We start from the raw sequence: 72,089 nt of genomic DNA, 5'->3' as shown, positions 1-72,089 counted from the left end.
TATCATACAAAATGGATTGTATAGAGTAAGCCTTTCCACAAATGGTTCATAGCAGAGGATGTTCTGCAGTTTCAATGAGGATTCTAAATGAGTTAAATGGTCTAAATACAGAGAAGAGAAAAAAGGTAATTAGAAACATGCTAAATGGTTGGCCAATACTAAAGTCTCTAATACTTCTTCAGAGACTCCCTTTATATTGTCTCTATTCCTATAAAGAAATGGTAAAAAATCAACTAGATTATATCCACAGAAGGCATTTTACAATTGTACAAGTGTCCCTAAGTGGCAACGTAACTGGAAAACAATCAAACTTTACCTTATACAGTTACAACGCACAGTTTTCTTAGTGAGCCCAGCTGCCTATTGGGTTTTTATAGCTAGTCTTTCCCACTTTCAATCTCTGAAGACATGAAATGGTCTTTTTGTTTTGGCCCAGAAACTTTTTTTTACTCTAAATGTACCAAAAATATTTTTATTTATGTGTGTGTGCACACGTGTGTGTCTCAACACACATGTGACAGGTCCTCCGATGATGCATCAGGAAGCTGGGAAGGTAAAGTCACCTTACCTTATCTATTTCTTCTAATGTATGACAGCTGTTTACATTCAAGATCTTAAAAGATTAAGTGAAGCATCAGTATTGTCCTCTTGATGTTACTCTTTATATTTAGATTCATGTCTTTTATATTGAAATGCAATTGTGGTTTATTTTGTAAATATCATAGAGTATGAAAATATTTCTTTTTCTCCTTAACCTATTATTTTATTATTTTAGTTGTTATCTTAAAATGCAACTCTTTGATTTAGTGTTATTTATGCCCTTGTGTAATGTAATCAATTACATACAGTCTATAAGTAGCAGCAGGATTACTGACAACATTCAGTACAAGCAATGAGTTTGATTTTTAGATTTTAGACACTTGGTTTGTTCCTAAATAAAAACAGCAGTTTTGGCCAGCCATGGTGGCTCACACCGATAATCCCAGCATTTTAGGAGGCTGAGGCTGGAGTTTGAGACCAGCTTGAGGTCAAGAGTTTGAGACCAGCCTGGCCAACATGGAGAAAACCCATCTCTACTAAAAATACAAAAATTAGCTGGGCGGGGTAACACGTGGCTGTAATCCTGGCTACTTAGGAGGTTGAGGCAGGAAAATGGCTTGAACCCGGGAGCCGGAGGTTGCAGTGAGCCAAGATCACAACACTGCACTCCAGCCTGGGCTACAAAGTGAGATTCTGTCAAAAAATAAATAAAGAAATAAGTAAATTAAAAAAAAATTTAAAAACAGCGGTTTTAAATTACCAGGTTAATGATTTACCCTTTTAACTAATTTCCTTTTATTTCACTAGGTCCAGCTTTTTATTTTTTTAAATAATTTATTAATTAATTTTATAAAAATAGAGATGGGGTCTCGTTATGTTGCCCAGGCTGGTCTCGAACTCCTAGAGTCAAGTAAGTCCTCCCACCTTGCCCTCCCAAAGTGCTGGGATTACAAATGTGAGCCACCATGCCTGACCTAGGTCCGGTTTTATTTATTTGTTTATGTTTTCTTAACAATTGGTCATGCTATATCTTGCCTCTCCTATTGGTAGACTCAAGATAAAAATACAACAAACATGGAATGAGACTCAACGACTCATCTTGCCTAGGGTAGGAAAAACTCCATGTAGTTCAGTTCTGGAAATGCCATAATGATGTGGAAATCTGTGAAGCAGACTGTGCTCCAATTGGTAGCTACAATGTTATAAGTGGATTATTAATGACTCATCAAAGAACTTAGCATGAAAAATATAGAAATGTATTATGAATATCTAACAATTTAAAAATTTATCTCAAACCAGTAAAATTGAGCTGTAATTATGAGATTATAGATCAGATTGCTAGAAGGTACTTGTCAACTAATCTAATATCTTCATTTTACAAATGAGGAAACCAAGGCACAGATAAGTTAATTTTTTTTTTTTTTTTTTGAGACAGAGTCATGCTCTGTCGCCCAGGCTGGAGTGCAGTGGTACAATCTTAGCTCACTGCAACCTTCCTTCCTTCCTTCCTTCCTTCTTTCCTTCCTTCCTTCCTTCCTTCCTTCCTTCCTTCCTTCCTTCCTTCCTTCCTTCCCTCCCTCCCTTTCTCTCTCTCTCCCTTCCTTTCTTTCTTCCTCCTCCCTTCTCTGCCTCTCTCTCTCTCTTCCTTTCTCTCTTTTTTCTCTCTTTCTTTCTTTTTTAGAGACAGAGTCTTGCTTTGTCACCCAGGATGGAGTGCACTGACACAATCATGTTCATTGTAACCTTCAATTCCTGGGCTCAATTGATTGTCTCATCTCAGCCTCCCAAGTAGCTAGGACTACAGGGGAACACCACCACACCCAGCTAAATTTCTTTAAAAAAATTTTTTTGTAGAGATGAGGTTCTACTATGTTACCCAGACTGGTCTTAAATTCCTGGCCTCAGGTGATCCTATCACCTCAGCCTCCCAAAATGCTTGAATTAAAGGCATAAGCCACCACATCTAGCCTCATCTTAAAATCTAAAACTACTTCTTCTTAGTAATCTCCTTGGAGCAAGATGCAATACATTTTTCAATCAAGCATTCCTTTTTGACAATAATAGCCTTTGCAACATCGTAGAGGAATCAACAAATATTTATTGAGCATCTTTTATTTTTGAACCAGGGACTGTGCTAGGTACTTGGGATGCAGTGGTCAAACCAGACAGAGAAGGTTCCTGTTACTACAGAGCTTTCATTCTAATGTGTGTGCATGCACATGTTTGTGTGTGTGTACATGCATGTAGTAGTCATAGGGAGCTAACAAAATGAAATAATATCACTGACATAATTTTGATGCTTGTCCCCTCAAATGTCATGTTGAAATGTGATCCCCAGTGTTGGTGCTGGAGCCTAGTGGAAGGTGTTTGGGTCTCTTATGAATGGCTTGGTGCCCTCCCCATGGTAATCAGTGAGTTCTCACTCTATTAGTTCACACAAGAGCTGGTTGTTTAAAAGAGCCTGGCATCTCCTCCTCTCTCTCTTGCTCCCTCTCTTGCCATGTGATACTCTAGCACCCCATTTGCCTTCCGCCATGATTGTAAGCTTCCTGAAGCCTCACCAGAAGCTGAGCACATGCTGGTGCCACAGTTGTACAGCCTGCAGAACTGTAAGCCAAATAAACTTATTTTTATAAGTTACCCAGTCTAAGGTATTCCTTTATAGCAATGCAAAATAGACTAAAGGAATAACAAAGTAATAAAGGCTATGAGGAATAAAAGGTGATGTAATAGAGAATAGCTGTAGGCTACTCTAGTGTGGAAAATTAAGGTTTCCTGAGGAATTGAATACTCAAGGAAAGAATGACTGTAATCCCAGTACTTTAGGAGGCTGGGGTGAGAGGATCACTTGAGCCCAGGAGTTCAAGACCAGCTGGGTAACATAGTGAGACCCCTGTATATGTGAAAAAAATAAAAAATTAGCTGGGCATGGTGGTGCAAACCTGTAGTCCTAGCTACTCAGGAAGCTGAGGTAGGAGGATCACTTATGCCCAGGGGTTTAAAGTTAAAGTGAGCTATGATCATGCTACTGCACTCCAGCCTGGGTGACAGAGTGAGACACTGTCAAAGAAAGAGAAAGAGAGAGAGAAAAACAAATACAAAAATAAAAGAAAGAAGGAAAGGAAAGGAAGGGGAGGGGAGGAAAGGGAAGGGAAGAAGAAAGGAGGGAGGGAGGGAAGGAAGGAAGGAAGGAAGGAAGGAAGGAAGGAAGGAAGGAAGGAAGGAAGGGAGAAAGAAACAAGCCAGCTAGAAAATAGGTAAAGAATACCCCAAACAATGGTGAAAGCTAGTGTAAAGGATTTAAGAGGGGATAAGGTTGGCCCACTCAAGAAACAATAAAAGAAATAAATAAAAATGATTAAAACAGAGATAAATAAAATGAAATAGGCCAGGAATGGTGGCTCATGGTTGTAATTCCAACACTTTAGGAGGCCGAGGCGGGAGGATCGCTTGAACCCAGGAGTTTGAGACCAGCCTTGGCAATACGAACTGTTATCTCTATAAAAATAAATAAATAAATAAAAATTAGTTGAGCGTGGGGTGTGGTGGCATGTACCTGTGATCCCAGCTATTTGGGAGGCTAAGGTGGGAGGACTGGTTGAGCCCAAAAGGTTGAGGCTGTGATGAGCCATGATCTTGCCACTGCACTCCAGCCTGGGTGACAGGCTGAGACTCTGTCTCAAACAAACAAACAGACATAAATAAATAAGTAAATATATAAAATAAGAATATAGAAAGACAGAAGAGAAAATAAATAAAACCCAAAGTTGATTCTTCAAATAGATTAACAAAATGACAAACCATTAGGGTGACAAAAAAGCAGAGAAAACTCAAATTGCTAAAATCAGAAATGAAAATAGAGACATATCAATGTTACAGAAATAAAGAGATTATAAGAGAATGAAACAGGAAGACTGAAACACAAAGAAATAGAAAATCTGAATGGACTCATCACTAGTAAGAAAGTTGAATTAGTAATCAAAACCTCCCAACAACAAAGAAAGCCCTGAACCTGGTGACTCCACTGGCAAATTCTAACAAACATTTGAAGAACTAACAACAACCCTTCTTCAGCTCTTCCAAAAAAGCTAAAGAAACATTTTCCAACTCATTCTATGAGGACAACAATGCCCTAATACCAAAGCCAGACAAAAACTACAAGAAAAGTACAGACCAATATCCCTTATGAACACTGATGCAAAACTTCTCAACAAAGTACTAGCAAACACAATTCAACAGCATATTAAAATGATTATGCACCATGTCCAAGTAGAACTTATTCCTGGAATGCAAGAATGTTTCAACATATGAAAATTAATTAACGTAATATACCACATTCATAGAATGAAGGTGAAAACTCACATGATCATCTTAATTGATGCAGAAAAAAAGCATTTTACAAAATTTAATAACGTTTCATGATAAAAAATCCACAGCAAACTAGAAATAGAAAAAACCCACCTCAACATAAAACTATACCCACAGCTAACATAATACCGTTTGCCTTTTCATAGGAATAGTCTTGAATGAAGTTTTAAAGCAAATAAGATTTCCCAATATTGTTCTATTCTGCTTGCATTCTGTTGGTCAAAGCTCATCAAACATACAACCCTGATCCAAAGTGAGGGAGCTGAAAATTTACATGACAAAGGATGTGGATACAGAAGTATAAAAATTTGTGAGGATTTGGAAATATATCACAGCCATCTTCATGTTTGTAATGGATATTTATTTTTTTCAGGTCACACAACATATATTAATCCTATTTTCACCAATAGTATGCCAATTCCTTTCTGAGGAAAAAGTTCTTCCCCCAACATAAACTTTTGGTAAATTAAGCTATTTTGTGATCCTATGTAATGTAAGCTAGGGGTGGCAGAGACTGCTAATTGTACCAAGCAGGACCAGAACTAGGTTAAGGCAAGTAAAGTTCTTAGGGTGCAAAATTTAAGGAACACATGCATTTATCCAACACTGAGTGTATTAGTCAACTCTTTTTTTTTTGAGACAGAGTTTTACTCTGTCACCAGGCTGGAGTGCAGTGGCACAGTCTCATCTCACTGCAACCTCCGCCTGCCAGATTCAAGCCATTCTTCTGCTTCAGCCTCCTGAGTAGCTGGGATTACAGGCATGCAACACTATGACTGGCTAATTTTTGTATTTTTGGTAGAGACAGGATTTCACCATGTTTTCCAGGCTGGTCTCAAACTTCTGACCTCAAATGACCCACCCACCTCGGCCTCCCAAAGTGCTGTGATTACAGGCATGAGCCACTGCACCCGGTCAGTATTAGTCTATTTTCACACTGCTATAAAGAAATACCCAAGACTGGGTAATTTATAAAAGAAAGAGGTTTAATTGACTCACAGTTCTGCACATCTGGGGAGGCCTCCGGAAACTTACAATCATGGCAGAAGGTGAAGGGGAAGTAAGGCACATCTTATAAGGTGGCAGGAGAGAAGGGAACAGCGGAGAACTGCCAAACACTTTTTAAAACCACCAGATCTCATGAGAACTCATTCACTATCACAAGTACAGCATGGCTGAAACTGGCCCCATAATCCAATCACCTTCCACCAGGTCCCTCCGTTGATACATGGGGATTACAAATTCAAGATGAGATTTGGGTGGTGACGCAGAAACAAACCTTATCACCTTGAGTGTCTCCTTAAATTTTGCACCTTAGGCAATATACTTGCTTCTTTCTAGTCTTTGCTGTGGTCCCCAGCATTCTTTCTCCTCCACCATTTTTTAGTAGTGGAATATTTCCAAGTTTTAGTTTGGAGACCACATTTCTAACTTTACTTTCAGATCTGTGTATGTATGGCTAGCATTCAGAAAATGGGAAATGCATATAAATATTATATTCAGAATTTTAAAAGCCTATTTTATATTTATAAACAAAAATTTTAGTTTTATAAATTAAATGATTGATTTTGCTGAATTATATTGCAGTATTATGGCTACTCATAGTAAAGTAATTATAAGGCTCTTTTGACATTTCAAAATCTTTGAAAAAATTCCACATAATGCATCCTATCAAACTATATTTATTGCAAGTTCCAGTTTCTTTGAGAAAGATGGATAGTATCCTTTCAGAATATTATATTCAACTTCTAGGCGACAGCATCATTTAAAATAATTAAGCTAATTATCCACTAAGCTCTGTATCCCCCGTTCCTGTGAGCCATCTATGGTTATCTGGCTAGAGTTGACCGTCCCTAAGGGATGGTAGTACAATGAAACAAAACGAACATGGTCTTTGAATAACAATATGGGACAGATTATCAGCCTTGAATTATAATCTGGAGTGTGAGAGAAAAATAAATTTGTATTTATTTTTCATCCACTGTATTTTGGAGTGTTGGTTGCTTTAAAACACAAAGCTAATGAGCCTTCTGGGGTTTTCAATCTCAAGCACAGTGAAACCAAGACAGGAAAAGCAGTTGGAGCTAATTCCAGTAGAGGATATTGACAAGAGATTTTAAGGAGTTCTGCAGCCTGGAACATCTACTCTAGAGCTATATTTTAGCTCCTGTTCAACCCTGAACCTGTTTTAGAAATGTTCCATTAATTTTGTGACTTATCTACTATCTTTTCTACAAATACAATTTGCTGAACGTTTTCAGAATTAATTGTGTTACTTGTAACAATAATCACATCCATACTTTCCCATATTTTGGAATATTTTCTAATGAGAGATTTGCTAGCATTGGGATTATTGAGTCAACATTCTTCACCGTTTTTTTTGGACTTTGATATGAATATCATTCTGTGTGATTTCAGAGGCTAAACTAAATTAAAAAATTCTTCTTTATGCTTGCAGGAGATGACAAAAGTAATTGCTTTCTTTACAAGGTAGGTATTTTAGAAAAAGAAAAGGGAATAGCTTTCCTCCATATGACCTTCTGTCATAACGTGCAGCTATTGCTGTAATTGTGCTAATGAGATAATTATGACAAGGTCCTTCAATAAAGACAACGTGCTAACATTAAACTTTAGACATACAATAGCTTTATACCAAAGACAGAGCTTTGTGTGTGTTTGTGTATGTGGTGTGACTGTGCTGTGAGAGGTGGGAAGGGGTCTGAAAAGGGAAGGCTGCAGTGAAAAGGACATGTGAAGAAAAGATACAATAGAAATGTGCAAGGCATTGGTCTATTAACTGGTTCACCTCTGAGTGAATCAGAAAGCAAAGGCTTTGGTTGTAAGGATGACTAATGTTAATGACTCTTTGCCTATTGTTTCCAGTCTAACTTGTACTTCCTTTTATAAATGAAAAAAAAAATTCTGTTATTGTATATTTGAGTTAATTACTCTGCTTTGGAGGTCCAGTTACCAAAAATAAACACACTTGCGGGGTTTTAATAAACATTTGTTTAGAATCCATCCCATTCCCAGCCGGGCGCGCTGTCTCATGACTGTTATTCCAGCACTTTGGGAGGCCAAGGCAGGCAGATCATGAGGTCAGGAGTTCAAGACCACCCTAGCCAACATAGTGAAACCCCCATCTCTACTAAAAATACAAAAATTAGCCAGGCACGGTGGCACATGCCTGTAGTCCCAGGTATTCGGGAGGCTGTGGCAGGAGAATCTCTTGAATTCAGGAGGCAGAGGTTACAGTGAGCCAAGATAGCTTCACTGCACTTCAGCTTGGGTGACAGAGTGAGACTGTGTATCAAAAAAAAAAAAAAAAAAAAAGGAAAAAAAGAATACATCCCATTCCTTCATTTAACTTTGCTGGTAAATTCTGTTAAAGCTTGTGACAGATGCATTCTTATGCCCAAGAGTTGTTGGAGGATAAAGCCAGAGTAGGTTTGACCCTGGCCATCTCATTATTTCTTTGTAGACTTGCCTGTATAAAAAATAAACTAAACAGTTTATCTTTTAATTGTTGAGAATGCTTGCTTTTCAGAAATTTAGAATACATATATTCACTATCCAGGGGTAATTTTTATGATGTGTGAGGTTTAATTTACTTATTAAAAATTTAGCAAATGAAGTCTGTGTTAAATGAAAAACAGATGTGTGACTTTCCATGAAGGTCAGGGCAACTACGTTTTGAAATCATTAGCAATGCTACTTGGTTTAGAGAGTTTAGTTTATCTCACATTTTTAAGGCAAAATTCTTGAATTTACTTGGAAAGAAAAAATACATTTTTTCCTGAGATTCATATTTCTTTCCTGCACAGATTTAGCCAAAGAATTGACACATTAAAATTTTGAAGGGATAATAAACATGACACTTGAAAGTTTTCAAAACTTGGCTTATTTACAAATTTTTCAATATTTTGTCATATGTTATTTCTGTTCTGTTAAATCTGAAAACAAAGACTCTTCATGGTTTATTTAAGTAATATTCAATCATTCAAATAAGACACATTTTTAATTATTATTATTTTTTTTTTTTGGAGATAGAGTCTCGCTCCATTGCTCAGGCTGGAGTGCAGTGTCATGATCTCAGCTCACTGCAACCTCTGCTTCCTGGGTTCAAGCAATTCTCCTGCCTCAGCATCCGGAGTAGCTGGGACTACAGGTGTATGCCACCACGCCCAGCTAATTTTTGTATTTTTAGTAGAGATGGGGTTTAACCATGTTGGCCAGGCTGGTCTCAAACTCCTGACTCAGGTGAGCCACCTGCCTTGGCCTCCCAAAGTGCTAGGATTACAGGCATGAGCCACCGCACCCAGCCAAATAAGACACATTTATTGCGCACCTTCTATGTACCAGGGAGTGAATAAGGGAGTGAATAAAGCAGAGAATGAAAGAAATGTCCTGTTCTTACGGTGCTTAGAGTCCAATGAAATATGCATAAAATAAATATAAAAACATACAACTGTAAGTCAGGTGGTGATCAATGTTGTGAAGAAATAAAGCAGGGCAAAGGGACAGCAAACGACAGAACTGACTGCTATTTTATATAGCTTGTCCAGGATCTTCACTCTTATGGTTTATAATCTCATTTTATAGATCAACATAATTTAAGGGTCATGCTAATAATTCCAATGTCCAGGTCCTATAAAGGTTCTACCATATCTAATATGTAACACACACACACAAAAACACACACACACACATCTTTTAGAAAATACAGTATTCAGCCAGGTGCTGTGGTCTGTGTCTGTAATCCCAGCTACTCAGGAGGCTGAGAGAGGAGGATAACTTGAGCACAGGAATTCCAGGCTGCAATGAGCTATGACTGCACCACTGTACTCCAGCCTGGATGACAGAGTGAGACCCTAGCTCCCTGTCTCAATAAAAAGCAAAAAGAGGGCTGAGCACAGTGGTTCAATGCCTGTAATCCTAGCACTTTGGGAGGCCAAGGCTAGTCTACTGCTTGAACCCAGGAGTTCAAGACCAGCCTGGGTGACATACCAAGACCCCCTCTCTACAAAATATTTTTTTAAAAATTAGCTGGGCATAGTAGCACATACCTGTAGTCCCAGCTTCTTAGTAGCGTAAGGCAGGAGGATTGCTTGATCCCAGGAGGTTGAGGCTGCAATAAGCCATGTTCGCACCACTGCACTCCAGCCTGGGTAACAGAGTTAGACTCTGTCTCCAAAAAAAAAGCTAAACAAAAAAGAAAATATTAATATTTGACTTGATGATTAATTATATATCTAAGCAAGTGTTATTTGGCAATATAAGAATGATGAAATATGAGGCTAAGTAAATATGGTTTAATTTTTGAGATACTGAAAATTCTTTACTTATAAGTAAATTGTGTTTTCAAAAGTTCATTTATAAATACATATTTGAATCTATGAATACATTTTCCCATAGAAACAATATTAAGTATAAGGCTATATAGCCAAATTTATTATTTACCTAAAATGCAGTTAATTGCAATTGAAGAAATAGTAGAAAATATATTGTTTACGATTACAGTCTTTAAACAAGTGGAGTATCTATACAAAAAAAAATCAGATATTTTTTTCTTAAGGGATAATTTCTTAAGGAAAAAGATTTGGTTCATTTAGAGGAAAACAGAGGAAGAAAAAACAGAAAGAGGCTATTGAGGGGACTTAGGGACATTTCAAGGTCTTTAGAGGTTGCTGGGATTATTCATTAGTTTAATTGCTTTTTATATTACATATTTCTCTATTTTTGAGAAATCATGTTATTTAACACTAGTCATATGAAATTATGATTGAAGCTGATTTTTTTCTCTTCTCACAAATCTAATTAAGAAGAGATCCAAAAAGATAATAATTTATTTTTAGGCTTGGAAATAATCAAAAAGGAAAAATAAAGTTTATTTATAAGAATATTACAGGCTGGGTATGGTGGCTCACACCTGTAATCCCGGCACTTTGGGAAGCTTAGTTGGATGACTTGTTGAGCCTAGGAGTTCAAAAGCAGTCTTGGCAACATGGCAAAATCCCATATCTACAAAAAATACAAAAATTTAGCCACGTGTGGTGGTGTGTTCCTGTAGTCCCAGCTACTCAGGAGGCTGAGGTGGGAGGTCGAGGCTACAGGGAGCTGTGAGGTTGCTTGAGCCTGGGAGGTCAAGGCTAACAGTGAGCTGTGACTATGCCACAGCACTCCAGCCTAGGCATTATTCAAATCCTGCTTCAATGCAATATTGCAATGCAATATTGAAACATGGTTTGAAATAATGAAGAATTGAAAAGAAACTTAACGTTCGCTAGTAGCAAATTAAGAAAGAAATTTAGACTTAGAATATATTGAAAAAAACACTAAAGGGAAGGCTTCTGAAGAATATGTAATGAAGAAGGAAGAAAACAAAATATGCTCATTGAAAAAAGAAAAGGAAAAAAACTGGTGACAAGAATGTCTGATTTCATACAGATTTTTCTAGAAGCTTTTAAACTAAAAATTTTCAAGTGTTATTTCTAGGTGATAAAATAATGATAGTTTAATGTTTTTTGTCTATATTTTTTAGATTTCTAAAATGAACATTAGTGATTTTATAATTTTAAACATAGTTTTCTGAATAATAATAAATGCAACCCATACTTTTCTGAGTATGAGTTGCATAGGAAAAGTAAATAAGAAAAGGTTTTAGAATAATTATATTAAAACTAAACATAAATATATAAACTACATTATAATGAATCTATATGGAGAATAAAATTTCTAAGAAGAAAGCAACTGAAAAGACGTGAAATGAAAGAAACAGCCTGCAGGTAAAGATGCTGTCAACAGAAAATTGTGACGACTGCAAATTTCAGGGCCTTTGTAGCAGGTCTCTATATTAAATTACCTCTGTTGAACTACCTTGGGAGAGCTGTTTTTCTTATTGGATGCTAATTAACAGTAGCACTTTTCTTCTAAGTAGTACTCCTGAGTAACAAAAATTAGATGTGTGAAATCATTCTACATATTGCATACCGAGCACGTTTCTGTCTCTGTCTTCTGTGTATCTGAGCATAGTCTGCACACTCCTTTGTACCACCTATGCCCGTCTCATTTTCCACCAGTTATCCTCAGTCAGAAACCAGGTGGCTCTGGCCATGACTAAAATCTGGACTGGGATCAAAAAAGGGGTTTAAGTCCTTTTATGGATTAGCAGAATCCAAAGATGATGGAAGCAGAATCCTTGCTTAAAAATTGTTTAAACATTTAAAAAAGAAGTAGTATATTCCAGAACATAGCGCCTGTTCCTATATGCTATTTATTGCCAGTATTATAGACGATCAGGACCATCTAATCTAGGGTCTGTGTTTCCTCCGGGCAGCAATTTTTTTTTTTACTGGGGCTCTGACCTTAAATGAATCTCACTATTTTGCAGGAATCATCAGATAATTCTCATGAATTTCAACTTGTATTTTAAAGTTGTTTAAAATGAGCCTTAAGAAGCAGCAGGTCACACCTGGCGGCTTACTCCTGTAACCCCACTGTTTTGGGAGGTCAAGGCAGGAGGCTCTCTTGAGCCCAGGAGTTTGAAATGAACTGTTACTGTGCCCAATGGCCTGTTATTGTGCCGCTGCACTCCAGTTTGGACAACAGAGTAAGACTCTGTCTCTTTATTTTTTTTTAAAAAAAGGAGCAAACTTTTTTTATTCCATTGCGGGTGGATTTTCTAAAAAATGTCAAGGACTCCATAGATTGCTTTGTTCAAAATATTCAAACTGAAACCTAGTTTCCCTGTAATTATTTCTTTTATTATCCTTTCAAATTGAAAAGAAAGGCAATACAATAAATAGTAAGAAATTCAGTTACAGTAAAGATAAAAGTTTTAAGGCATCCTCCTTCATTCTGTTCCACAGGTACATAAAGAACTAAATGTTTCACTTCGTGGACCATGTAAGAGAGCTGGGATTCAAAGGCACTCTTGCATCCTAAAAAATTGCTTCTTCCAGGCTATATTTGCTTTTATGCCTTGGGTGGTGAAATTTCAATAATTACATGAACGTTAAAGTGGTGTAGAACAAAACACAATAATTTCTAAAATTGAAACAAAAAAGAGGCATGCTTAGTGAGCTTGCATCTTTGAACTAAAGTGGAACAATAAAGGACCTTGTCTCAGCAAAAGCAAGCAGGAGAACCTCCTCCACCACCATAGAATGTCGATCTACGGAAAACGCAGACAGAGGTTTAAAAGAGGCAGGCTGGAGACTCACTCTCATCGGAGCTGCTATGGAATATTTTAGAATTTTCACTTTTTACAGTTTCCCTTGAGGTTTCCCTAACTTTAATGCACTGAAGATTAAGGTGATTGTATCAGTGGCAAACATTGCTCTATTTGTATAATTAAGTAACCAAATCTGGAGATTTTCAAAGAGTTATTATTTTCATGCAGTCACATCTTTAGCTGAGCCTTCCAGAAAACAGTATTTTCCTATTTTAAATTCCTATGAGGTAGGCATATTCGAATTTTATGGAAGAGGCTTAGAGTGGGTCAGTGACTTGTCTGAGGTCCCATGGTAGGTGACAGAGACAGGATCTGACCCAGAACTGACTCTAAAACCTTTGGTGTCTTTACACCCAGGACTTGCTGCCTCACTTTGAATGCTTAAACTTTTTCACCACTATAATCCAAGTTATAATCAAAATATTTTTAGTAACATATTTGACTATCCTTAGAAGAAATTCCTAGAAACAGAACTATCACTCAGAAGGCCCTCACCTCTCAATACACAGAAAGAGATCAGGGCCCAGTTCAAATCGTGACCATCTAAGCTGCTTGTATTTGCAGCTTCACTGTACATCTTTGGATTAGTTAATTCATCTGAGTTCCCCATTTATATGAAAGAGTTAATATTAATACTTAATTCAGGACTATTGAGAAAAGCAAATGAGTTAATACATTTAAAGTCTGGCACATAGTTGATTATAATGATGTTACCAAATTACCCTCCAGACAGTTGATAAGCATTTGCATTTCCTAATAGCAAGTGTTTTTATTATGTTAAGCCACTAAAATTTTGCATTTGAATTTACTTCTCCGGCTCATATAACCTCGGGTGTGCATGCCCAATTTCTGACCTGTTTCTAGTTCTTAGGTTTCTCTTATCCCAAAAAGCCTCCTTCTTTTAACATTCTCAGAGCTAATCACTCCTTACCCTTCCAAAACGATCACGCCCTGCCCACAGCCTTCCATCACAGTTGTACAGATGGTCTGCAATTAGGCCTTCCATGATTTTCAGGCTTTTTATCAGTTTCTACCCTCCGAAGAGCTTGGAGCAGTTTGCAGGATGTCTTCAATTTTAGCCTTGTCACAGAGTTCACTGGTTTCTCCAAATCAGCAATGACCTCCAAAGGTTCCTAGTACACCAGGGGTACTAGGCTTCATTTTGCATTTATTTGGCATTTATTTAGCATTTGTTTACAGAGTACTTCTTATGTGCTAGCACTGTGCTAAGTGTTGGGAATAGGGAATGAGGTAGGCACAGTCCCTGTCTTCCAGGAGCTTGCAACATAATCCCCAACACTGTCTCTAACGTGTCAATTAGCTGTAATTCTAAGGAAGGAAGTAATCTTTGGAGCACACAGACAATGCACCAGGATGTAACGTTGCTCCAAGAGGCTCCAAAATAAACCTGAATTCCATTAAGCCATTCCAGGCTAGAGGTGGTATGACAGGTTCACAATAACATTCCTCTGTCCTCAACCTCTTTAGAAGTATCAGACATTTCCTCACATTTCCAGAGCCCTTCTCATTTGTTCTCCTGACCTCAGTCATCTCACTGATCATAGCTTGCCCTCTCCTCCTCCTCCTCCTCCTCCTCCTCCTCCTATTCCTCCTCTGGGTAGTGCCCTGAGAAAGCTATCCCTAAGCCCTTAAAGGAGAAGTCCTACTGTATTCCTGCTGAAGTTGTAGGAATCACTCTTCCCTCACTTTAGTGATAAACTCTGATATCTGGGTTTCAAACAGTAATGAAATTAGGTTTTCATTTGCTGGTTGGTTGGTGGGAAGAGTTTTTCATATCCATTCATTGTCCTCTCTCCCCAGAAATCATATGTGGGTCTGTGGAGCTGGTATGAATCCCAACTGGGAGCCCCACTCACCTCACAATTCTCTGTCCTGGCAGGCCTCAGCAAGACTTTGAGATGTGCCCAGACATGTCTGAGTTCTGGTGTAAGTATAGTTAATTCTGAAGCTGGGAACGTTGCTCTACATGTTTATAAAAATGACTGTACATTAAAAACTTTATAGGAATAATTATACCAAACGTCTTAAAGGGATTGTGTTGCATGTAGTGATATTATGTGTGAAATTTGTCCTTATTTGTAAAATTTTCTCATGTTGTATCATGTAATTATGGCTTTTATAATGAAAAAAAAATGTATAGCCATATTGAAGAAAGGCATTGTGCTTCTGGAAAATCATGCCTCTATGGCAAGGCTTCAGCTGTTCTGGGCAGACGTGAGTCTGTATTCTAGGGCTGGAGCTGGCACAATGTCAGTGATCCAGCCCATCTGTTACAGGTTGAGGTTTTGGATAGAACTCCAGTTGTTCTAGTCAGGAAAAGGAGTGCTAGACAGGGAAACAGAGGAAAAAACTAATTTTACATGTTCTGGGCCCATATCTCTGATGAAGGAAACCAAAATATTCTTCTCTAAAATAAGGGACTTGTTGAGCTAAAATTACGGTTGAAATGGAAGAGCACATGCTGCCCCTCCCCTCTGCACTTCCCACCTGAAGATGGGCTCCTTTGCTGCACTTGCTTATCAGCTCAGAAACAGAACTCAGAGATTCTGGTGCCAGAGGATCTAGGAGCAGACTTTCCTCTTCCCATACGTTTACCTTCCTACATTTTTTTTTTTTTTTTTTTTTTTGCATTTTGGAAACCTGAAGATACTCTTTTCCATTACATCATGTTTAGCCTGAAGCTACCTCCTTACATATTTTAAGTTCAGCCTAAAGGTTTCTTTGTACACAGTGAACTATAATTTAAATGGGGGTGTAAACAGACTAAAGCCTACGCTTGTGCAGCCACTGTGTTTTGGCCAAAGGGGGCCAGCTGTTCAAGCCATGTTCAATAAGGTAAATGCCAAGCTGTAACCAACGCAGCTGTTCCCTATTGCACTTCTGTTTTCTGAATGTCACTTTCCTTTTCCATCTGTAAATCTTCTTCCACCACAGGGTTGCACTGAAGTCTCAGCCTAGTCTAGCTCAGGAGGCTGCCTGATTTATGAGTTGGTTTTGATCAATTAAACTCTGTTACATTTAATTTGGCTATGGGTTGTCTTTTAACACTTCTTTGTCTTGTCCCTACATAGGATTTATGGGTCATTGTTAAAACACCATTTCAGCTAGGTCCCTAAAGCACTATCTTGAAAGAGAAATACATTTGCCCAGAGGCCTCTCTCGCATAATGGGTACAAGTGTTAGTAAACTTCTGCTTATTTTTCTTTTGTTAATCTGACTTCAGGAGAGTGTCTCAACCTAGAACCTAAGAAAAAGGAAAGAAATTGTTTTTTCCCCTACACTAGCATGCCCAGTACTAGGTCAGTTAGCAAAAGAACTAAGTCCAAGTCTCATCAGCCAGTGAGATGTATTTCTTGACTGGTTAAGAGTGGCTTGGGACTTGCAGGTGGTAACTTTTAGAGACTCTAGCCTGTGTGGAGAGTCTCATTTGATACTCTTGAATAAGAAGCCCTAGTTATTTCCTGATCCCTTTACAACTTAACCTGATACACAGAGACAAAAGCATGGGAGGCACAGTGTTTGCTGAGTTTCTCTGTCCTCTGAACATGTTTTAAACCATCCATTATCGGTTTCTTTGTCAGAAAAAAAATTTTTTATTTATTATTTTTTTGAAACAGGATTTCGCTCTGTCACCCAGGCTGGAGTGCAGTGGTACAATCATGGCTCACTGCCGCCCCGCCCTCCTAGGCTCAAGTGATCCTCCCACCTCAGCCTCCCGAGTAGCTGGGATTGTAGGCATGCACCACCATGCCCAGTTGATTTTTGTTTTTTTGTTTTGTTTGTTTTGTTTTGTTTTGTTTTCTGTAGAAATTGGGCCCTACTACGTTGCCCAGGCTGGTGTCAAAGTCCTGGGCTCAAGTGATCCTCCCACCTCAGCCTCTCAAAGTGCTGGGACCAGGTATGAGCCATCTGTGCCTGGCCCAGAAAAAAAAAATTCTTATTTACTTCAGTCTAATTTTTTTCATTTTAATGCCTTCTTATTTACCTATACTAGAACTTCCGACAAGAAATAGGATACTACTAACAGCCTGTGCCAAATGTGTAGTAGGATGACTTGATAATTTAACTATATTTTAGAATGATCCACAGTTACAGTGTTTTTAATATGTCTATTTTCTCATTTATGTTGGAATAGAGATGACTATACCAAACTTCTTAAAGGGATTCTGTTGGGAGTAGTGGTATTATGTGTGAAATTTGTCTTCATTTTCTAAATTTTCTAATTTTATAAATTATTATCTAATTTATGTATTAAGCCTTTATCATTTATATAAATTTTTTCTTTTTACGAAGAGTAGCTGTATATGTTAATTTCCTATGTGTCATTTCATTTATTACTTTTCTGTTTGTAGCTGTCACAGTCTATGCAGATTGTTTTGAAATGCTGAAAAACTAATAATTACAAAGCAAAACCTTATTGTAGAAAAGTTAATAAATGCAGAACGACATTAACAATTTAAATGATCCATAATTCTACCACAATGGAAAATTATTTTAATATATTTGTGCATCATTCAGTTTAGTGGACTTTTTTTGGGGGGGGGTGATGGAGCAACCATTTATTTTCACACACTTTGACAAGGAGGTTTTCCGTAAACAACCTTTCCAGTGGATAACAGAGGACATGAGAATCAGCCTTCAGACATCAGCAGCTGCTCTGCTTAGGGCCGAGATTCCCCCTTGCTCACATGGTGAGGTGGAGGGGTGTACTTCCCTTCCTTTATCAGCTTATCCCACTGCTTCCTGATGGTACTTATATGTCTCATCATTTTCTGCTGAAGTATACACTCTATGAAATCATCATATTCTATTTTGCACTCTTTCTCTGACTGAATACTACCGATTCCATATGCACATTCTATCCATTCTTTTTCAAAAGGATGGCATTGAGCAGGAATCTTGTAGGGCTGTTCAGCACTTTGGATTGTCAACCATCGATCTATGTTAAGGCCAAACCTTTTCTGTGCGGCCAAAAAAGTCATGGCGATTGATACTCATGCCCTTGTCTTATCTCTAGTTTAGTGGTTTTTTTTAAATCACAATATAATTACTGGATTTACTGGCTAAGCAAGGCTCAGCATGCTCACCATGCTTATAACATTCTTCTAAGTGATTTCTTTCACCTACATTACTCTCCTGCTACTGTATGACCTGCTGGTTAGCTAAATCTGTGGTCAGAATGGGCACTGCCCTCAAAAGCGAGGGGGTAGGCATAATAATGATCCCTTTAAAGATATATACATCTGAATCCCTGGAACCTGTCAATATGTTATGTTACATGCAAAGGGGAATTAAGATTGCAGACAGAATTAAGGTTGCTGATTGGCTGACAGATTATCCTGGATTATCCAGGTGGACCCAATGTAACCACAAGTTTCCTTAAAAGTGGAAGGGAGAGTTCAAAAATTAGAGTCAGAAAAAGACGTGACATTGAAAGCTGGGTCAGAGAGATGCTATGTTGCTAGCTTTGGAGTCAGAGAAGGGGAGCCTTCTCCCATTTTACAATCAAGATTCTAAATTAATCTAAACTTTTATTTATTTTGAGGCAAGTAAAATATAGGCCAGAAAAAATGACGATGAGCCAGTGGATGCAGGTGGCCTCTGGCAGTTGAAACAGAAACAGATTTTCTCCTATAGCTTCTAGTAAGTAATGCTGCTGTGTTCACACCTCAATTTTAGTAGACAGAGCCCCATGTTGAGACCTCTGAACTACAGAACTATAGTTGTTTTAAACCACTGAGTTTGTGGTAATTTGTTATGGCAGTAATAGGAAACTGAATTCCTTCCTTCCTTCTACTTTCTCAAAAAGTAAGGACTCTTCAATGCAGGGCACTGTATTAGGTACTGAGGCATTATGCCAGATGCCAGAAACAGTAGTGAAGTAACTAACAGAAGGAAACAGAGCAGAGAAAAAAAGAATTAATGCCACCCTTAATTCCACAGTGTAGCAATCTATCAGAATAGCTGCAGCCTCTCTGCCTCTTGCTTTACTGCACGGAGTTCTCTACATATCTCACATTTCTTTACGTCTGTTGAGAAGAAGCACCTGACTGCCTTTGTTCAAGACTATCTTTTCAAGGATGTTCGTAGGGCAGACATCAGAATATACAGAATAACAAGTAAAATATAGGCCAGAAAAAAAAATGATGTTGATATAACAGCTTCAAAAAATAAATTTCACAATGGAATAGTTCATCTCATATGTATAAAAGCAAGTTAGGGCACGTATGGTGGCTCACACCTGTAATCGTAGAACTTTGGAAGGCCGAGGCGGGTGGATCACTTGAGGTCAGGAGATTGAGACCAGCCTGGCCAACATGGTAAAGCCTTGTCTCTACAAAAAATACAAAAATTAGCTGGGCATGGTGGCGCATGCTTGTAATCCCAGCTACTTGGGAGGCTGAGGTGGGAGGATTGCTTGAACCCAGGAGGTGGAGGTTATAGGGAGCTGAGATCACATAACTGCACTCCAGCCTGGGCTACAGAGCAATACTCCATCTCTAAATAAATAAATAAATGCAAGTTAGATGAATTTAGAATCTTGATTATAAAATGTGACAGTAAGTTTAGTAAAGATAAAAATAGGAAAAACTAGAAATGTTAATTAAGCTATTGTATTAGTCTATTCTCACACTGCTAATAAAAATATACCTGAGACTGGATAATTTATAAAGGAAAAAGGTTTAATTGACTCACAGTTCAGCATGGCTGGGGAGGCCTCAGGAAATTTACAATCATGGCAAAAGTCCAAGGGGAAGCAAGGCATCTTCTTCATAAGGCAGCAGGAAGGAGAAATGCAAGCAGGGAAAATGCCAGACACTTATAAAACCATCACATCTTGTGAGACTCACTCATTACGAGAACAGCATGGGGAACCAACCCCATGATTCAATTACTTCCACCTGATTCTGCCCTTGACGTGGGGATTATAATTCAAGGTGAGATTTGGGTGGGAACACAGGGCCAAACCATATCAGGAAGTTAAGGAATTATCTGGTTTTTGGAATTTCCTCTGAAAATACTTTATGGTTGGAAAACCAAGTAGTACGCAAGTTTTTACACTGTGATTATATTTGTATTTAATATTTCTTCAGAGTTAAATTGGCATTGAAATGGTAGGATCAAAACTGAAGAAGTATGAGTCTTACAACAAGAAAAATACCTAACTAAAATACTTGGGTAAAACTTTTGAAATGTCATATTGAAAATATGACTTCTCATGTATTTGATAAATTACTTTTAAACAAAGTAATTTCTGAAGCACTGAAAGAAGCAGTGCCTTTGGTGTTTGACTATGTTTACTTATCTTACTTTCAGATGTAAAATCTGTAAGTTTTCAGAAAAATAATCATTGAAAGATATCAAGTAATCAACTCCAACATCTACCAAATAAAGCAGAAAAGAATTTTAGAGTCCTTTTGTTTCTTTGCATTGATTCCACAAGTGTGATCTTCATCTGATTTCCTTTTAAGTGTTCCTACATCAGTAAGTGAAATAAAGCAGTTCAGGACATTTACTCTGATTTATTTAGACAAAAGATTTGGAAATATGCAGTTAAACTTAAAAGTCATTTTTCCAGGAAATTTATGCATTCTTAAAATTTTCCCCATGTTCCTCATAGGAAATAAAAGAAATAAAATGACATGAAGTTCCACCATGCCAAGATAAACACTGTTATATTTTGCACATTTCCTTCTAGTTTTTTGAGATCATATATTTTATATGATATCATATAGCAAAATATTATACATAGCCTGAGTTTTCACTATAGAAGTAGTATATTCTATTGTAGAAAATTTACAAAAATTGTAACATAGAAAAAATATTAAAATACATAATTGGATTAATGACAAATAGAATTTACTATCAAGTATGAAAAGTTCACCAAGTAAATTAATCAGTTTCACTAATTTATAATTCTCTACATTTTCCTAATTTATTAGAAAAAAATAAAATAACATTAGAAGGCTATAAAAGCCATATGTAACTTTCCATCAACTTTTTCCCAGAGTGGGAAGAAATCTCAACTACTAGAAAGATTAGGTCGTCAAAAATGTACAAAACTCAGCTATATAAACTGAGAAACTTATGTCACAATTAGATTTGTATTATAATAGTGTTCATTTTAAAATATTGAAACAAGTTAGAAAATAAGTAAAAGCAAACAACAACAAAAAGGCATTTCCACTGAACAAGTCTAAGGACAGATTGCTGCTACCAAATGGTTGTAGGCTTCAAAGTTGGCATGTATCTTTCCTAATAGTATATCTTAAGGCAGCAAGGTAGGTCTGCTCTTATGTTAGGAAAAACCATTGTATCCTCACAAAAGTTAATAGGTGTTTCAAGAAAAAATAAAGTGTTTGTGGCCAAACATGTTTGAGAAAAGTTGTCTATTTTTGTTTCCTCCTAGAACACAAAGAATGAGAGCATATTAAATACTGAAAAATTTTATTTCAGAATTTCTCAGATTTATTTGATAAAGGGATTCACTTTTTTCCCCCTCTAAAGATGATGATCTTACAAAGACAAAGTCCTGGAGAATCTAGTTTGGGAAGTTCACACAGCTCAGTAGATACCTACTCAGCGTCTCATCCAATTATCTTGGATTTTTAAAGATTGTCTGAATAGTTTGTGATTCATTCCTTTGGAATAATCTCGTTTGCTCTCTAATTTAATGTCCTATAGCCCACCCCAGAGTTACTTCCAAGTATTCTCTTCTGCTTACCAGTCACCTTTCTATGTGACTTTCTATGACTACTAGCATGCTTTAAGTACTAATAAATCCAGACGGATATTTCAGAATTCCAAATATAAACCACATCTACTGATGATAGTAAAAATAAAATAATGTCATAAGAAAATCTCCAGAGATCTTCCCTGAGTCTTCCCTACTTTTTGAAGAGCCCATACCACTTTATCTTCTTTTATTCTTTCTAAATTCTTCATAAAAGAGGAAGTCTCATTACATTCTAGAACTAATTTCACCTCTAGAGGCTGGAAAAGTTCTTTTTTAAAAAAATTACAGAGCCTTAATTCAGAGCTTTTCAATCATGCTTTTGAGGCACAAACAGTTGTCAAGTGTGTTGGAGACGGCACTCTCCTCATCCCTTAACGGGGTGGTACAAGACCTATAAACGGGGCACTTGCTTTTGGCTACAAGCAACTTCATTGGATTTTCTCAGGATGCCTTAGAAATATCATATTATGGGCCAGGCATGGTGGCTCACACCTGTAATCCCAGCACTTTGGGAGCCCCAGGCAGGTGGATCACATGGTCAAGGAATCAAGACCATCCCGGCCAACACGGTGAAACCTCGTCTCTACTAAAAATACAAAAATTAGCTGGGTGTGGTGGCACGTGCCTGTAGTCCGGGTACTCAGGAGGCTGAGGCAGGAGAATCGCTTGAACCCAGGAGGCAGGGGTTGCAGTGAGGTGAGATTGTGCCACTGCACTTCAGTGTGGGACAGAGCGAGACTCTGTCAAAAGAAAGAAAGGAAGAAAGGAAGGAAGAAAGAAAGAAAAAAAGAGAAAGAAAAAGAAAGAAAGAGAGAGAGGAAGGAAAGAAGGAAGGAGGGAGGGAAGGAAGGAAGGAAGGAAGGAATGAAGGAAGGAGCAAGGAAAAAAGGAAGAAGAAATTATGTTGCTGGGGTATGAAAAATGGTGAAAAGACATACATTAGTATGCTCAAAACATTTGTATACTGACCCACTTTCCCTTAAGCTGGAAAAGAACTAGAATTTGTTGGATAAAGACATCACAAAATTCATAAACAAGAAACATATATATTTAAATAATAGGAGCAATTTTGATAGGTTCTCAAACATTTTAGTACAGCTATTAAACTATGACTTAAAGGATATTGTTTAAAATATTGGTAATAAAATCATATTGTTCCTAAAATATAAAAACACCATAAGAAAAGGTAGTTATAGTGAATCTTTCTTTTTAAACCAAGAGCAAAATCCATGAAAACTTCTATATGAAGCTGGATATAAAAAGTAGTGCCATTTGAATATTGTAGTCCACAGGATTCAACCTTCATTTAATTGTAAATTGCTATGATTTATTAAGTAAAATATGTGCAGAAATGACATAATATCTAAAATACTTATTGTTTTTAAAGAGCCTTAGATGAATGCCAAGAACACAAAACAGTGAAATAATGCAGTATGTTAAGCGTGACAGAGCAGCATTTAATAGCTATGCAGTAATTTGTCGTATATTGCTTGCATAACAATTAATGTTTGGAAATATTTTATTAATAGATAAAAGGTTTTGTCAGTGAGTACATGCAAGGAAATAATATCAGAACAAGAAAATCTGATACTTTTAAACTACCGTCTGACAGATTACATGAAATTAAATAAAAAACAATCTTTTGACAGGCTATTTGTGTTTTCCAGATTTACAGAGCAATTCTCTTGTATTATTAAATAAACATACTTTTAAATTTCTACTATCCTAGACTAATTGTTGGAGGCAAATTAATTTCAGATTATTTTCTAACACTTTTGATGGAGGAAAATATCTAAAGCAAGAATTTGTATTAATCACATATCCATCTGTCTTCTACATAAGCCATTCAGATCTTATCTGTTTTAAAACCAGTGCATCCTTTTGCTGAGAACATTACTTAAGTATTCCTCCCCAAATTAGGACACATATGCATCATCTGTGAGTCATACGGCTCTCAAATACATGGATTTCAAATTCCATCATCATTATGAGTCCATACAATGCCCCTCTAGTTTTATTTCATCATCCTTTCCCCTTTGTCCTAATTATTCTCATATACATTGTTCTTCCCATCAGAGATATTCACATTAATATATCCAATATGTTTCCTTAGGCATCTGAAAATACAGCCCTGAGATATAATATATGGTTGTTTTCTCTCTGTGTTTATGTATATTTTGAATATATAAAAATTGTTTTGGCCTATAGAATTCATTCCATATTTCCAAGATCCATCTACATTGCTATATATAAAAATGGTTAACTATTTCTTCCCATTGTGTGTATATGCTACACCTTCTAATTAGCTATTTCCCCAGGGATGAACATTAAGCTTCTTGCTAACACAAATAATGCTAGGATACCACACTCTAAAATATCCCCTTAAGGATTTGTACGCAATATAAACCCAGGTGAAGGAATGATTTGTATACAGAATTACATGAATAATTAATTTCACTAGGTATTGTGAGTTACACTCCCACCAATAGCGCATGAAGTTTCTGATTTCTCAACATCCTAGCCAGCACTTAGTATTAGCTGACTTTGTAATTTTTAGTGATTCTTTGTTGACTTAATCTGAATTTCTCTGATTACAAGTGAAGTTGAACATCTCTTCATATACATTTTGGCTGTTTAGAATTCCCCTACCATGAATTGTCTATTTTAGTCCTTGTTCAATTTTTTAGTTTCCTTGTACATTTTAGTAGTTCCTTATATATTCTACATGTTAATCACTTTTTAGTGTTAAAAAATATCACCTCCTAATGTGTCTGCAACCAGTTTGTCTGTCTTATCTTCTATGTATAGAAATATCCAGTTTTAATATGATCACATCCATCAATTTCCACCACCCACCCTTAAAGTCTGTTTTTTTTAAGTCTTGTTTAAAAATCCTTTCCCATCCCAAGTTCACAAAGAAAGCTTCATGTATTTTACTGACTTCATAGTGTTGCCTTTTATAGTTAGGGTTTTCATCCATTCAAAATTTATTTTTGTATTTGGAGTGTGGTAAGAATCTAAGTTTATTTTTTCCTATGTTTTGAGCTACATCTTAAATAATCTCTCTTTCCTCTATGAGTTATGATGTTAATTTCTATTATATTCCACATTCTCATATATAACATAGGCTTGTTTACTGATTCCCTATTCAGTCGCATCAGTTTTTTTTTTGTCCATTCCTATACTGGTATCATATTATTTTTATTGCTATGGTTTTATAACATATCTTAATATATCCAACACAACAAGTTCCCTCTCTTTGCTCTTCTTTTTAAAAAACTCACCTTATTTATTTGTGGTCTATTACTATTATATGCACATTTTATTAACTAATTAATTGTCTAGTTCTTCACAGAATCCTGATGAAATTTTCATTAAAATTGCATTGAATTTATATATCAATTTAGGAAGAATGATATTTTTGTAATATTAGTCTCATTCATGAACATGGTACCTTTCTCTTTTTACTTAGATCTTGTTTTTTGTCCTTTAATAGGGCTTGAAAAGCTCTCTGTAAAGGATGGATTCATTCGTTTATATCCTATGTACTTTGTAGTTTTTATTGCTATTGTGAATGGAATTGCATTTCTATACTAATTTCCAGTTGGTAACTGCTCATATATAAGAATGTTATTATTTTTATATAGAATTTAAATGATTAATACACATATTTATAACATTTCTTATATACTAATTATGTAAATGCTATGTGTGTTCACTATTATTGTTTTGTTGCCTATCATCAATCTTGCATCTGCACAACCTTTCTGAACTCCCCTATTAGTTCTAATAGTTTGTCTGTTGATTCAGTTGGGTCTTCTGGTAGAAGATCTAATAATCTGTAAACACTAAAAGGTTTGGGTTGTCCATTCTATCCAATCCTTATACTTCCTACTTTTCTGGAAAGAAAAAATATTGTGTTGACTGACAACCCCTCACCATATTCAGTGGAAGCTATCATAACAAGACTCTTTCTTGTTCCTAAATATGACATGTCACAAACTTTTTCCCTCAGTTTGCTAACAGATATTTATTTAAAGTTTTTGGTAAGGCTGGGAATGGTGGGTCATGCCTGTAACCCCAGGACTTTGGGAGGCCAAGGTGGACAGATCACCTGAGGTCAGGAGTTTGAGACCAGCCTGACCAATATGGTGAAACCCCATCTCTACTAAAAATACAAAAATTAGCTGGGCATGGTGGCCAGCACCTGTAGTCCCAGCTACTCAGGAGGCAAAGTCAGGAGAATTGCTTGAACCCACGAGGTTGCAGTGAGCCGAGATCACACCTCTGTGTTCCATCCTGGGCGACAGAGTGAGACTCTGTCTCAAAAAAAAAAAAAAAAAAAAAAAAAAAAAACCTTTTGTTAAATTAAAAAATTATCTTTTATTCATAGTTGTTCTAACACTTTAAAATATCTCATAATTAGATGTTAAACATTTTCAAATGGTCTTTGTATATGTTGAAGTCATTTTTCCCCTTTGGTCCACTAATATGATAAATTACATTATGGGATAAAATTTGCATTGACATGTTTTATTAAAACATGGTTAAAATAAGCTAATATTTATTTAGAATTTAGCTTTTTTTTTTTTTTTTTTGAGATGGAGTCTTGCTCTGTCACCAGTCTGGAGTGCAATGGCACGATCTTAGCTCACTGTAACCTCTGCCTCCTGGGTTCAGGTGATTCTCCTGTCTCAGCCTCCTGAGTAGCTGGTACTACAAGCGCCAGCCACTAGGCCTAGCTAATATTTGTATTTTTAGTATAGACGGAGTTTCACCATGTTGGCCAGGATAATCTCCATCTTTTGACCTTGTGATCCACCCCCATCGGCCTCCCAAAGTGTTGGGATTATAGGCATGAGCCACAGCGCCCAGCCTAGAATTCCACCTTTTTGCTCATAAGTGAGCTAATAACTCACTTATGGCTAACAAGTAGCTAATAACTTTCTTTTCTTATACTGTCCTAATAGAGTGGTTGTCTGAAGATTATAATTAACTTCTTAAAATGAATCGAGAGTTGAAGATTTAAAATGAGTTGTGCAGCTGTCCTTCACTTCCTTTTTTCTGCAACACTTTGCATAAACTGGACTTATCTCTACTGGGAAAGGTTTGAAGAATGCATCTTCAAAACAATCTGATCCTGTGGATTAATTTTTCAAACTTGTTCCAACTGCTTTATAAGATACAGAGACTGAAAGTAAAATCTACATGTTTCAGATTCTCAGATTCTCCAGCAGTTACGATTCTGAATGCAATTTGGGTTCTCTTAATAATATTCACTGTGGGAGATTTTGATTCAAGATTGAATTATGTGGAAACAGGGTACAGTACATTTGGTTTTATAGTATAGGTTGTGGCAGTGGCAGTGTGATACTAAAACCAGTACTGCTGGTGGCAAATTCCTGATCATAAAAGAGTGGCTGCAGTTCTCTTAGTTGTCCAGTTCTGCTGGGGTTTGGAGATAATTCTTGGAAACTCAGCCAGTCTGTTATTTAAGTCTTTATAGTACTTCTATGATCTATATACATTTCCTTTCTAAATTTTATTTATTTATTTATTTTGTTTTGAGATAGGGCCTCACTCTGTTGCCCAGGAGTACAGTGGCACTGATCAAAGCTCATTGCCACCTCTGACCCACAGGCTCAAGCCATCCTCCCACCTCAGCCCCTGAGTAGCTGGGACTGCAGGGACACACCACCATGCCCGGCTGTTTTGTGTATAATTTTTGGAGACACAGGGTTTTGCCCTTTTGCCCAGGTGGGTCTTGAACTCTTGAGCTCAAATGATCTGCCCTCCTAAGCCTCCCAAAGTGCAGGAATTATAGGCATGAGCCACCATGCTGGGCCTCATACATTTCTTAATAAAGTGTTTTCAGATTATAATAGCTAGAGTGGATTTGCTAAACTAGAATAAAGAACTTTGGGCATAACAAACATTACCTACACTGGAGGCCTGAGAGGTGATAAGAAATGTCTTTCATAGCTAACAGGCAATTCAAGTTTTCAACTTTTTCTCAGGCAAATTATTCTTGGAAGTTTATTTCTGTTTTCATTTAAGTTTTTCAGTACTATTGTTATATAGTTCATTATTTTTGAAATATTTCTTTTTTAAAAATAAAAAGAATAAAATATAAATATATAAATTTATTTATATAAATAAAATATAAAAAATAAAGATAATTACTATTATTTCTATAGGTGATTCTGTTTTGGAGGTTGAATTTTAATTTTTTAGTGTCTTTTATTATTTGTATTGACCAGGATTCTCCAGAGATACAGAATCAATAGATAGATAGATATATAGATGACAGATAAGAGGGGGATTTATTGGAGAAATTGTGACTATGGAAAATGAGAAGTCTAGCAACCCATCTGTAAGTGAGAGGGAGACTCTGGGATGTAGATGGCTAAGTTTGGATGCCTCAGAAGCACGGAAGCTGATGATGTATTTCTCAGCCTCGCAATGCCACTGCTGTAAGTCCTGAAATCCAAAAGCCAGAGAGCCTAGCGTTCTGTTGTCCAAGGGCAGGGGAAGAAGAGTGTTCTAGCTCTGAGGGCCGGGGGTGTGAGGTGGGGAGAAGAGAGATCTTTTCTCTGCTGTTTTTTGTTTTATCTAGGCCCCAAGCTCAGTGGATGGTGCCAGTTCACATTGAGGGCAGACTTTCCTTGCTGGGTCCCTGACTCACATGTCAATATCCTCTGGAAACATCTGTGGGCAGACACACCACAGGTAATGCTTTATCAGTATTCTAAGTATTTCTTAATCCAAACAAGTTGACAACTAATATTAACCATCACAATTTGTTTGATCAGCTTTGTCAGATACTTGTACGTTTTAAAAAATCTCTTCAAATAAATAGGGTTTTGATTGTTAAATTATCTGTACTGATTTTTTCTTTACCATTTTATTTATTTTCTTACTTGTATAATCTCGTCCCATCTTGTTTCCACATATTTATTCCTTTGTTTCTTTTTTCTAGCTCTTTGAGCTTTATATTTGCTTTATTTTTCTCAATTTTTCTTGTTTTTGATAAATGCATTCAGTCTAAAGAGTTTTTTAATTTCTCCCTTTTAATCCAATGAATATTAATTACTTTCAATTCCTAGAGTTATGAGATTTTAAAAATCCACCTTTTTCGTGTTCATTCTTTTTTTTTTTTTTTTTTTTTTTGAGACAGAGTTTCGCTCCTCACCCAGGCTGGACTGCAACGGCGCAATGTCAGCTCTCTGCAACTTCTGCCCCCGAGTTCAAGCAATTCTGTCTCAGCCTCCTTAGTAGCTGGGATTATAGGCATGCGCCACCACACCCTGCTAATGTTTGTATTTTCAGTAGAGATGAGGTTTCACCATGTTGGCCAGGCTGGTCTGAAACTCCTGACCTCAAGTGATCCACCCTCTCGGCCTCCCAAAGTCTTGGGATTACAGACGTGGGCCACTGTGCCCGGCTTTCGTGTTTATTCTTAAATTATATACTGATGAAAGAACATAATCTCCATTACAGGAATTCTTTGAAATATTTGAAGTTTTCTTTATGACTTCATTCATGGTGATTTTTGTGGATGTTCCCTATGAGTTTTAAAAAATATGTATTCTATGCTGAGTATAAGATACTGTATCTTCATTTATTACTTTTAGTTTATTAGATAATTTTATATCATTTTGATTATATTTTTTGGTCAGCTTGTTTCATCAGTATTTAAGAGGGGTGGGTTAAATTGTTGATTTTAATTGACTTGTTGGTTTTTTCCCATAGTTCTGTCCACTGCCTCCTCTTATCACTCAGCAGTGGTATACTAAAGGAAGGCATAATTTTTATTAGTATCTTCAAGACATTCCCAACATGGCATTCTTTGATATGGATATTTTTTCAATCTTAATATAAAAAATTTATTGCTATGCTTCAGATTTCACACAGCAACTAGGCTTTAAGACATTACTACATGTGAAATTTCCATGTAGTATTAAAGGGAAACTAGGGGCCAGGTGCGGTGGCTCATGCCTATAATCCCAGCACACTGGGAGGGTGAGGTGGGTGGATTGCCTGAGGTCAGAAGTTTGAGACCAGCCTGACCAACATGGTGAAACCCCGCCTCTATTAAAAATCAAAATTAGCCAGGTGTGGTGGTGCCTGCCTGTAATCCCAGCTACTTGGGAGGCTGAGGCAGGAGAATCGCTGAAACCTGGGAGGTGGAAGTTACAGTGAGCTGAGATCACGCCACTACACTCCAGCCTGGGCAACAAGAATGAAACTCCACCTCAAAAAAAAAAAAAAAAAAAAAAAAAGAGAAAAAAGAAACCAGAAACTCTCTAGACAAGCATTACTGAGCTGAGTAAGCCCTCTTCTCTGATTCTAAAATCAGGCAGCCCAACATGCTATTAACTACCCTTTTTGCCCATCTTCCTTTTGATGATATAAGCATATTAGCAACAAACAATTATCTGAAATGAATATTAAAGTTTTAAAGGCATAAATCCCTTTCCAAATATATATTCTGTATAAGACCAAAGTTTTTTCACATACCTTTGCCAAAACAACATGAATAAATGCAAAATGCAAAACATCAATGAATAAATGCACAGCAGAATGAATGCAGAAAAAGATATATGAATCCAGCCACCTTTTATTAAGCTAGACATTAAAGAGGTTTGAAAAAAAGATAAAACAGTGTCACTCTTCTTAAAAAAAAAAAAGGCCCTTTGGAAAATATAGTTTTTCATAAAATATACTGTGTATGCTAACATGCAACAGAACACTTAATTATTTTTAAATGAATTAATCAATAAATATCTCAGTTTTCATCTTAATAGTTTTAATTTCTAATATGGTAAAAAATATTGATATAATCCACATAAACATAAATTAAGCCCTTTGAGGTCCTCAGTTTTTAAGAGGGTAAAGGTGTTCTTGACCAAAATGTTTGGGAATCACTGAATTATTTCATTTCCTTTGAATTTCAATTGAGGAATCTGATACAGTGTGGCTAGATGACTCAATTCAAGTCAGAAAGCTACTTCATTTTGATGACTTCAGAATTTTAAAAGCTTATATTTGAAAACAAAAATTTTAATTTTATGAATTAAATGATTGATTTTGCTGAATGCTATTGCACTATTATGGGTACTTATAGTAAAGTAATTATAAGGCTCTTTTGACTTTTTAAAATCTTTGAAAAAACTGTACATAATGCATCGTATCAAACTATATTTATTGCAAGTCCCAATGTCTTTGAGAATGACGGATAGTATCCTTTCTGAATCAAAATTATATTTTGGATAAGTTAGCAATCCTTTCTCCAGCTCTATTATTTGTTGAGTTCCACAGGGTCTTAAGAAAATGGATGCTAATATCAGAAAGTTTTTTCATTTCAAAATAAGGAATGTGTCTGCAATGCTCTATTTATATGATACATAAAACACATAAACTTTGTAACTTTATAAGCTTATAAGGCATATTTCCCTGATTTTCTACTAAAGTTTTGAGGCTATCCTGAGATATTTAAGTGTCATATTCTAAAAACATAATTTAAAATGATTGAGACAATTCTTCAGCCTAGTTAAATTCCAAATTTATCTTTAGATCTAACTGCAACACAATCCCCAAAATTAATTAGACATATGCACTGTAATCCTTCTAGTATCTCCAAGAATATGGCATCCTTCATGATACAAAATCTTTTGATGCCATCATGTAATGAGTGTGTTGTTTCACACCAATATAGACACAAAAATCATGCAGTATTTGCAATAAATAGAAACTGTTTTACATAGCATCTTGGTGAGGTAAGCTTGTATTAAATCCTTTTAACAAAACAAGAAGCTAAGCTGTAGAGACCTGTTCAGACTTGCCTAGAGTAAATCAGAATTACTGCTGAAGCTGAGCATACAGATTTACAGTTTTTGGAGTTTGTGACCACACAATAATGATATCCTCTCTTGCAGTTAGCATCAAGATATACTTGAGATATATTTTACTCTACTTTATAGATGTGTACCTCAGGTAACATGAAAAAAGGACATGACTTAGTAGCATGAGTTGAATTTATTCAGAAACTAGAATTCTCGTACCTTTTTTCCTCTAATTAATTAGCATGATTACAAATAGTTTATTTTGAGGACATGTTTAATCTACCAGTAGCCGAATACTCAAAAAGAAATTTGCTTTTGAAAAATAAAGGAAGTGTTCAACATTTAATAAATATTAACTGAGTGACCGCCATGTGCTGGGAGTTTAAGATGTAGGGATGAACATGACAGGCAAAGTCACTGCTCTGATAGCTTACATTTCAGTAGGATATGCAAAGTAAACAAATAACTTCAGCTAATAAAGTACTCTATAAAAATAAAAGAGTAGTAATACAAAGTGATAAGAGAAAGATAAGCTACTTTACATATGGTGATGAGTGGAGGCTTCTTGGGGAAGTTGACATTTGAGCTGAGTCCTGAAAGAGAAGAAGCTAGTCCTGCAAACATTGGGGAGGGACCTGCATATACAAGGACCTGAAGTGAGAGGGAGCTTGTTGTGTTTGGGTTGGGTGAGAATATAAACGAACAGAAAGGAGTGTAGCTATAGTTTAGTGCACCACAGTGAGATGGAGGGAGGTGGAAGGTTAGTGTACCAGGGTGAGCCCAGATGGGGCAGGTTCTTGTAGACTGTGGTAGAGTTTGGATTTTGTTTTGTTTTGTTTTGTTTTGAGACAAAGTCTCACTCTGTCATGAGTTTGGATTTTAAGTGTGAATGGGAAACCACTGGGAGATTTTAAGATACAAGGTCACATGATATAAGAAGGGAGATCAACTGAGTGAGAGATGATGGTGGTTTGAAGCTTGGTGATAGCAATAAAAATGGAGGAGGGCACACACATTCAGGTTATATTTTGGAGATGGTGCTGACAGGACCTACCAATGGATTGGACATGGGAGAGAGGGAATGAGACAATGTACATATTTCCACACATAAAATGTTAACTATTAAGTCATAACAAATGCACCATCCAAAAAGTAAAACCTAAACTCATCAAAATTAAAACTCATTCTGTAAAGCTCCGCAAGGTGGCTCCCGCCTGTAATCCCAGCACTTTGGGAGGCCCAGGTGGGCAGATCACCTGAGGTCCAGGAGTTTGAGATCAGCTGGCCAACGTAGTGAAACCCCGTCTCTACTAAAAATACAAAAATTAGTCAGGCATGGTGGTGAGCACCGTAATCCAGCTACTTGGGAGGGTGAGGCAGGAGAATCCCTTGATCCTGGGAAGCAGAGGCTGCAGTGAACCGAGATCGCACCACTGCACTCCAGCTTGGGCGACAGAGTGAGACTCTGTTTCAAAAAAAAAAAACAAAAAAACCCTAAATCTTCGAAAGACTCTGTTAACAGGACAAAAAGGCAAGCTACAAACGGGAAGAAAATACTTGAAACCACATATCCAACAAAGGACTAGTAAATGAAATATATAAAAAAATTTTCAAAACTCAACAGTGTAAGAAAATCCAATTAGAACATGAACAAAAGACATGAAGACATATTTCACACACACAATAATACAGATGGCAAATAAACACATGAAATGATGCTCAACATCATCATCATTCATTGGAGAAATGCAAATTAAAACCACTAGCCATCTGGGTGGGGTGGCTCATGCCTGTAATCCCAGTACTTTGGGAGGCTGAGGTAGGTGGATCATGAGGTCAGGATTTCCAGACCTGCCTGGCCAACGTGGTGAAATCCAGTCTCTACTAAAAAACCAAAAAATTAGCTGGGCATAGTGGTGGGCACCTGTAATCCCAGCTACTAAGGAGGCTGAGGCAGGAGAATCACTTGTACCTGGAAAGCAGAGGTTGCAGTGAGCTGAGATTGTGCCACTGCTCTCCAGCGTGGGTGACAGAGTGAGACTTCGTCTCAAAAAACAAAACAAAACAAAAAAACCACAAGCTATCAGTGTGGTAATGAATTTCTATTTTACATTGCTTTGGCATCCACTTTAAATATAAGCTGGGCTTTTTCACACCAGAGATAGGACTCTGTCACCTTGGACACAGTTTTCAGTTTGAGGCTCCCTTCCCCCAGTTCCCCAATGTGGTATATCCAGGCATGTGCCTTATACAACTGCTCTCTGGTGACCACTTTCCCAGGGGGTGGCTAGGTGCAGGCTCCTTGACTGACCCTGCTGATCCTCACACATGGGACGGACTATGCAGACATGCCACAGTGACTACCTCTCAGTCACAGTGTGACACCCTAGAACTCATGCCTGCTTACTTTAAGCCCACCAATTAAACTCCCTGCTAGAAATCTGTTTGGAAACTCTTTGGACCCAATAAGGGTAATGGCCTACAGGTCCCTTTCTCTCCCTGTCAGCACTCCCTGACCTCTGTGTGTGTGGGCTCCAGGAGTGCCATGTGCTCTCAACCTGAAAGTAATAAAATCTTTATTTCTATTTTATGTCTCTCCTAATCATTCAAAGTGTGCTCTCTATCTTAAAAATCCTAAATTTAAATAAACATATCTATTAAAATGGGCAAAATAGGCCACACACATGCCTGTAATCTCAACACTTTGGGAGGCTGAGGCAGGAGGTTGACTTGATCTCAGGAGTTTGAGATTAGCTTCTCCAACATAGTAAAACCACGTCTCTGCAACATGAAAAAAAAAAAAGAAAAATCAGCCAGGCCTGGGGCAGATGCCCACAGTCCTGCTGCGAGTGGTTGGTGCCCCACCCTACTTCCAGCATTGAGGTGGGCAATTCACTTGAGCCCAGGGAGATCAGGCTTCAGCGAGCCTTGATTATGCTACTGAATTCCAGCCTGAGCAACACAGAAAGACCCTGTCTCAAAATAAACAAACAAACAAAGTAAAATAAAAAAATAAAGAAAACACTGGAAAGGATGTAGAGAAACTAGGTCATTGATACATTGCTGGTGAGAATATAAAATAATACAGATGCTCTGAAAAACAGTTTGGCAGTTTCTTTAAAAAAGAAATATGCAACTACTATGTAACACAATAACTGAACTTCATTCATCTAGTCCAAAGAAATGATGACTTGCATTAATATAAAAATTTGTACATGAATTTTTACAGTAGCTTTATTTATAACAGCAAAAACTGGAAACAAACTATTAATATATGTCCTTCATTGAGCAAATGGTTAAGCAAACTATAGTACATCCATACAATGGAATATAATTTTCCACAAATTTCTAGGAAAAATTGGATAGAATGGAAAAAGATAAGACAATTAGGATACAAATCAGAATACATGTCATCCACAGGTTGTGGTTATAGAAATGAAGAATGCTAACTGTCAGTGGTGCAACCAGAAGCAAAACTACAGTCACAGAGTAGATATGGAGGCTGAAGGAGAGGTGGGATGCTTCTTGTTTAGGAAAATGGGTGGATATTGACCCTAATTTCTGAAATAGGAAATGCTATAGGAGTAAAATTGTTTTTAGTGGATGATAAATTTAGGTTTTATTCATGTTAAGTTTGAAATTGTCTTAGTCCATTTGTGCTGTTGTAACAAAGTACCATAGACTGGGTAATTTATGAAGAACAGAAATGTATTTCTAACAGTTTTGGAGGTGGGAAGTCCAGGATCAAGTTGCCAGCAGGTTTGTTGTCTGGTGAAGGTCCAGTTTCTGCTTTCAAGATGGCACCTTGAATGCTGTATCCTCCAGAGGGGAGGAATGCTATTCCACATGGTAGAAGGTAGAAGGGCAAAAGAGGAACTCTCTCTGCCAAACCTTTTTTATAAGAATACTTCATGAAGGCAGAGCCCTTTACAACTTAGTCACGTCCCATAGGCCACACCTCCCAATACTGTTGCATTCAGGATTAAGTTTCAATATGAATTTTTGGAGGAGACAAAAACCTACTGCCAGCCTCCACCTCCAAATTGGGGATTACAATTCAACATGAGATTTGGCAGGGTGAGGCAGCAAAGTATTGTATAAAATGCTAAGTGGTTTAGGTACTTATCCTCTTGAAGCCAGACATGTGCTCACTAATATGGTAGCTCCTAGCTATGTACACCACAGCAGAAACTGTGGAGGGCATTCTAGTAAGGCGTAGGTTAGGCAACTAGCTACACAAGCAGTCTCTAACTAACAATGGTTCCACTTATAATTTTTTTTTTGAGACATGAGTTTCACTCTTATTGTTCAGACTGGAGTGCAATGGTGTGATTTCAGCTCACTGTAACCTCCGCCTCCCAGGTTCAAGTGGTTCTCTTGCCTCAGCCTCCCAAGTAGCTGGGATTACAGGTGCCCACCACCAGTCCAGCTATTTTTTGTATTTTTAGTAGAGACGGGGTTTTACCATGTTGGCCAGGCTGGACTCAAACTCCTGACCTCTGTTGCTCCACCTGCCTTGGCCTCCCAAAGTGCTGGGATTACAGGCAGGAGCCACTGTGCCTGGACTACTTAACAATTTTTTGACTTAATGATGTATTTATTGGGACATAGCCCCATCATAAATTGGGGAGCATCCTGAATTGTGGAGCATAGGTTTGGAGGAGTCATTCTCCAGGAGCTTGGGGAGAGATGCATAAGTCATAATGTGGATCTCTCTTTACTTCCTTAAAATAAGTGCCTATAAGTAAATTGCTTCTTCAAAAAGTATGAATTCTGTGAGGACTTACCAAATTTCTTCCTCCTCTTCCTACCACACACACTCCCAAGTGGCCCTTATGATGCTACTGATGGGCATGTAAGATACTCTACAGGTTAGTTGGAGCCTTTGTGTGGTGGCTCACGCCTGTAATCCCAGTAGTTTGGGAGGCCGAGGCAAGTGGATCACCTGAGGTCAGGAGTTCGAGACCAGCCTGACCAACATGGAGAAACCCATCTCTACTAAAAATACAAAATTAGCCAGGCATGGTGCTGCATGCCTGTAATCCCAGCTACTTGAAAGGCTGAGCAAGAGAATCCCTTGAGCCTGGGAGGTGGAGGTTGCAGTGAGCCAAGATCACGCCATTGCACTCCAGCCTGGGCAACAAGAGCAAAACTCTGTCTTGAAAAAATAATAATAATAATAAATTCATTAGTTGGGAGAGAGATTTCAGAATTATATCCCCTTCTATGTAAAAATTGCAACAACCCTCTGCCTTACTTGAACAGATTTGTAAATATTACATGGTAGTACATATCTGTGTCAGTACAGTTCCAGGCAGGAAAACAAATCATTCAAAGTATTTTAAACAGACACAATTTACTATGGAGAAATAGTTAAGCAGGTATTGAAGGCTAAAAGACCAAAAAGGGAGAAGATTGAATTAGAAATTTTAAACTTCAGGATGGCTACCAGTCCTTGAGCTGGTGGAACAGAAGGCAGAAGTAGTATTATCATAGCAAAGAGCAAACTCATTGTTAAGGGTTTCACCCTCTTAAGGTGAAGAAAAGAGGTGCTCTAGACTTTGTAATGGACATAGGCATTGCTCTAGATGCCAGTAGCAGAGCGTAAAAGAAATGGACAATAGTTTTCCCATGTTCCACCTTTTGATTTCCTTCCTGTGCCTTCAGTGGGCAGAGTCTTACAGGAAACCATCTAACAAAGAAGGCTGGGAAATGTAGTCTGTGTACTCCCTGCCTAGCCATCATCTCGAAGCAAAGGGTAGGTGAGTATGGGGCTCAAAGATTACAGGCAAATAACCTGCATAGCACCTTAACAGGAAAAAAAAAATCCTCTATTTGATAGTAAAGGCCGTAAAGAAAAATTGACTTATTTCGTAGTTAATCTTTGATGAACTCTATAGACTCTAGGGCTTATCACGGTGCTTGCAATATAAAATGTTCAATCAATATCAACAGATATTTAAATGAATAAATGCCTATTCTTACCATTGGTAAAATTTATATCAGTATTCAACTGATTGGCAGGTAATACAATTGATTTTTAAAGAAATACATTTTAACTCATATAGACATTAATGTTTTACAGCATCCAAATAGTGCTGACATTACTCAAGGAATTTAGAAATACTTGTTCAAAATTGCCTTTCAGACCTAGTTCTTGAGAAATACATTATAATTATTTTTATAAAAGTGGGCAAGGACCAGTGGAAACTAGTCCTTGCCCACCTTTGGCCCAGCCTGACTCAACTGGTTTTAATCTGGATGATTTAATATTATTTTTGAAAATTAAATCCACTCTCAAAGAACAGACTTGTTACTAATTTTGGTAAGTACTTACCACGACTTCCAATTAAACTTGAGGCAACATGATGTTTTAGTACACTTCCGCCGCGATGGCAAATGTGGTGGATAATAATCGTAATAACTCAAATAAGACTTTGGCCTTTGCTACCTTCCTTTGAGGAGAGAATCACCACCTCCTAGCCCTCACCCTTCATCATCCATCCCCGAAATTATTTCCGAGTAATTTCAGGAAGCTATGTGTTTCCTCACCACTTGGGTTATTTTCAGTTAAGACAAATGTACAAGCACAAAAAGGAGTCCCTTAGCTTCTGACTCCTAGGACATAACCCAAGACACACTTTACTGTCACACACTCATTTCCCTAAACGGAAACAGCTCTATGTGCCACGTTCTGTTTTTCCTTTCATTCACAGCTCTGTGAGGTAGTGATTACTCCTACCTCACTTATTACTCCCAGTTTACCGATGAGAAGACTCAGGCTCAGGAAGGTGGTTAACTAGCCAAGGCCACTTGGCTAGGAAGTGGGAGACCAAGGTTCACTCCTAGGCAATCTGGCTTAAGTTTGTGTTCTCAGTTAAAACAAACAAAAAAGTTAAAGGTATCTGGCAATTGTTTAAACAATTCACAGGAATTGTCATCTGTGTAATCAATTGAAAAGGGAGCCGGGGGCGGTGGCTCACGCCTGTAATCCCAGCACTTTGGGAGGCTGAGGCAGGTGGATCACGAGGTCAAGAGATCGAGACCATCCTGGTCAACATGGTGAAACCCCGTCTCTACTAAAAACACAAAAAATTAGCTGGGCATGGTGGCGCGTGCCTGTAATCCCAGCTACGCAGGAGGTTGAGGCAGGAGAATTGCCTGAACCCAGGAGGCGGAGGTTGTGGTGAGCTGAGATCGTGCCATTGCACTCCAGCCTGGGTAACAAGAGCAAAACTCCTTCTCAAAAAAAAAAAAAAAAGAAAAGGGAATCAACACTTCGGAAACAGTGTGATACACCAAGGGAGTCTGATACCCTGAGAGGCAGAGATAAAGGAGAGGTCGGTGACTGTCCTCCTTCCGACCAGCTCAGATCATCCCATCCCGAGGCGGCCTAGAGGCCTGAATACCCTTGTAGCGCTATAGACCCCTTTGTGTCCCTTCATAGTGGCGTCAGATCGCGAGCGTACGGAAGGAGGCGGGACTTCCGGGCCAAGCGAGCCTATTCTTGCCGCGCCGGAAGTACCTACTGAGGAAAGCATGGTGGTTACTCTGTTCTTAAGGTCCCGGTGAATACTGTGTTCCACAGACTCGGAAGAAAAGTTGGACAAGCGTTCACTGGCGATTGACAAATATTCGAGGTAGTTAAAAACAGCAGTTGGAACATGGATAGCCGATTGCAGGAGATCCGGGAGCGGCAGAAGTTACGACGACAGCTCCTCGCGCAGCAGGTCCGCGGCCCTGGTGGTCCCCGTGGGAGGGATCGCGAATACGAGTGCGCGGTCGCCTCCTACCTCCACACCCCGCCTTAAGGCCTTTCTGGTCCTGCGATCCTGATCTCTGGTTCTCCCTTTCTTGTTCTCAACTTTCGCGGTGCGCCGAATGTTTTTCTGTTTCCTTCCGCGGTCTTTGTTATGCTAAACCGAATGCTAAGATTGGTCTCGAATCTGTGGAACGCCCACCAAGTGTCTGGCAAGGATGTACGCTTTGGTCTTCCTAAATTACCGCAGTTCACGCCAGGATGAGTGGCAAGTTATCCCCTACATTTCTCTTCACTGTTTAAATCATCATCTGTTTCTTACTTTTCCTCGTCGTCAGCACCAAATTCTTGAGATTGTGGTTTCATTGTGAAATACGTTTGTAGTATTTGACGTCTTTCTTAAGACTGCACTGGAAGTAGCCTGAGTGTAAATTTTAGATTCTGCATGTTATGTACGGTATCCTTGTCACACAGTTAATATTTGAAATCTTACTCTGTGTTAGTCGCAATAATCTCCTGAAACAGGTAGTGTTTCTTAAACTTAACAAATAATGAAATAGGCTCCATAGGTTAAGGAATTTTACTCCTGGTCGCTCACTTCTCGGCTGGGCAATACAACCTAGGTTTGTCTCCCCAAAGCTTGTCTTCTAAACCATTGTCCTTGACTGCTTCTTGTATATGAGTAAGTTAACATTTGCCGATCAGTAGGGTATACATGAAGAATACAGACTGTGCACAGTTCTACTTAAAATCGAGGCTATATTTTCCATTCTACCATTCAGATTAGTAAAAGTGATTAGAAGAAATGCTCATGGAGCGTAATTGGTCATCTTCCTGTTATTTTTCAGTCATGAAACTTGGTTTTAGTAAATGGAATTCTGAAATCTATGATCTGATGAACAGATTTATGGTATACTGCTGAAACAATGGGAACTTGGAATCACATTTTTCCCTTGTCCCTCTGGCATTGTAATCCTGGACAAATCAAGTATCTTTTCTAAGTCTTATTTTCCCCAACTTCTTCAAAAATGTTCAGTAGCTCTTTGTTGCTACCACAGAAGATGTTTTACTCCTTAATATTGAATTCAGACTTCTGTTTGACTCAGGATACATTCATAGGACAATTATTGAATGTTTTACACTCAACAAATTGCAAGGGGCTCTAGTAGGCATTGGCAAATGAACTACAAGTAATAGGTAGCCCCTATCCTTAAAGAGCTTAAAAAGTGCATAAAGTTTAATGATGGTTGCCATTTTTAAAGTCTCTTCTAATTATGTGTCAGACTTTAAGATTTTTACATACATTATCTTGCATCCTACATATCAGATTGTATCAGCATTTTATTGATGAAGAAATTAAGCTCAAAGAATTTAAGTTACATGCCTAAAGCCAAAAAGCTGGTAAGTTTGCAAGCTGCAATTTTTAACTTAGGCCCTATCTTTATTAGTACATCTATCTGTCTGCTGGTCTTCTAGTTGGACATGAACCATTCTGCTTTAGTAAGGATGCCCAATATAATCAATGACAAACATCCTCTTCCTCTTTACCAATTAACTTCAGCCTCTCTTTCACTTACTTTTCTGTTTATGATGAACATGGCAGACTGGTTTATTACTCTCCAGAACACGCTTTGTGCAGTATACCCTTTATGATGTTTGAAATTGTTCTCCTTCCGTTCTGAATTCCTTGTAGCTTCCATGTCACAGCTTACAACATAGTGATGAAATCTGTCCCGATGACCTTGGCTTAGGCTCATGCTTTGAGCTTTCGTTGTCCTTATTGTTGAGTCTACTACTATATATCGTTTGTTAATTGTCAAACAGAATACAAACTGTTCGGGTGCAAAGTCTTTGCATTTGACTCCTGTTGGGTTAATCTTCTATCCCAGCATTGGTTCTTGCACAAAATAAGCTTTTAATAAATGTTTGTTGATTGATGAAATATCAGTGTAGAGCACAACTCAGTGTGTATAATTTGCTTTGGTCTGCTGGATGAAGACATTGGATGCATTAGGTAGGCCCAGACCATGATGTTGGCAATTGGATGCTATCACCAGCAACTTATACCTGCCTTTTATTTCAGCTTGTTTTGTTTTATGAATTAGTTGCACTCTACTTAGCCTTATCTTAACCATTATTTGTTCACATTTGTTAACTTCAAAAGATATCAAATTGTTATAATTATTCAGATAACGTGTTTAGCGCCACCATAACCAAAAAAAAAAAAAAAAAAAAAAGTTGGCCTGTGAGAAGACAGTTAAACATGTAAGCAGAATTATGATTTAATAATTTCTCCTGTGATACATTGTATCCTAATTGAGACCCTAGTAGGAAATATCATTTGTTCATTCAGCAGATATTGATTAACATTTACTGTTAGTCAAGTGTTATACTAGTTGCTGAACTTATAGGCAGGGTCTTCCTCTAGGGATTTTACATTTTATTGGGGAGAAGTGAACAAAAACTGATAAAATAATTGAAGTATGCAAATAAAATAATTGAAAGTTGTGACTATGAAATAAACAATATAAATAGAAAGTAAAAGATAAAATAATTTAAAGTTGTATTAAGTGCCATGAAATTGATAAGGAAGCAAGGTAAAAAGGAGAATAATGGAAGGGAACTGCCTATCCATACATTTATGGAAAAAAATCTCTGAGTAAATAACGTGTACTCATCTGAGATAGGAAAAGAAAGGAGTCAGTTACGGGAAGAAGTTAGATAGCATTCCAACTATAGGAAGTAGGTCTGTTGTCTCCTGACTAAGGAGAAAAGGAGTGAGGAAGAGTTTATGGAGGAGTTGAAATTTCAAGAAGAGTCGATATATTGGAAGAGCTTTATCATTGGGGAAACCTGAGGGGAGTCATATTGTGTGGGTGGACTACAAGGTTAGTGGATAGTTGTTTAAGATCAAGGCTGGTGACTTGCTAGTCTGATATTTTAGTATGCTTCCTCCCTTTTCCTGAGGTAAATGGACTGTTTAATACAGATTTCTTCATGCCCTTCTTGTGCTTAAAATATGTGTATTTAGAGATAAGGTCTTGATCAGTCACAGGCTGGAGTGCAGTTATGTGATCTTGGCTCACTCCAACCTTGAGCTCCTGGGCCCATGTCCTTAAAAATATTAAATGATTCCTCATGGCCTATAAATTGCATTCTACATTCTGGTCTAGCTTTTAAAGTTTATTTATGAATTGGTTGCACTCTACTTAGCCAGCCTTATCTTAACCATTATTTGTTCACATTTGTTTGTATTTTGCAAAATTTTCCCAACTGCCAAACAAAATTTATGTTACCATTTTAAGGTAGTAAAGTTCAGCATTGTGTCTATAAATATTAAGACTTAGCTTCAGTAAAACTAGATTTTTTTATTAGAACATACAATATAAATTACATTATATGAGCTGATGCCTACAAAATGATTAACGTAGCACCCACAACCCTATGCAAACACTGTCTTAGCTGCCTTTTTTTTTTTTGGTTATTGCTACTGCAGGATGAATCTCTTTTATCTGAAATGCTTGGGCCAGAAGTGTTTTGGATTTCAGACTTCTTTTCAGGATTTGGATTATTTGCATATTACTTACTGGTTAAGCATGCCAAAACTCGAAATCTGAATGCTTCAGTGACCATTTCCTTTGAATGTCATGTTAGTACTCAAAAATTTCCAGATTTTGGAGCGTTTTGGATTTTCTGTTTTGGAATGCTCAACCTGTACTAAATCATGTTTATTACTTTATAGGAAATTGGCTAAAGTGACTTATTTTCAAATACAGATTGCCCCAGACTTACTATCATTTGACTTAACAATTGACTTTATGATGGTTTGAAAGTGATAGGCAGTCGGGCGTGGTGGCTCACGCCTGTAATCCCAGCACTTTGGGAGGCCAAGGTGGGCAGATCATGAAGTCAGGAGATGAGATTATCCTGGCCAACATGGTCTCTACTAAAAATACAAAAAAATTAGCTGGGTGTGGTGGCACACACCTGTAGTCCCACCTACTCAGGGGCTGAGACAGGAGACTTGTTTGAATCCACGAGGCAGAGATTGCAGTGAGCTGGGATAGTGCCATTGCACTGCAGGCTGGGTGACAGTGTGAGACTCTGTCTCAAAAAAAAAAAAAAAAAAAAAGAGTGATAGGCATCCAGTCTGCTTCTTGACTTGATGTTATGGTGGAATTGTGTCCCGATAAATCCATTATAAGTGGAAAATATAAGTTGAAAATGCATTTAAAACATTTGTTTTGAAACAGATTTACTTTCAACTTACAATGGATTTATTAGGACATAACCTCATCATAAATCAAAGAGCATCTGTATAACTGAAAGCATAACATGCTTTACCAGCTGTCAAACTCATTCTTAATACAGTTTGTTTCCAGGTTTTTTCCAGTTTGTCTTGCAAACTGATTAATTGATTTTGTGTGTGTGTGTGTGTGTGTGTGTGTGAATTAAGGTGTTTTTGATTTTTAAATATTTAATATATCAAATGCTGCTACAAATGCTTAGAAAGGCTATCTAATGCATCGTGACCTAATTTCTGATCTTGCCTTTTCTCAGTTGGGAGCTGAAAGTGCCGACAGCATTGGTGCTGTGTTAAATAGCAAAGATGAGCAGAGAGAAATTGCTGAAACAAGAGAAACCTGCAGGTCAGTCAAATAATTTTTTTTGAGACAGGGTTTCACTCTTGCCTAGGCTGGAGTGTAGTAGTATGATCGTGGCTCCCTATAGCCTCAACTTCCTGGGCTCAAGTGGTATGCTTCCCTTGGCCTCCCAAAGTACTGAGATTACAGATGTGAGCCACTGTGCCCAGCCGAATAACATTTTTTTCTAAATGACATGTTAATGTTGTGAAAGGGGCTGGACATGGTGGCTCACGCGTGTAATCCCAGCATTTGGGAGGCCGAGGCAAATGGATCACTTGAGGTCAGGAGTTCAAGACCAGCCTGGCCAACATGGTGAAACCCTATCTCTACTAAAAATACAAAATTTGCTGGTGGGGTGGTGGGTGCCTGTAATCCCAGCTACTTGGGAGACTGAGGCAGGAGAATCGCTTGAAACTGGGAAGCAGAAGTTGCAATGAGCTGAGATTGTGCTACAGTTCCAGTCTGGGCAATAGAGTGAGAATATGTCAAAAAAAAAAACAAAAAAAAACCTGAAAGGATTACTGTTTTAATAAACAAATAACTGTAAGTAGGTATGCAGTATATTAAGAAAAGCATCAAAATAATGATTTTAGACACAATGGTTTTATCGTCAGTTCATTGTTAAATATTTATTTTCTCAAGATAGTAAGTTCCCATTTGTAAAGTACTTAGAAAATGGAATGTTAGACTAAGAATTAGCATATATACTATAAATAAATAAGTGTATTTAAAAATTTTTTTATAAAAGAAAATATACTTTACCCTAAAAGTGATATTTATTTGCTAGTTCAGAAAGCATTTCAAAATTTTTTCATTATTCTAATCTTCAGTTTGGCCATCTGTGTTGCTAAAACAGGTTAAAATAATGCATACTATATAAGTTTTCTTTTTTTCAATATATCCCCTATAGCAGCATATTTTCTCATTTGGTTACTTTCTCTTAATAATGAAGTACAGAATTAATAAGTTAATCATGTTGTGCGACTTTTTGGATGACTAACAAACTGGGTAAATTAGATACTCTTTAATCAGGAAAAATTTTCCTTGTTTTGTTTTTATAACTTGTTATACATTTCTATATTTGTATATATTTGTGGGTAGTATTTCTGTTTTATTTTTCAGGGCTTCCTATGATACCTCTGCTCCAAATGCAAAACGTAAGTATCTGGATGAAGGAGAGACCGATGAAGACAAAATAGAAGAATATAAGGCAAGTAGATAGTGAAATAAGTTTATGGCCAAAGAAAAATCCAAATGATAGATTCATATCCATGAAAACAAATTTGATGGAAAGCCTAATTTTAAGATGTGCTAAAATAATTGTCAGTGGTGTATGTTATCACTTAAATTAAGACCATTGTATTAGTTTTCTTATCTTAATATGAGAGTTATGTGGGTTAAATTAAGTTTTGTATATAAAGCACTCAGCATAATGTCTGGTAAGCACCAAGCAGTAATATTCTTGAAGACAAGTGAGGATATAAGTGTGTCAGAAACTTTAGGCCCAGTGCCATGGCTCACACTTGTAATCCCAACACTTTGGAAGGCCAAGGCCAGTGGATTACTTGAGGTCAGGAGTTCAAGACCCGCCTGACCAACATGTCGAAACCCTATCTCTACTAAAAATGCAAAAAATTAGCTGGGTATGGTGGCACACGCCTGTATTCCCAACTACTCAGGTGGCTTAAGGCAGGAGCATAGTTGGAACCTGGGAGGCAGAGGTTGTAGTGAGCCGAGATCATGCCACTGCACTCCAGCCTGGGTGACAGAGTGAGACTCCATCTCAAAAAAGAAAAGAAAAAAAAAAAAAGAAACTTTGAGTAATTGGATCAGATTTTGAGAAGCTTCGGTAGTCTTTTTTGAGGAGTTATTCTTCCATGTTAACAACAATCAAGATATTTTTAGGATTCATGGCCTAGTCTACATTATAGAAATATTTCTGAAACAGGCTCAAGGAAAACCCAACTTCTAACTTGTAATTGCAGTATTTAGTTGAAATAGTTGAAAAGGAAGTATTATGAGCCAAAAGACTTGTTTTTTCAGGTTAATTGTATATAATAGAGATAAGAATGTATAGTTTCAATAAAATCTCTAGAAAGTTTAGTGATATAGTACCTAATTTCATGAATATTGTCTTATATGTTGCAGTTCTAATAATGTGTAACTTAAGCATTTGTGATTATTTTAGGTGGAACCATATGCAGTTGCTGATATTCTAACCTTTTGACCTATAAACATAGCTGTTTCATATGGTTTAATCTAATGGAAATAAAATTGCAACACTGATGGTCATATAGCTATGATTCAAACTAAACTCTTGACATTTATAGTATTGTATAAGATAAATAATTTTAGATAATTTAGTCAACAAAATAGTTATAGTAATTATTGTTTATGATGATGAAATTTTTTTGTGTGAAAATAATCAATTAGCTAGATCTAATGATGGGAAAGCAAAGACTTCAATGTTTGACTTTAATGCTAACTTAAAGCATTTATTAAATCTTAAGGAAATAAAATATTTATGTTGAGCTTAAACAAGATGTGATAATTAGAGAAATAGCCCCTATTTGTAAAATATTTACTTAATCTTATGTTTTTCAAGGATGAACTAGAAATGCAACAGGAAGAAGAAAATTTGCCGTATGAAGAAGAAATTTACAAAGATTCTAGTACTTTTCTTAAGGTAAAATAAGTAATTTTCAAATTTTGTAACTCTTCACATTTAAGTTCTATACCTGGAAAGATTTTAAATACCTGTTTGTCTTCAAGATATTTTTCAATGATTGAGGGATCACTGTTATAAAATAAAGATTATTTAAAATTAGTCATGAAATAGTCTTCTGATATTTGGCTATTTAGTGTGAGATAATGTTATATTAATATCAGCTACTGGAAAGTAACAATTTTAATTGTGTTTTCAGATATACTAATTTTTAAATCTATCGATTGATTGTATTTTATATGGTGTTGTAATAAAAAACAAAGTACAGAGATAATGTATCTGCCATTACAGTACATGTTACAAATTTAATTTGTCTTTTAATTTAGGGAACGCAGAGCTTAAATCCACATAATGATTACTGCCAACATTTTGTAGACACTGGACATAGACCTCAGAATTTCATCAGGGATGTAGGTATGTCAGATTTGTTTGGAATACACTGTTGCTGACTCTCAACTACGTGCGTGTAATTTATCCAATTTGTGGATATTTCTAACAAAATTATTTTTCCCAGCTTGACATCTTTTTTCTGTTCTTAGTACTTCTGGTTCCCTCTCTCTCTCTCTCTCTCTCTCTCTCTCTCTCTCTCTCTCTCTTTCTCTTTCTCTTTCTTTCTCTCCTTCCTTCCCTTCCTGCCTTCCCCCTTCTCTCCCTCTAGCTCTGTTTCCCAGGCTGGAGTGCAGTGTTGTGATCTCGGCTCACTACAACCTCCACCTCCCAGGTTCAAGTGATTGTTCTGCCTCAGCCTCCCAAGTAGTTGGGATTACAGGTGCCTGCCACCCTACCCAGCTAATTTTTGTATTTTTAGTAGAGATTGGGTTTCACATGTTGGCCAGGCTGGTCTTGAACTCCTGACCTCAGGTGATCCACCTGCCTTCGCTTCCCAAAGTGCTGAGATTACAGGTGTTAGCCACCGTGCCTAGCTCGGTACACCGTCTTTTTCTATTATTCAATATTGCTATTTTTGTGTATTTGTTTGTTTCTTTTTGGCTACAGTTTGGTACTGTGCCTATTCTTGCATTTTAGACAAATTTATTGAGATTTTATATATATATATATGTATGTATGTATATGTATACACACACACACACACACACACACACACACACACACAATACAATTCACTCAAAGAGTATAATTCAGTGTTTTTTTTTTAATATATCCGCAGGGTTGTGTAACTGTTGCCACAGTCTGTTTTAGAACATGTGCATATCTCCCCTAAGGAAGCTCTGTACCCATTAGCAGTTAATCTACATTTGCTCCCTCTCATCTGCCCCTTCTCAGACTTAAGTAACTACTGATCTGCTTTCTATTTCTATACATTTGCCGTTTTTGGACATTTCACATAAATGAAACTATACAATGTGTGGTGGTTTGTCACTGGCTTCTTTCACTTAGTGTATTTTCACGGGTCATTGATGTTGAAGCATGTGCCCATACTTCATGGTTTTTAAATTGCCAAGTAATATGCCATTGTATATGCCTAACTTTTTGACAAACTAATCAAGTGTTCTTCCAAGCCGCTGCACGATTTTATATTTTTACTGACAATGTATGATGGTTCCGATTTCTTCACATCTTGGGCACTTACTATTATCTATTTCCATCCTCATAAGTGTGAAGTGATATTTTATTGTGGTTTTGAGCATCTTTTTGTATGTGTATTGGTCATTTAAATATCTTCTGTAGAGAAATATCCAAATACTTTGTGTATTTTTTAATTGTTTAACTGTCTTTTTACTATTGAATTACAAGAGTCATATTTATTTATATATATATATATATATATATATTTGCGTGTGTGTGTGTGTGTGTGTGTGTGTGTGTATGTGTATATTCTTTACATTTTCTGAGTACAAGTTTATCGGATGAGTAATTTGCAAATATTTTCTTACATTCTGTGTCTCACTTTCTTAATATTATATTTTGTAGAACAAATATTTTATTTTGATATAATCAAATTTAGTTTTTCCTTGTTACATGTAAACAACATTACCCTTAAAGTAGAGAAACTAATTTTAACGTTTTTGTAAGCAAAATATAGATGGAGCATAACAATTTATATAAATTGTATAACCAGATTTAGATATAAACCATTCTGCTCTTAAGATACCTGTCTTCCCAAGGCAAAGAAAGCATACTTAGAAAACTATTACAGATTGAGGAAAAGTTGTACCTTCTTTTTGTAGATGATTAAAAGCTGACTCTGCTGTCTTGAAACTTGACTGTAATAAAATCTTCAAATTTGTTGTATTTGAAATGTGATCTGCAACCACTAACTGAGGAACCTTTACAAAATCTTTTACTTTTTTCTTTGATATTAAAGTTACTAATATTTGTACTTTGGCTTTTAAATTAGGAAGTTTATTTAATTTATATTGTTATGAATGTGCTCCCTCTGGGAGGGGGAAAAAAGAAACACTCATTTTCTCTGCTTTGGATAACTATCCAACAAATTAAGTTAAAATATTAACAATCAGCTTCTTTAGGATATGGAATTTTTTTTTTTTTTAGCTAAGAGGAAGGGGGAAAAAATCACGCAAGAAAGGTAGTTATATTTTTTTCCTGAATGTTAAACCGGATGCTATGAGCAGATTGTTTAACTAAATGAATATGTGATATTAAGTGGTTTATTGACTTGGACTAGGTTTTAGAACGTCTAGGTTTTTACTTGCATGTCATTAGTATGAAATGTGCATACATATTATTTAAAATTATTAGAAATTAAACTTCCTTAAAAGATACGTGTATGGTGTGTATTGTTTTGTTTTCTTGAGAGGGCTCATAACTTTTGAATTACTGATAATAACTTCAGTTGAGTTGAAATTCAGAATTTACTGTTTTATCTCCTCAGGTTTAGCTGACAGATTTGAAGAATATCCTAAACTGAGGGAGCTCATCAGGCTAAAGGATGAGTTAATAGCTAAATCTAACACTCCTCCTATGTAAGTGTTTTTATTACTGTTTGTTCCCAGCTCAGGCTTAAAGTAACAATTTGTTTATCCTATAACCTTTTTTCTTTTTCCTAAATTCAGCACTTTTATTAACATGTTTTATTACTCTATTTTTTTTTCTTTGCTTTTTTTTTTTTTTTAAAGACTGGTTCTCATTATGTTGCCCAGGCTCATGTGCATCTCCTGGGATCAAGCAGTCTCCTCCCACCTCAGCTGGACTTACAGGCATTTCAGTCACCACTCCTGGCTCTATTTTTCTTTTCTTTTCTTTTTTTCTTTCTTTTTTTTTTTTTTTTTTTGAGATGGAGTCTCCCTCTGTTGCCCAGGCTGGAATATGGAGTGCAGTGGCGCAATCTCGGCTTAATCAGCCTTCACCTCCCAGGTTCAAGCGATTCTCATGCCTCAGCCTTCTGAATAGCTGGGATTACAGGCAGGCACCACCATTCCTGGCTAATTTTTGGCATGCACCAGCATGTCTGGCGAATTTTTGTATTTTTAGTAGAGATGGTGTTTCACTGTGTTGCTCAGGCTTCTCTTGGATTCCTGATCTCAGGTGATCTGCCCACCTTGGCCTCAAAGTGCTGGGATTACAGGCATGAGCTACCACACTGAGCCTTGTTTCTTCTTTATAGCAAAAATGTTAATTTGAAACTCTGGTGCTGAGTTCACAGTGGGCTCTCAATTTTTTTTTCAGCTTTTCAGATAATTTACTTAAAGTACCTCTATATTTTTTTTTCTTAAAAATCATTCAGTCTGGGCACAGTGGATGATTACCGGCATGAGCCACTTGTGGAGGCTTGGGGAGGCTGAGGCAGGTTAATCACCTGAGGTTAGGAGTTTGAGACCAGTCTGGGATTATAGGCATCAGCCATTTTAGGAGGCTGAGGCAGATGGATCAGCTGAAGTCAGGAGTTTGAGACCAGCCTGGCCAACATGCTGAAACCCCGTCTCTACTAAAAATACAAATATTAGCTGGGCATGGTGGCACATACCTGTAATCCCAGCTACTCAGGAGGCCGAGGCATGAGAATCATTTGAACCTGGGAGACAGAGGTTGCAGTGAACTGAGATAGTGCCATTGCTCTTGAGCCTGAGTGACAGAGCAAGACTCTGTATTCTTGATAACTTACTTAAAATGCCTTTAAATGACTTCTTGTCAAGTAATTTGTTTATTAAAGGAAGCTTAGAAAAGTTAGATTCAGGAAAAGAACACAAAAATTAATCACAGCATAGCATTCTGAGATACTATTCTTAACAATTTGGAATGTGATAATTCATTTTAATTGTTGCTAAACAGAATAATGTTTTCCTCAGAAATGTATATAAGAACTTTGAAATTGGAGAATTTAGCTTGGAATGTTTTGTAATGATTTGACAAAATGTATTCTGTAAGTCATTAGAAGTACCACAGAATGTCTTAGTATGTAGAGAGGAAGTGTAAGTATACGCTAATATTCATTGTATTTTGAAATACACCTTTACTTGCATATTTATTCATTTGTTTATTTAAATAGAGACAGGGTCTCACTGTGTTGCCCAGGCTGGTCTCAAACTCCTGGGGTCAATTGATCCTCCCACCTTGGCCTTCCAAATGTTGGTATTATGGGCATGAGCCACCATGCCTGCCCTGAAATACACCTTTAGTTGTGATGTTGAGGAAGGAAGATCACTTGAGCCCAGGAGTTTGAGATTGTAGTACTCTATGATCAGGCTTGTGAATAGCCATTGCATTCAGCCTGAGCAATATAGTGAGACCTCATCTCAAAAAAAATAACCGAAAACCTATTTACATTTAAAGTATTTTAAATTTGAAGTATTTTCATGCTATGTGAAGTAACTTTTCAGTAAAGGCCAATACTAACTTATATTAGGTAGCATGAAAAGACTCAATATAAACATTTTTACTAATGAAAAAACTAATAAAAGAAAATTATTTGAAAACTGTGTTTTAGGGTGAAGAATTTAAAGCTTACAGAGAAATGGATTTTCTAACCTAACTAAACAATTGAGAAATAAACAATGTGATATTCCTTAGAGAATTCAGATGAGAATGGAAATGGGTTCAGAGACACATCTGAGTATATGGATTTTTAATATTGAGAGAAGAATATTTCTGGATGTACATGGGGAATAATATGACTTTTACTATGTAGTTTAATTATGTTCATGTACTAAGACCATTTGTAGATGGTTTAAGTCTATACTGAAGAAAAAAAAACCCTCAATAAAAATGATTTTGGTAATTAGCTTATTGATTACTTTGTAAATAATGTTTAGTAGTAATGTTTAGTGATATCTAAGACATTTCTTTCATTACCTTTTGAAAGGCACTTGAAAATCTTATTTAAAAAAGCTTATTTAAAAAAATATTTTTTATGCTTTAATCAAATAGGTACTTACAAGCAGATATAGAAGCCTTTGACATCAGAGAACTAACACCCAAATTTGATGTGATTCTTCTGGAACCTCCTTTAGAAGAGTATTACAGAGAAACTGGCATCACTGCTAATGAAAAATGCTGGACTTGGGATGATGTATGATGAAACTTTCTATATTGTAATGAATTTTTTATTTTCAAATGAATATATGTTTATTTGATTAGAAAGTGAGATAATAAATATCCCTACTTTAGTAGGGATTATAAATATAGATTTGTAGTGTGAATTATAGCTGAAGGTCCAAGATACATTGACCAATATTACAGTTTCTTTAATATGATTCTTCTTTATGAGGCAAAAATTGAGCAGATACTAAGTGAGTAGGCTATAGAAGACTTACAATTTTAGTCTTAGAGCCCTTGGCTATGTAGCTAGAAAAGTTTAAAAACACACAGAATGATTCATAATTCATTCTGCATTTGATTAGTTTCAGCAAACATTAGAATTTGGTTATGTATATATATATAAAACCAAATATATATATATATATATGTGTGTGTGTGTGTGTGTGTGTGTGTATATATATATATATATATATAAATAAACATGATTTCTACTCTTTAAATGACTTACAGTAAAGTATGGATAAAGAGGATATATGGACACATAATTAGAATTTTGTTGATTAAGTGATGGAGTCCTGCATAAGATGATATGAGAACAACTGACCAAGCCTAGATAGATGGGACATATGAACATAGAGGAGGTGGTGACACCTGAACAATACAAATATATGAGTTGGATTACCCAAGAAAGATGTGGGATGGGGCTTACAAGCAGAAAGAACAACATGAACAGAAGACATGGGGGCAAATGACTATCTCTTAGGGGGAGGTCTGTATGTAAGTTGATATTGTTGGAACACAGATTGGGATTATCTTGAGGTGATGTGTCAGGAGTCTGGACTTTTATTCTGAAGACATTAATAAGTCTTTGAAGAGTTTTAACCAGTTTAGTAAAAAGGTCAGATTGGTGTTTAGAAGCTGGACTAGAGTCTGGGAAAGAATTCTGGAAAAAGGAGAGCGATTAGAAGACTCTTTCGTATAGTAACCTACTGCTGAGATGAAGAGACCCTGAATTAGGGTAATAGTAGGAATGGAAAAAAAGTGATAAATTCAGTAATATTTAGGAGGTAGATTTGGTGAAACTGAGTGATGGGGATGAGGGGAAGAGTTAAGGATATCTAAGGGTTTCTATCTTGGGGTAGGTGGATTGAATTATCACCAACTAAGAGTGGATTTCAGAAGATGAGCAGGATTAGAGAAATTAAATAATGTTGAATAAGTTGATCTCTAGATATATGTGAGACGTTCAAATGGAAGATGTAACAGGAATATGAAACTCAAAGGACAGACAGATCTGGTTTCAAAATATGTGTTTTAGAAGATTATCACATAAAATCCATGCAAATAGATGAGTTTATCTTGGGATCATGTCTCAGGATAAAAAGGTGGTCTGACAGTAAAGCCTGGGAAAACATTTACATTTAAGGACCACGTATAAAAGAAATGCAAAAATGAGTTGTTCAGTGATGAATGAAGAGAACCAGGAGAGTATGAATGTAATGGAAACCAAGGGAATAGTGAGTTTCAAGGAAATGTAGTCAGGAGTATCCTTCATTTCTAGGAAAGATATAGGCCAAGGAAAGGACTGAAACTGGAAGACATGTTTCTTAGGAAACTGATTGGAATCCTTGCATGTCCCTTTCTGAGTTAATGGTAGTTACTACTCTGAATGTCTGTTTTTCCAAGATTTACCTCTAATTCATCTTCCTTGAAGCTTTTCCTATTAGCTTTAATACTCCTAGCACTTTTATTTACATTTGTATGGCTCTTATAATGTAAAAGTTTTTCCCCTTCCTTGTTTAAAGTGTTACCTGTGTTTATTGTTGAAAAAAATCAGAAAAGTACACAGAATATAGTATTTCTAACACTTAAGATTAAAGACTTAATGCTCTTGGTATTTAGTGCAGAGAAGTTTTCCAGATAGGTGTAAATTTACATTCTTTTCAGTAGTGTTTAACAATGTCTAGTTAACTATATCCTCATTAAAGTTGAATATTAATATTAAAAACCATTTTTTTGTCAGTTTGATCAAAGAAAAGAAAATTTAAACAACGAATCTGATTATATCATTGATTAATAATTAGGCAGAACTTTGTTTTCTCTAGCCAGTCCACGAAGTTTCAGCAATGAAGGTACAAGACCTTCAATTATATATGATAAACTAATACAGTTTTTGAAATAAATTCTATTTTATATGCAGCTTTTTTATTTTAGTTTAATTTCACTGTTCACCAGTTCTGGCTGGCATATTGAAAAATTTGGCCCCAGAGCTCTTTAACTTTTATGAGATATTGTCCTAAAGAAAGTGCCATTAGATAATGTAATAAACAAAATGTAAATAAAAAAAGTGTTTGGGTTTCACAGGTGTTCTTTTTCATGTTAGAGTCAGTAGTGGTCATTGTGTTTTACTTAAGAACACAAGCACCTAATTAAAGTACCAACACTTAGCTTTTAGAATTAGTGTCAAAAGAGAATAATTAATTTTTTTTTGTCATTTCAGACAAAGTAGTAATTGTAGGAAAATAATGTATATTGATTTATTGAGAAGTTCTGTAGACACTGTATATCACAGTCCTCCCCAAAACATTTATTGTTATATTTTAATTTTGTTCCTAACGTTGAGTTCAGTTAAGCTCTTCATTCTTTTTCGATAAATGGTAAGACATTGCTGGAGAATCTCTCTCAAGCTCCATCTTAAAAGATTCCATAGTTCTATAGCTATGGTTTCCTGTAAGCTCTTTCGGTATAAAAGCAAGTGTATATATGGAGTGCAGTGTTGCAATCATGTGTGCACAAATGCGTATGTTGTTTATATATAATGTAACAAAACAACAACAGAACAAGTAATTTTAAGGATAACATTTTTTTCTATTATAGTTCCTAATGGAAACTAATACACTGCAAGAACACATCTACTGGGTAACCTGATAAATCTCAATTGTTGTTCTTTTGGATTTAGGATGAATGGGAAACAAAATACTTTTATGCAATATTCTTTTGATTTCTTACAGATTATGAAGTTAGAAATTGATGAGATTGCAGCACCTCGATCGTTTATTTTTCTCTGGTGTGGTTCTGGGGAGGGGTTGGACCTTGGAAGAGTGGTAAGATGGTGCTTTTATAAAGTGAATTTTTACATTAATAAGAAAAAAAAGTAACAATATTTTGCATAGAAAGTTTGAAAATCGATGGTATTTTGTCCTTTGTTTCTTGAATAATTCTAAAATAGTGAGAAAAAAAATGTCCAGAAAAGAATGTAAGAAATGCAATACTTGTAAGTCAGTTAACCAGCTAGACTAGGGATGAATGTGCAGCTCTTTCAAAAGGTACTTTATTGCAAGTGTAGGAGGAGAACACCTTAAAGATTTGAAACTCCAAATTATACCTCAAAAATGAGTTGCTTTGGTATTGTTTACTATTCTTTATTAGTAGCTAAAAAGTATTCTAACTAGTATTGGCTCCTGAAATCCAAATAGAAGTCACATAAAATTGGAAAAGTAACACAGCATATGGAAGACATGAATGAATGAATGAATGAATAAATAAGATATAACACCTGAACTTATTTTAAGTATCTGATATTTAATTGTATTTTAGAGCTTTTTTGTTTTTATTTTTTATTGGAGTTTTTTCTTATTTTTTTGAGACAAGGTCCAACTCTATTCCCCAGGCTGGAGTACAGTGTTACAAACACGGCTTACTGCAGCCTTGATCGACCTCCTGGGCTCATGCAGTTTTCCCATCTCAGCCTCCTCATAGCTGGGACCACGGGCACAACGCCACCCCTGGTTAGTTTTTTTAGTTTTTGCAGAGATGAGGTCTTGTTATGTTGCCCAGGCTGTCCTCAAACTCCTGGGCTCAAGGGATCCTCCCACCTCAGCCTCCCAAAGTGCTGGGATTATAGGCATGAGCCACCACACCTGGCCCTGATTGGAGTATTTTGCCAAAAGGAACAAAATAATATTTATATATGCTATTTTAAACAAGAATAATGACAGTATTATGACTATGTATCAGGAATCTTAATTTTGCTCTCAATTCAGCTGCTATGCAAAAAGGTACTTACTGCTGAGGTTCCCAGTTTTGTCATGTTTTGTTGGTTGACACTTTTCATTTTTATGACTTATTACTTCCTACACTCCAAATGACTTCATTTAATCATTCTAATTTGGGGAGGTATCCATTTAACAGTTGAAAAATTTAAGATTATATGAGACAACAAGTACAATTATATGGAAATAAGATTGTGCTCCAATTCTGAAATTCCACAATTACTTTATATTCTTTACATAAATAGTAAGGCTGTTGGGTAATACCATTGCTTCTATCATTTACTAACTCCAAAATAGACTATAATTGTATTTCAGTTGGGTGTCTCCTTTTTTTTGGTAGTGACTCTTCAAGATGCTCTAGAAAAGTTAGAGAGAAACAAATGTTTTTATAGGTATATTGGTATTTACTTTGTTTTAACTTTGACTTTGATCTTTCCTTGCATTCCCCAAATTAGATTGAAAATGATTAGGAGGTTTTTTATCCTTTTTTTAAAAATTTTTTTTTGAGACAGATTCTTGCCCTGTTGCCCATGCTAGAGTGCAATCATGGCTCACTACAAAACTCTGCCTCCCAGTTGAAGCAGTTCTTCTGCCTCAGCCTCTTCAGTAGCCATCCAGGAGATTTTTATCTTATTTGCATATGCAGCAGTTATTATACTGGTGAGAGTTTAGCAAAAAACAATTAAAAAAAAAATTCAGCATGAAAAATAGTCATGAGCTTTTGATAAATTAGTGGATTAGGGCATGTAGAATTTAGGTCATAGTGATGTTAATGACAGCTACTGTAAAATAAATATTTAGTAACAGGAATAGGTAATTGATTTTGATTTTGGAGATTTTAAAATAAAACTCTACTGGGCACAGTGGCTCATGTCTATCATCCAGCACTTTGGGAGACTGAGGCGGGCAGGTCACTTGAGGCTAGGATTTCAAGCCTCAGCCTGGCCAACATGGTGAAACCCTATCTCTACTAAAAATACAAAAATTAGCAGGGAATGGTGGCACGTGCTTGTGGTCCCAGCCACTTGGGAAGCTGAGGCATGAGAATTGCTTGAACCTCGGAGGTGGAGGTTGCAGTGAGCCAAGATTATACCACTGAACTCCGGCCTTGGCAACAGAGTCCGACTCTGTCTTAAACAAAAAAATAAAATTTTAAATTTTATTTTGAGGTGTTATCTTACATTGCCCAATAAGCATTTCTGAAAAGTGTATGTTTCATACTCTACTGTATCTTTATATGTACTGATCATCATACCAGCAATACAGTACTTATTTATTATTCCCTCATTTACACTTAATCTTAAGTTGATGGGGGTAGGGACTGTATCTTATTCATGTTTTTATTCCCAGCAGCTAGCCAGCAATGGCATATGGTAGGCTTTCAAAGGTCACTGTGAGCAATCATTTAGCTGGTATTTGTTTCACGTTCATGTATAATAGATTCTAGGACATTAAGGTTCACATCTTTATTTTCTAGATTATATAGAGATGAAAGTACAGTTTTATCCAACAAAGAGATATACTTAACACTTTTAAGTCTGAACATTTTTACAGTTGTATTAAATATAGAAATACAGTTTTATAAGACTCTCATTTGATGTTTGCATTTAGAAAATTTTCAGCAGTGTATAGCTTTGTCAGAGAATAGAATATTTAGGTGGCAGGGATCAAATTGTGTTTTGAACTATTTTGTGATTACAGAAGGTCTGAGTGTCTGCTTACAATTTAAAACCCAGTATCCATTAATGACAAGAGAATGCAGAATTGGGATATTATGTAATCCTTTCTGTGTTTTGATATTTAACTATATATGTGACATTGATATCCAAAGGTAAATACGTATTCTATATTATGGCTGTATATTTAAAGAGTGGCATATCTTTCTATACTCTACACTAAGACAAAATTACCTTGAAACCTTGGAATTTAGTGTCTGAAACCTCTAGAAAGTTTTTTTGTTTTTAATGCTGTTGATTATTGTCTTATTTATTTCTTTAAGTTAAGGATTTCTGTTTAAAATTCTTTCTTTTCTAGTGTTTACGAAAATGGGGTTACAGAAGATGTGAAGATATTTGTTGGATTAAAACCAATAAAAACAATCCTGGGAAGACTAAGACTTTAGATCCAAAGGCTGTCTTTCAGAGAACAAAGGTATTGCTTTTACTGATTTATTTTTTTTAATTTTCATGATTTTCTCTCAAGCTTTTCCAAATCACTGTATGCTGTTTAATTAACTTTATGAGAAGGTCCTTTTCTTAGACTTGTAAAAACAGCATTGAGCATTACAGGAATACATCCAAGTTAGGTTTTAAATGATTTATTCACCATCTTAAATCAACCCCCACCATGCTAGAAAGGGGAGTATGTATTCCTCTATGTCCTAAATGCCATATTTCTAAGTTAGATAAATGCTTTTGATCACCCTGTCCCACAGAATTTTTCTTTTTCTAGGCTCAGAAAGAAAAGATAGCAGCAAGACTCTAGCTGGCCAGCTTAGAAACGTTTCTCTCTTCTTCTTTTTCCTTTAAGAACCCTTAAGAACTTCTGCTTCATGTGACTGTGCCCTGCTAGTATCAGGCTTTAACAGTTTTTATTCTTCACTTTTGAGGGAGCGAGTGGTGGGAGGGTCTTTCTTATTAAGTCTTTTTTGGACTGGAATCATGCCTAGGTAATGAAGCCTCCATAAAATCCTAAGACAGGGGCTGGAGAGCTTCTGTGTTGGTGAACCTGTGGAGTTTCTGGGAAGGTGGTCCGCTTGGAGAGGGCACAACAGCTCCATGACCCGTGCCCCATACCTGTCAATGTGTGTCCCTTCCATTTGGCTGTTTTGAATTGTATCCTTTTATAACAAATAGGTCATAATAAGTAAAGAGCTTTCCTGAATTCTGTGAGCTGTTCTAGCAAATGATCTAACCTGAGAAAGAGGTCATGGGAACCTCTGATTTATAGCTGGTTGGTCAGAACCACAGGTGACAATCTGGACTTGTGATTGGTATCTGAAGGTAGGGCAGTCATGTGGAGTCTGCACTAAGTAGGTAGATAGTGTCAGAACTGAATTGAATTATAGTGTTGGTGGAGAAGTGGAGAATTGCTTGGTGTGGGAAAAACCCACACATCTGGGATCAGAAATGAAGTATTCTAAAAATACTGAGTGTTGTAAGTGAGAGCGTACAAAAGAGTTTGTTTTTCTTATTTACATGGCAGTCTTTCCTCATCCAGAAATCCAGGTTCTCCTGTTGGTTTTTTGCCCATAGAATTGTATCCCACCAGGAATGGTAGCTCACTTCTGTAATCCCAGCACTTTGGGAGGCCAAGGTGGGTAGATCACTTGAGCCCAAGAGTTCGAGACCAGCCTGGGCAACATGGCGAGACCCTGTCTTTACAAAAAATTTAAAAATTAGCCAGGTGTGGTGGCATGTTCTGGTGATCCCAGCTATTAGAGAGGCTGAGGCGGGAGGATTGCTTGAGCCCAGGAGGTCAAGGCTACAGAGCTGAGATCATGCCACTGAACTTCAGCCTGGATGACAGAGCAAGACTCTGTCTTAAAAAAAAAAAGAGAAAGAACTGTATCCCAAAGATTTGGAGAAATGAGGATTGTTTTAGAATTGAGGACATCAGAAATGTAAAAGGTTTTGGAATGACTGTTGATTAAAAGAGATTAATTGGTATGCTCTTGTTATTTAGGAACACTGCCTCATGGGGATCAAAGGAACTGTGAAGCGTAGCACAGACGGGGACTTCATTCATGCTAATGTTGACATTGACTTAATTATAACAGAAGAACCTGAAATTGGCAACATAGAAAAACCTGTAGAAATTTTTCATATAATTGAGCATTTTTGTCTTGGTAGAAGACGCCTTCATCTATTTGGAAGAGATAGTACAATTCGACCAGGTAGGACCTCAGTTAAAACAACAACAACTTTATGATTCTTTGGATTATGCATGTCAAGAAATAGGACATGGTACTGTGTAAAATAAAGTTCTGATGTGTTTGATTGATTCTCTTGCTGTACTTAAAATTGAACAGTTTTAGGTACACAGCAAAATCAAGAGGAAGGCACAGAGACTTTCTATATAACTCTGCCCCCAAACATGCATAACCTCCCCAGTTATCAGTATCTCCCACCAGAGTGGTACATTTGTTACAAATGATGAACCTACATTGACAGGTCATAATCACCCAAAGTCCACAGTTTATATTAGGATTCACTTTTGGTGTGGTAATTCTGTGGGTTTAGACAAATGTATAAGGACATGTATCCACCATTATAGGATCATACTGAATAGTTTCACTGCCCTAAAAATCCTCAATGCTCCACTTATTCATCCCCCCCACAACCCTTGACAAACACGTATCTTTTTACTGTCTCCATAATTTGCCTTTTTCAGAATGTTATATAGTTGGAATTGTATAGTATGTAGCCTTTTTAGATTGGCTTCTTTTATTTGGCAATTGGCATTTAAGATTTCTCTATGCCTTTTTATGATTTGATAGGTCATTTCTTTTTAGTGCTGAATAATATTCCATTGGATATACCACAGTTTATGTATCCATTTACCTAATGAAGGACATCTTCCCAAGTTTTGGCAATTATGAATAAGCAGCCATGGATATCTGTGTGCAGGCTTTTGTGTGGTCATAAGTTTTCAGCTCCTTTGGGTAAATACCAAGGAGCACAAATGCTGGATTGTATAAGAATATCTTTAATTTTGTAAGAAACTGCCAAGACTGTCTTCTGAAGTGCTTGTACCATTTTGCATTTCCACCTGCAGTGAAAGTTCCTGTTGCTCCACATCCTCAGCAGCATTTGGTGTTGTCAGTGATCAGGATTTTGGCAATTTTACTGTGTGTGTAGTGGTATCATATTGTTGTTTTAATTTGCATTTTTTCTGATGACATATGATGAACATCTTTTCATATGCTTATTGGCTATCTATATGTCTTCCTCGGTGAGATGTCTTTTAAGGTCTTTGGACCATTTTTTATTTGGCTGTTTGTTTTCTTATTGTTGAGGCTTAAGAGTTATTTGTATATTTTGGAGAATAGTACTTTATCAGATTTGTTTTTTGCAAATATTTTCTCTTAGTTGGTGACTGTCTTCTCATTGCCTTATTGCATGTTTATTTTTATTTAATTAATTTCTGCTTTTTTGTTTTCTTTCTATTTTGGGTTTACTTGCTATCCTTCTGAAGTATTTTAACATTGATTTTCAGCTTTTTTGTAGTATGGTATTATATTGCAAGCTCTAAATTTCTCTAAGCACAGCTTTATTGCATTCCAAAAGTTAGGTATGTAGTGTTTTATTATCATTTATTTCAAATGTTTTTTCAAATTTTCATTGTGATTGCATATTTAATCTATTGGTTATTCAGTATTATGTTGCTTAAGTTATTTAGTTACTGCTTTTGGGCTATATTGTGGTCAAATAACTTATATTGTAAAGTTCACTTCTTTGTAATTTGTTGGGATTTGCTTTATGGCTCAGTTTTAATAAATATTCTAAGTCCAGTTGAAAAGAATGTGTACTCTGTTTTTGTTGTGGTTGTGGTATTTATTAACCGTATGCTATGTAGATCACGAATATCTTTACTGATATTTTTAAAGTACTTGTTAAGTGACAAAGGTCTATTGAAATCTGTTATGGTTATGGATTTGTGGTTTCTTTGTTTAGTTGTCAGTTTGTATTTATATCTACTAGAGGATCTGTTGTTAGGTGCATAGAAAAGGTGGACTTTTTATGCCTTCCTGGTAGATTGGCCTCCTTAATGCTATGAAATGTCCTTTATCCAGTGTTTTTGACCTTAAATTCTACCTCACCTGATAGTATAGCTGTTATAACTTTCTTAGGTTTGTGTTTGCCTGGCATATTATTTCCAGCCTTGCACTTTCGGTTTTTCTGTTGTTACGTATAAGATGTATCTCTTGCAAATAAACACACAGTTGCTTTTTCATCCAGTTTACTTTTATCTTTTAATTGGACATTTAGTCAATCTATATGTAATGTAATTCCTGACATTTTTGGGCATAAATGACCATCTTCCTGTTTGCTTTATATTGGTACCAGCTGTTCTGTTTCTTTTTCTCTCATTTCTTTTGGATTGATTAATTACTCTTTTATCATTTCATTTTTCCTTTTCATTAACTTGTTATGTATTCTTTTGTTGTTCTTCATTGATTATCTTGGAAACTGCAGCATGTATCCTTGAATTATTAAATTCTAAATTAAAATAGTACAGATTTTTAAAGAGTGAGAATACTATGACTTAATCTTTAGAATTTCCTTCATTTTTTAAACCAATTTTTCCTCAATATGCATATTAGATCATACGTATATTTTATACATAGTATGTATATATGGCTATGTAATGAAATTTGAGTTGTTTAGGCTTCCTCTGCAAATATACATGAACATCTTGTTTGAAAGTTCTATGGATGACTTTATTCTCTTATAAAAGTAAAATATTTTTTGGCAGCAGAGCTTATGGTAAGCAAATATTTCCCCTTCACTGAGTTAAGAGAAAATAATGTCTCTAAAATTTCAACTGAAGTAGTGTGTTTGTTCAGGAAGCATAAGTGTCCATATATATAACATATCAAGAATATAGTTATCATGTTTTAGTAAATAAAGAACAGATTTTTCTCTTCCTTTTATTAACCTGTCCTGCACAAATATAGCTCCTGAATCTGAGAATAATCTCAGTGGCAACTGCTGTTTAAGGAAACAGAAAACTTAAGAAAAAACAAAACTATTACAAGAATAAAAGCAAACATCAGATGGTAATCTCTTAATAATTGAAAAGTTAATGTAACATTTAGGAAAGTTTCAAATAATAATTTTTTTACATAATACTTTTCAATCCTTGTGCATACAAATTTTATTGTATTTTATTTATTTACTGAAACAAGATATATACCTGTGAAATCTTTAAAATATGACCACAATTCAATGCCATTCTGTAAAAGAGATCAATATTGGATGAATGATGGGAACATCTTTAAGAATGCATTGGGGATTTGAACTAGGTTCTAAAGAATTAATAAGAGAGAATTGCAAATAAAAAGGATAATCTTTTTTTCCTCCATTTTAGGCTGGCTCACAGTTGGACCAACGCTTACAAATAGCAACTACAATGCGGAAACATATGCATCCTATTTCAGTGCTCCTAATTCCTACTTGACTGGTTGTACAGAAGAAATTGAGAGACTTCGACCAAAATCACCTCCTCCCAAATCTAAATCTGACCGAGGAGGTGGAGCTCCCCGAGGTGGTGGAAGAGGTGGAACTTCCGCTGGCCGTGGACGAGAAAGAAATCGATCTAACTTCCGAGGAGAAAGAGGTGGCTTTAGAGGGGGTCGTGGAGGAGCACACAGAGGTGGCTTCCCACCTCGGTAATTGTTGAAGACATTGATCCTGTTCATGCTCCTCTAACCTTCTTTAGTGTAGTTAAATTTCAAGTGGGAGACTTAACTTTAGAATGCACTTGCAGCTTGCACTTTGCTTTAATTTCTCTGAGCTGCAGGAATGTCTTAGCCAACCTCGCTTGCAGTTGTCACACACACTGTATAGTTTTTTTCAGGATAAATGAATGATCCTGGCTTTTGTTATGTGCATGAACAGAATGGAACAACTCAAGTAGCTTCATCTTTGGAGACTGAATTTATTCTGATAGAGTTCAACAAATTACAAAGGGTTTTGCTAATTTTTAGAAATAAACAATGGAAAAAGATCCAATCTGTGGTGTCATGCTAGTGCTGACAGGAGCTGGTAATGCACATCCTGTCACTGCTGCCATAACAAATGGGGAGCTGTTTGGGAGCCTTGATAGAATAGAGTTGGAACAGATGGTAAGCTTCTGTCAGGGTTTTAACATTTTCTTGATGAAACAATAAAAAGAGGTAAGCTTTTTTATTTCCTTCTTTTTAAAGTCTTAAATAAACTCAGATATAATTTGAATACCGAAGAAATTAAAGAGACTTTGAACAAAACCACCTCTTCCCAAATCTAAACCTGATAGGGGAGGTGGAGATTCCAGGAGCAGTTGAAAGAAGAGATACAACTTAGTAGACAGACTTAAAAAAAAACAAAAAACAAAAGTTCATCATCATAATCTCAGTTTTGTGGCTATGACTCTTAATCATGCTTCCTAAGAAGCAAAGGAGGACAAATATTCATGTGCTAGATAGAACTCTGGTGTGGACTTGAACTTGGATTGACCTTAAAGTAATTTTATATTCCTCAGCAAAATAAATGAGAGGCAAGAACAGGATACCTCACTATCAGATGCTTGGTTTAACATTTTGGGACTAAAATACTTGGTGATGAAATGACATACGCCTTTAAACATGTTATGGAGACAGTTTAATATAAAACCAACTACAGAAAACTTTCAACTTAAGGATACAGCTTGGAAATTGGAACTGCAGTTGCCTTTTATTAAACCCATATGGTGTAATATTTGTTTTTAAGGACTTCTTGTGCAGATGAGTTAGTTATATAAGACTTGATGCTGTCATTTCTCTTGCTATACTGTAATTCATGGTTTAAATGAATTTGATAATGAAATAATACCATTATTGTTGATGAATAGTTTTCTTATTTTTATGATTTTTCTAATGAAACTTTAAACTTTTAAGATTTGAGAGCCTGTTTTCTGTAAGTAGAATCACTGTTGTTACTGTTGTTACCAAATAGAAAAGTTTTGGTCTGTGATGCATTTTAATGGCTATTCTCTGCTCATATCTAAGATGAGATTATATTACATCCACCAAAGACTCAGTTTCAAGATAAGGACTGAATGATAGAAATAAGGCTGACATCCTTAAAAGACTAATGAATTTAACTTGCTTAACCCATTAGTACTATCTAATACAAGACAGCATTTGACTAACAACTCTCTTAGTGTAGATGTTATTTGTCATAATTGGAGTTTTTGCTGAAATTATGGTATATTTTCAACTTCACTAATTATAGTTTATCTAGAATTAGAACTCTATATGTCAGAGTTGACCTGGGAATGAAGTCAGGATAGAGAAATTCCAGTTGCCTGTGATGGGTCCTTACAAGTTTCAGCTAAGGAGTGACCCTGTCTTATACACAGGGCTCTTTATTACATTCCATGCCCTGGGCCTACCCAAGATGACATTCCTGGAGGTGGTGACATTCCTGCTGTTTACATGGCATAGATACCTGTGAGATTATCACAATTTCATCTTACAAAGAGGTAGGTGTGGCTGCTTTGACAGTTGAAAGTTAAGGGGAACCATGATCTACCATATTTAGGAAAAAGTAATTTAAAAAGTAGATCATGGAAAAAGAATGTAAGACCTAGAATTTATCCCTTTGACAATAATCTGGCCTTTTTAATCATGGGATGGAGTTGACTCACTAGTTTTTGCTAACTTTGACTTTCAGTAAAGGTTGAGGTATTGTTTCTGCAGTAAACTATATATTCATTGAGGAAAGGCTTCCAATGAAAATTTATTACTCTGACCTCTTCAAATTTTTGATCTTCTTTATATTTACATGTCTTACATTCCACAAAATTATGTAGAAATGCTGGGTGCAGTGGCTCACGCCTGTAATCCCAGCACTTTGGGAGACCTGATGTGGGTAGATCACTTGAGGTCAGAAGTTTGAGACTAGCCTGGCCATCATGGTGAAACCCCATCTCTACTAAAAATACAAAGATTAGCCAGGCATGGTGGCACTGTAATCCCAGCTACTCAGGAGAATGAGGCAGGAGAATTGCTTGAACCTGGGAGGCGAAGGTTGTAGTGAGCGGAGACTCTCCAGGCTGGGCGACAGTGAGACTCTTGTAAAAAAAAAAAAAAAAATATATATATATATATATATATATATATAAATTTTTAGTTGCTTTATACACTAATTCCTTATTGGGAATGGAAGCTAATTATTGTGAGATAACTACATTTTTGAGTTTAGAAGTTATAAGATCAGCATGTCTGAGTTTTTACAGCGTTATAATTCTTGGTATTCCAAACCAACTACTGATATTTATTTCCAGTGAGAACCATTTTCCTGCTGACCTTCCTCCTTTCAGAGGATGGGGATTAGGAGGCCCAAAGTACTGCTTGGTAGGAATACTTTTTTACTCTTCTTCACAGTGGAGAAAGAAGAGGGGAGGTAGTTGATGATGTCAGGTAGAACAGATTTTGTGGTGGGGAATACCATACCCAAACACAACTGAATCAGATTAGACCACAGAATTGTGATGATGGCAGTCAGAACATAGAACAGTCATCATGAAACAGCACAGTGTGAGACGTCAAGGTGTCAACCTGGGAAGTGAGAATCAAGCATGGAGTGTGGCATGGCAACCAGCTCACAGATCCAGAGTTGAGAGGGATCACTACTGCAGCAGCTTTGCTCTGATACTCTGGTAAGTAGCAGAGCCACCTTAGGAGCCCTTATTTCGTATCTCCCTTATTCTAAAGCCAGGTCAGTGATAGGTCAATTTCATTTAAGCTAACAGAGTGTAAAGGTGGGATACTTGGGAGCTCTACATTGTGCATCTGTGTGTCACAGCTGCTACTAGGAGTTACTCCTTTTCATGTCTTTTAAAATACTTTCTACTTGTCCTAAGTGCTAAATTGTCTTTCAGTTAGTTACAGCCCCTTATTTTAAAACCTGTACTGTTTTCATCCTGAATTTAGAACATAAGATTTAGCCTTTGAAGTATATAGTTTCAGACTTTCCTAATTTGTTTAATATAATCTTTATTAAATTGATAAAATGAAAGCCCAGTTGGGACTTATTCTAAACAGTGGTCTTTGATCTGAAAGTGTCTCAAATTTTGTGATCTATTAAAAACATAAACCTTTGCTTATGCAAAAGGTCTTTCTTAGAACAATCCTGTAATCTTAGAGTTCATGTAGGACTTCAGCATTATCCTCTTTTGATGTTTGGTAATAGAGGCTGAACTTTTGCTAGGGTCTCGTGTATATATAGTCAGTTATGAAGCTATAAATCTAGGACTTCTCAAAAGATTAGAACATTTCTCCAGCAAACTGACTCCGTTGAAGACTTAATTTCTGGATATACCACATTGCTTCTGCTCTCAAGAAGTCCAACATTTACTGATATATAAATATTGCTAGCTACAATGCACAGAGAAAAACTACCTCATTCAATCTAGATAATTGGGACATCCTTTTCCTGTAAACCTATTCTCCAGTATTGGACAAAATATTAAAAGGATCCGTTTGAGTACGTTAGAGTTCATGTTTCTCTAACTAATGGTGCTAATAAACTGAAATTAGATACGGTAGGTTTTTCCAAAAATACTTCTAAATAATTGAAAACCTAGAAGTCAACAATGTAAAATGCACATAGGACTCAAGTATGTTAATAAATCAGAGAAGCAGGCCAGGAACTTTTTAATAGGATAATTGTCTTTTTTAGGTACATTGTTTACATACTAACTACATGGAAATATTTTCACTCATTTACTTTCACCTATCTATGCTTTTTCTCACTTTGATGAGCTTTCTCAACTCCTTTCTCAGAAAAGCAGAGCAGAGCAGCATAGAATGCCTTAGTAAATGGCCACTGACTCTTGGTCTCAGGCCATAGTGACTATAGGGAGAGGAGTGGGGGCTGGAGACCTCATACCCTGGATAAGGTGGACATGAGTTGTCACCTCCAGTTAATTGTCACCACAGAGGGAAGAGGGTAAGTCTGAGATGTTCATGTAGAATTTCCCTACATTTCAGAGGTTGACAAAATTGTGATTTTTGCTTACATTTGCCATTCATGGAACTAAAAATTTTTTATCCTTATTTTTTGAGACAGTCTTACTCTGTTACCAAGGCTGGAGGACGCAGTGGTGAGATCTTGGCTCATTGCAACCTCTGCCTCCAGGGTTGAAGCGATTCTCCTGCCTCAGCCTCCTGAGTAGTTGGAATTACATACAGGTGCCTGCCATCACAGTCAGCTAATTTTAGTATTCTTAGTAGAGACAGGGTTTCACCATGTGGGCCAGGCTGGCCTTGAACTCCTGACCTCAAGTGATCCACCCGCCCCAGCCTCCCAAAGTGTCAGGATTACAGGCGTGAGCCACTATGCCCTGCTGGCATGCATATTTAAATTATGCATACATTATAGCTGTATAACTGTGTGACCAGATTTACTAAAAAAGGAAACAAAGTTGCTTGAAACAGGAAACTATCACCTTTGGAAGCGTATTAAGTAGTTGGCTTACTTTGGAGCACACAGTAAATTGAAAATGTGAACTAATACTTTAAAATTGCCATACAGTGATGTCACTGCAAGCCATTAATCTGTCCAATGGGAGAAAATGTAGAGGTCTAGACTGTGTTGTCACAAAATACACCTTTTAGAGAATCCTATAGCTTTACAGATTTTTATAACTATTACTATCATAAGAGAATACATCCAAAAAAAAGAATACATCATTTATCCTTTCTTTTCTGTGTATGTGTTTTTGTTGTTGTTGCTGTAGTTTTGAAAGCAGGGGAAAAACTTAAAAACACAATTATCTTCAGATTTATCCAGTTTAGTAGTTTATGCTTGTTAAGTGATCAAAGTAATTGCTTAAATGTTTGTGGAATTAGCTGTCACTTTATAGGTTTATGTATTTTGGTGGGTACTTTAATAAAAAGATTTTTGACATAATATTGTTCATAATTCATGTAAGCTACACAGATAGTTGGATTATTGTTTTGTCTAAGAAGCTAGGTTTGTATGGCATGGTAAATAAAAACTCAAACTTATAGCTTCCTTTTCTACTATTAAGCTCAATTAAAGGATAATACGTGATTAACAATATATTTATGAAAATAATTCCAAAGCAAAATTTAGAAAAATGTAAACACAAATGTAAACCTGTCAGTCAACTAGCTCCTTGAATCTTAACTCCATATTCTTTCCTCAGATGGTACTGACAAGATAGTGGATGAGAACAGCATCAGCACTTCTTTGGGGACCTTTGCCAATTCGTATTGCTTTCCTTTATTCTGATTCAAATAGAAAGTTCGCCTTTTCATCTGATACCTGCATTTGTCTGCTCACCTAGTCCTGAGCTTTTTCCCTTCTGCTTGGGCTCTTATGACTTAGTTTTTGTCATTTGCTTTATAAGGCAGTGGTATGCTTTCTCAACTTCTAATGTGTGGCATATGATAATAAGTGTTCAATAAATAGTCCCTTACTCCCTTGCTGCTTGCTTAATAACTGGAATTAACTCCCAGGAGAGTTTTCATAACCTTCCCTTGTCAGGTCTTTTCCCTTCTGATGATGATTTCTTGCTGCATAAGAGGACTGTGTTTTTCTAACAAAGATTTTTTTCTGTCTCAAATAAGAGAACATTATCTTTGAGGATGAAGGAAACAAAGCAGTTTCCACTGAATTACCATTTATCAGAGGTCTTGAACAGAACTAACTTTCCCTGATCTGACTTTAAAGGCACCTGACTCCTTCCCTAGGATGTAAATTTTTAATTACTTATCTGCCAAGGGGAACATGTTAAAATGAGAGGGATTTAACTACGCCTGTGTCACCTTGTTTAATTATAGCCTAAGTGGAAAAAGTAGACTATATTTCTCTTGTGAATAATAGAGACAGTAGATTGCCTGAGAGTGAGGAAGGGACGAGATGGTGGAGGATGGGTGTGGGATGGCACCCAGGAGTCTTGGGAAACTGCTGCTGGTCAGCAACGATGGCCCAAGGAGAGAGAACTTCCTGGGGAAAGAGCTCCGTGGCACGGAGCTCCACTGGGAAAGTAACTCAGCTCAGACTACACATTCATTTCCTCTAAGCATGGTGTGGAAGCAGAGAGCCCTGGACTTCAGGAAGCCATGGGGCACTTTGACACTAGTTAACAGTGTGGATGGAAGAGAGTAAAGATTCCCTTTCAGTCCTGTGGGATAGAGATTCAGATTCAGGTTGATTTTAAAAACATGACTTTGCACACCGGAGTGTACAGTTGCAATTCATATCTGCCTGAAACTTCCCTAATTCATAAAGGTAATAAACTTTTTGCCACATAGCCATATGAGGTGGGGTCCCTAAAACATTATTGGGTAACATAAAACCCCATTGGATATCCTAAAATTGTATTCTTCAAACATGAATAATGTGTATTTAAACAGTTTTTCATGGACCCAAGGAGTACCTCAGCTTGAAAAATACTGACTAAAAAACTAGATCTCATTCTTCAGAAAGTCTTAAAATTGCAAATCTCATTGCAAAAGAGTCGTTTTTATAACCGGTAAGAGAATTTTTTCAACTTTTATTTTAAATTCAGGGGATACATATGTAGGTTTGTTACCTGGGTATATTGCGTGATGCTGAGGTTTGGGGTATGAATGATCACTCAGGTACTGAACACAGTACCATAGTACACAGGTTTTTCTTTTTCTTTTTTTCAGTGGAGCAATCAGACAGAACACACACACATTTATTGATTAGGGTTTGCCATCCTATATAGGTGTGGTTTGTGGCACTCCCAAAACAATTATGATAGTAACATCAAAGATCACTTACCACACATCACCATGATAGACATATCAAACAGGTTTGAAATATTGTGATAATTACCAAAATGTGACACAGAGACACAAAGTGAACACACACTGTTGGATCAACACTTTTTCAACCCTTGCCTCACTCCCTCCCACCTCAAATAGTCCTGTGTCTGTTGCCATTTTATGAGTTGCCAATGTTTAGCTCCCACTTACGAGAACATGTGGTATTTGGTTTTCTGTTCTTGTGTTAATTTACTTAGGATAATGGCCTCTGGCTGCATCCCTGTTGTTACAAAGAACATGATTTCATTCTTTTATATGGCTGTGAAGTATTCCATGTTGTATATGTACCACATTGTCTAGTCCACCAGTGATGGGTACTGAGGTTGACTAGATGGCTTTGCTATTGTGAACAGTGCTGCTATGAACATGGGAATGCATTTGTCTTTTTGGTAGAATGATTTGTTTTCTTTTGTTAATATACCCAGCAATAGGTCAAATGGTAATTCTGTAATATAATTTTTAAAAATTATCAAAGCCAGGCATGGTGGCCTGTAATCCTAGCTACGTGGGAAGCTGAGATGGAAGGATTACTTGAACCCAGGAGCTGGAGACCAGCCTGGGTGACATAGTGAGACTTCATCTCAAAAAATAAAAAAGTGTAAAAATAAAATCAAAAAGCATTCCCTAAAATTTTGTACACAACTCATATCTTCTTGAGACTGCATCTGTAATCGCTCTTATAGCTTCCTTAATGAAACACTAGCAATTTGTCTCCCCAAATTGACTTTGTTCTTCATGTGATTCAACACTAGATTCTCATTTATTAAGCTTGGATAAAAATGGCTCTAGAAATGTTTATGAGGGTACATTTTGGAAATTGGGGAGTTTAGCCTGCACAAGAAATATGATAAAGATATGTCTTTGAACTATCTGAAAACTGCTATTCTTTGGAAGAGGAATTCACCTTTGGCCTCAAAAGACAAGAGAGTACTTGTACCACAAAGAGTAGTTTTAGGTAAAGTCCACCAAATATAATTTTCTAACAGAACTGTTCATAAATGGTTGTTTGGGAAAGTAATCTTCTCATCACTTTTTTTTTTGTTTTTTGAGACAGGGTCTTGCTTTGTTGCCCAGGCTGGAGTGCAGCAGCAAGATCAGGACTCACTGCAGCCTCAACCTCCTGGGTTCGAGTGATCC

The 72,089-nt window shown here is 36.6% G+C and overlaps 2 protein-coding genes across 3 annotated transcripts; one reads left to right on the top strand and one right to left on the bottom strand.

Annotated features, from left to right (window-relative positions):
• Positions 1–17,707: 17,707 nt before the first annotated feature.
• Positions 17,708–19,462, bottom strand: LOC116560897 (NADH dehydrogenase [ubiquinone] iron-sulfur protein 5-like). Its single transcript, XM_032292459.1, has one exon. It carries the CDS (start codon positions 18,142–18,144, stop codon positions 17,824–17,826), a length of 321 nt encoding a protein of 106 aa, XP_032148350.1. The 5' UTR covers positions 18,145–19,462; the 3' UTR covers positions 17,708–17,823.
• Positions 19,463–39,225: 19,763 nt separating this feature from the next.
• Positions 39,226–65,019, top strand: METTL14 (methyltransferase like 14). Of its 2 annotated transcripts, none has more exons than XM_032292458.1 (11): positions 39,226–39,312; positions 44,064–44,152; positions 45,272–45,359; positions 46,755–46,835; positions 47,201–47,288; positions 49,729–49,819; positions 52,221–52,362; positions 55,343–55,435; positions 58,418–58,534; positions 60,068–60,278; positions 63,476–65,019. In XM_032292458.1, the coding sequence occupies exons 4-11, from the start codon at positions 46,767–46,769 to the stop codon at positions 63,778–63,780; spliced, it is 1,116 nt and encodes a 371-aa protein (XP_032148349.1). In that variant the 5' UTR covers positions 39,226–39,312; positions 44,064–44,152; positions 45,272–45,359; positions 46,755–46,766; the 3' UTR covers positions 63,781–65,019. The 2 variants fall into 2 exon arrangements, with proteins under 2 accessions (XP_032148349.1, XP_032148348.1); XM_032292457.1 differs by having other exon boundaries at positions 39,247–39,474.
• The last annotated feature ends 7,070 nt before the right edge of the window (positions 65,020–72,089 follow it).

Source organism: Sapajus apella, unplaced genomic scaffold, assembly GCF_009761245.1.
Source record: "Sapajus apella isolate SASKATOON/1434 unplaced genomic scaffold, GSC_monkey_1.0 scaffold27, whole genome shotgun sequence".
In the NCBI taxonomy this organism is placed as follows: domain Eukaryota; kingdom Metazoa; phylum Chordata; class Mammalia; order Primates; family Cebidae; genus Sapajus; species Sapajus apella.
The sequence above is the reverse complement of the archived record's forward strand: the minus strand, read 5'-3'. Positions and strand labels throughout refer to the sequence as shown.

Bases quoted from the DNA above. Each gene is read 5' to 3' on its own strand.
- LOC116560897 (XM_032292459.1), bottom strand. From the start codon at position 18,144: ATGACTTTTTTGGCCGCACAGAAAAGGTTTGGCCTTAACATAGATCGA.
- METTL14 (XM_032292457.1), top strand. From the start codon at position 39,409: ATGGATAGCCGATTGCAGGAGATCCGGGAGCGGCAGAAGTTACGACGA. The intron at 45,360-46,754 runs GCAAGTAGATAG...ATGTTTTTCAAG, and splicing joins ACAAAATAGAAGAATATAAG to GATGAACTAGAAATGCAACA. The intron at 46,836-47,200 runs GTAAAATAAGTA...CTTTTAATTTAG, and splicing joins ATTCTAGTACTTTTCTTAAG to GGAACGCAGAGCTTAAATCC.